Source organism: Cervus elaphus, chromosome 20 (assembly GCF_910594005.1).
Source record: "Cervus elaphus chromosome 20, mCerEla1.1, whole genome shotgun sequence".
In the NCBI taxonomy this organism is placed as follows: Eukaryota; Metazoa; Chordata; class Mammalia; order Artiodactyla; family Cervidae; genus Cervus; species Cervus elaphus.
Genome location: NC_057834.1, coordinates 23,887,914 through 23,950,081, shown reverse-complemented (window position 1 = coordinate 23,950,081; position 62,168 = coordinate 23,887,914). Strand labels below are relative to the sequence as shown.

Below are 62,168 nucleotides of genomic sequence, written 5' to 3'. Positions count from 1 at the left end.
TTCTGCTGTACAACACGATCAACTATCTGTGTACATACAGACCCTCCCTCCTGGGCTTCCCTCCCACCCCCCACCCCAATCCCACCCCTTTGGGTCATCACAGAGCACTGAGCTGAGCTCTCTGTGCGGTATGCAGCCTCGCAGTAGCTATCTGTTTTACACATGGTAGTGCTCACGTTATTGGTACTCTCCCAATTTATCCTCCTCTCCCCGTCCCGCCCTGTGTCCACATGTCCATTCTCTACATCTGTGACTCTATCCTGCCCTGCAGATAGCTTCATCTGTACCATTTTCCTAGATTCCATATATATGCCTTGATACACGTGTTTTTCTTTCAACTAAAAGATTGAAAATTTATTTAAGGTAAACTAGCAAATTACAAATGGTTTTAGTATTCATTTCTATTAAGTACGTGTTTTGGTCAGATGTCTTTGGTTTGTTATATTGTCTAACACTACAGTTTGAATGGACATTTACCTGAATAACTATACCGAAATTAATGCTAATAGGTGTGTAAAATGAGGAGAGAGGATGGACTATTTAACTGAGCTAGATGTGTAGAGGTATGCATGTTTTTAAGTATCGATTCCAAGAGATGAGTCATTTTGTTAGTGGACAGGTAGATGGGATAACCACACAGCCAGGGACTGTTCTTGACAGATATACCCAAACATCTGTGCCCCTTCCTAGTTCTGCTGAAGGGGCCCTTTAATACTTGAACCTGACTGTAAAAAACGTAGGTAGCCAATCATAGGTCTCAAAACTAGCAGAGGGGAGATATAAAGGGACTGAAACATAGGGTTTGTTATAGAAAGTCAAATAACTAGAATGTGAAGTAGATACTAAGGGGTGATGAAGACAGGCCTGTGGGTGTGTGAGGCAGACAGGGAGGCTGAATCCAGGTCATAAGAAAATTTAATGCCAAGTTAGGGGGAGTGTCCAGTTCATCTTTGTATCCCCAGCACCTAAAAGAGTGCCAGATGCACAACAGAAACTCACTGTATACTTGCTGAAGGAATGAAGAAGCTTTAGGGAACCTCCGTGGAGAAATTACACAAGATTTAAAAGCCACTTAGGATTATTTCAAACTTGGGAGAGGCAATTTGACAATATGCACCAAGACTCTTTTAAATACTCCTATCATTTAACCCAGTAATTCTATTTATGGGACTCTGTTTTAAAGTAATAATCCTAAATGAGGGAAAGCTTTATGCATAAAGTTTATTACAATATTGTTTTTAAAAGAAAAAATGGAAATAGTCTAACAACTGGGAAACAAGTTATTGTGTGCCTTTCTCCTGTAGGGTATTTAATATGCTGTCAATAAAATGACGATTATAAAGACGATGTGATTAAGAGGAAAACATATATATTATTATATTAAGTAAATATAACGAAAACCCTATCAAGACGCACAGTTGAAGATAGGGTATGATTATAAATTACGGGAAGGGTGAAAGAGTTTGTCTGGGGGTGGTAACATTTTTTTCTTTTATCCTTCTGTGTATTTTCCCTACTTGTCCTCATTATTTCATTCACTTATCAAATATTTATTGAGAGCCCACTATGTATCAGGTACTGCCCTAGGAATTAGGGGAAACAGCAGTGAATGAAACAGAAATCCTGTCCTCACGAACTTACAGGTCAGTTGGAGAAGGCAGAAAATCAACAAGACAATGAAATGAGTGGTCGGCAAAAAAATAAGGCAACGAAAGAGAATAAAATCAACATCATTTACTTTTAGACTTGGAGGGAGAAGATACTCATCCAGGTAAAAAGACCGAATTAGATATTTGAGCAGCCGTAAGAGCGAGAGGCCCAGGAGGCGCCAGCCCGGCAGGCGACGCTGCAGCCGGGCGGCGGCGGGACGGTTGAGCGCGAGGCAGGCGGGGCTTGTGACGCGAGGGGCGGGGGCTGGAGGCCGCGGAAACGCCGGGCTCGGCTCAGCCCTTTCTCTCCGGGCAGGCGCGCGGAGCTGAAAACCAAACACCGGTCTTCCGCGCTCCTGGGGGCGGGGCAGACGGGAGTAGACCGCGTCGCCGGAGCCGAAGCCTTCGTGGAGTTGTTTTTTCGGTTGCCGGTCGCTGTGGCCGAGACGTCTGAGGTCGGGCTGATACGTGGGGAGCAATGGCGACCTTTGTGAGCGAGCTGGAGGCGGCGAAGAAAAACTTGAGCGAGGCCCTGGGGGACAACGTGAAACAGTAAGAACTCCCCAGACGCAGCCTCCGCGTCTCTGCGCGGGCGCTCCCCCGGCCTCTGGCTGCCCGCCCACCGTGGAGTGAGTCCACGCGGCCGCTGGGCCTGTGCGCCTCTCGCGTCGTTGGCTGTGGGGCTGTGGGTTTTGCCGGCGGGGGCCGGCGGGCAGCCCCGACTCACCCGGCTGGATGGGCCGCCCTCCCCGGTTTGCTCGGGACCCGGGCGGGCGCCTTCCCCCGGGGCTCTGTCCTGGGTGGGGCGAGCTAGGCGTACTCCACGCCTTCACGCCCAAGGGCCTGTTGGGCGGGTGCGGCCAGGGCGCGGAGTGCGGGACGCGCGTGGCTGAGCAGCGGCCTACCCCGAGCCGGCTCGTCTCTAGGTGGCCCGCTCCCGGAGGGCTTCGTGGAAGCGGAGGCTTATTGAGCTCAGGTGTGGTGCAGGAACTGTGGGTAAGACATGGAAAGCAATTTCGGAAGGCAGACAGACCCTCCGGTGAAATAGTCACTGAACACTGCTGCAGTTATAGTGAAGATAGCAGTAGCGAACGTTCATTGAACACCTCTTAAGCGCTCTAGATGTCCTATCTCATCTAATCCTCGCAACAGAGATGTGAGGTAGGTACAGTTATCTCTCTTGTTTCATAGATGAGAGGACAGAGATCTTAACTCTTCAAAAGTCATGGCAGTATTGGGGCCCTCGTGTCTGATTTCTCGCTCTGAAACCTTACCGGGGGGTTGCAAAGGATCCCAGAAGCTCCCAGACAGACTTTCACCCAGGTTATAGCAGGGGATCGAGTACATAATCGGGTCAGAGTCGTCGAAATGGCTGAGTTTAAAATCAGTAACTCAGACAAAGCCAGAGACACAGAAGGAACCCTCCGAAGTACAAGGACAAATTTGGAAATTTTCAACACAGTTTGATTACATGTTTATTTTTCTAAAATATTAGAAGCAAATTTTAAGCGTTTAAGATTATAATGCCTGTGTTATTGCTGCTAGATGATTTTTGTAATATTCTATACGTTTTGCAGTACTCAGTAGACACTCGCTTTGAAATGTTTTTAAAGGTGCAAGGTGTTTGGGGGATACTTTCTTTTTCTCCACTCTCTCTCCTCATTTTTTTATTTTTTTATTATAACTGAATTGAAGTTACTTAACTTGGATGTCATACATGAGTTTTGGTTTTTCCTTCTTGTGAAATTTTGATGTGGCAGTCTACTTTGTGTCTTACCAAGATATACAGAATTCCCATGTAAGACTTCTTGGAACACCGATGGACTAAATGGAATAATTAAAAAGTAAGTAAGGTGAAAAGACAGCCCTCAGATTGGGAGAAAATAATAGCAAATGAAGAAACAGACAAAGGATTAATCTCAAAAATATACAAGCAACTCTTGAAGCTCAATTCCAGAAAAATAAATGACCCAATCAAAAAATGGGCCAGAGAACTAAACAGACATTTCTCCAAAGAAGACATACAGATGGCTAACAAACACATGAAAAGATGCTCAACATCACTCATTATTAGAGAAATGCAAATCAAAACCACAATGAGGTACCATTACACACCAGTCAGGATGGCTGCTATCCAAAAGTCTACAAGCAATAAATGCTGGAGAGGGTGTGGAGAAAAGGGAACCCTCTTACACTGTTGGTGGGAATGCAAACTAGTACAGCTGCTATGGAAAACAGTGTGGAGATTTCTTAAAAAACTGGAAATAGAACTGCCATATGACCCAGCAATCCCACTTCTGGGCATACACACTGAGGAAACCAGATCTGAAAGAGACACGTGCACCCCAATGTTCATCGCAGCACTGTTTATAATAGCCAGGACATGGAAGCAACCTAGATGCCCATCAGCAGATGAATGGATAAGGAAGCTGTGGTACATATACACCATGGAATATTACTCAGCCGTTAAAAAGAATTCATTTGAATCAGTCCTAATGAGATGGATGAAACTGGAGCCCCTTATACAGAGTGAAGTAAGCCAGAAAGATAAAGAACATTACAGCATACTAACACATATATATGGAATTTAGAAAGATGGTAACGATAACCCTATATGCAAAAAGGAAAAAGAGACACAGAAATACAGAACAGACTTTTGAACTCTGTGGGAGAATGTGAGGGTGGGATATTTCAAAAGAACAGCATGTATACTATCTATGGTGAAACAGGTCACCAGCCCAGGTGGGATGCATGAGACAAGTGCTCGGGCCTGGTGCACTGGGAAGACCCAGAGGAATCAGGTGGAGAGGGAGGTGGGAGGGGGGATCGGGATGGGGAATACGTGTAAATCTATGGCTGATTCATATCAATGTATGACCAAAAAAAAAAAAATAATAAATAAATAAAAAAACAAAAAAACAAAATATAATTTTTAAAGATTATTTTAGTATTAGGAACAGTAATAAATCAAACTAGACACACTGGAATTAAAATTTAATAATCTGTTATTTTGGGCATAATTATTTAATTTTTTATAAACATTAATTGACTCCCAAAGATAAAATATTTTTACCTGAAGTTATAGTTTAATATGCATGTTGACTTTCTCCTTCCTTGCTTACTTAATTAAAAATTCTTAATTATTTTAATGAGTAAAATTGACAGCCTTTACCATCATTAATTACTGTAGCTTATTTTTGTAATACTGACTGCTAAACTTTACACTTTTTAAGCACGATAGACTTGTCACTCTTATATTTATGATGCTTACAAATATTTGAAAGTGAATGTTTTCATGCTACAGTAAACTTGGCTTGTGTGTATAATTGACTGATTAGATGCAATGATGCCCTCTGTGATCCCCCCCTTCTCACACAGGTCACCAGAAATGTTGAAGTTAGTGCTTCCTATTTGGTCTTTAAAGGTCAATGCTGGCTATCAGATGTTTTGTCAAATACAGATGCCAAAGCTAAATTTGGTGCATCTGTAGCTGAATCTCCATTAAGAATGCGATCAAAATATACCTTTGTGCAAGGAAGAGTTAGTGGTATAGTGTTGTTCTCTATTAATGTTTTCCATTGTCTTTTTTTCCCTCTGCTCCTTAAAAAGTGCTTCTTGGTTGAGCAGTCTGTCCTACAATATTTTCTCACATATCCTGCTTGAGTAGTTTTTCTTGGTTTGTACAGCCTGACCATTTGAATGCGGTTCTTGTTCATGGATAAAATACGTCAGGTATGTAAGGACCTCATGCATGAGTTGTTTCCTAGTTGATGCTGTTGTCCTCATGTTCTTTATGCCATGCTGTCTGCGCTTGTCAGCTTCTGGAAAGACATGAGCTTTGCTAGCTTACTCACTTTGTATAGTACTCAGTAGAGTGTCGGGTTCAAATGAGTGCTTAGTTTTTGGGATGATTTAGCCATATGTTATTTAATTTTCCCCAGGTATCTGCAGTGCTTCCTAGTCTGATTCATTTATACTCATCACCCATTATCCTCACCTACATAGAGGCTGGCTTACTTTGTTTTTCTTATTTTTAAGGAAAACAATCAGTTGTCCATGGCTATACAACGAGTTAATACAGGGACCAGGATTGGGAAGTGAGTCTTCAACTTGATAGCCAGTGCTGGCTATTTGGGCTATAAAGTTTGGAAAGATAGATAGCATCAGGTTGGCAGAGTCTTGTCTTCACTTCAAGTATGAAGTATTTGAAGCTATCCTTTCTTGAAAATAGGAACACAGGGTTTTTAAACAATGAAGTTTTTCTCATGTTACTCTCCTCTTTTGTTGTATGGGATAGGAAAAGACTTTTGCTTTTCTGTGGTACTTTATTTCACTTTTAAATTGTTCTTGTCTTTAAAAAGGCAGGGGAATCATGTAAGTGTTTGCTATTGGGAAGGTATTATTGGTTAATGAATTTGACTCAGGTGAAATGTTGTGCCAGGTTCTAGAACTAAACTTGTTTTGCTGTTGAATGAAATGGGTCTTGGGAAACTTTAAGTCTCCATTAAAGTTACGCATTTTCCCCAGCGGGGTTGGGGTGGGGAGTACAGGAACTCAAACAATTACATATATATAGTTATCCAGACTTAAGCTGATCTGTGTATAGGACAGCAGGAGAAACTGCCATGGGTATAATGGCAGTGAGAGCATTAAACTGCCTTGTTTAGGACTCTATTTTGTTGTTAGAAACTCAAATGAGCATTACAAAGTAGCTAATCGTGAATTGAAAGTTACTGTAAAACATGTACTAAGTAATTAACTAGTCCTGCTTCATGAATGAGGAGTAGCTTGCTTAAGCATTAAAACAAGGGGTGTGGATGTGAAAAATCAAGTATTTTACTCCTATTTTTAATAATGTTGTTAAGGTATAAAAGATTGAATCCTTTTCTTCTACCAGTTAACTAGTAATTTTTATGATTAGTGGTTGTTTTTCACTTCTAAAAAACCACTAAGATTCTCTTATGCTTAGGTATTTTTCTTTGTAGCAAGTTATTTTAGAAGCCCGTTCAACCAGATGGAGTAAAATTTGAGTTCAGTTGAGGGAAAAGGTCACCCAGCGTCCGTATTAATGTACACTCCTCAATCTATAAAACACAACAAACTTTAAAATATAAAGCTTTCTCAAAATTGAGGTAAAATGACAGACAACTTTTCGTTAGTCTCAGGGGTACAATATTAATGATTCAGGATTTGTGTGTATATTTCAGTGTGGCACCACAAGAAGTCTAGTTCACGTCTCTCATCATACATAGTTAAAAAATTATTTTTCTCTTGTGATGAGAACTTTTAATACATTATTGACTGGGGGATTTTGTAGAAACTAACACCCATGACCATCAATTTGTTATGTAAGTGAATATTGAAACACTCTGGTCAATAATATTCAGGTTAACAAAAGACTTATTGATACGTCTTTGGGCAGTAAGTTGTTAAGATCTACTCTCAGCAGCTTTCAAATATGCAATATTTGACAACTTTAATAATATTTAAAATAATTTTAAGTGTATTTTTCTGGGGAGTAGGTCCTTTAGAAAGGAAAGGTATAGCTGTGGTTTTTAGCTGGCTGACTTATAGGTCAGACTCTGTGACTACCGCTCAGTCCCTTTTAGGGAGGACTTTCCTCTTCTGATGGTATTCTGACTCCTCCGTAGCTTAAACAACTGAGTTATTTTCTCACCATTCCAGAGTCTAGAAGTCTGACATCAGGGTGTGAGCAGGGTTGTTGTTTTCTGAGGCCTCTCCCATTGGCTGTTGCCTGCTGTCTCTTGTCTGTATCCTAATCCCTTCTTATAAGGATACCAGTCTCATTGGGTTAGGGCCTACCCTGATGCCTCCAGTTCAGTTCAGTGTCATGTCTGACTCTTTGTGACCCCATGGACTGCAGCACGCCAGGCTTCCCTGTCCCATCACCAACTCCCAGAGCTTACTCAAACTCATGTCCATTGAGTTGGTGATGCCATCCAACCATCTCATCCTCTGTCGTCCCCTTCTCCTCCTGCCTTCAATCTTTCCCAGCATCACAGTCTTTTCCAATAAGTCAGCTCTTTGCATCAGGTGGCTAAAGTATTGGAGTTTCAGCTTCAACATCAGTCCTTCCAGTGAATATTCAGGACTGATCTCCTTTAGGATAGACTGGTTGGATCTCCTTGCTGTCCAAGGGACTCTCAAGAGTATTCTTCAACACCACAGTTCAAAAGCATCAATTCTTCGGCACTCAGCTTTGTTTATAGTCCAACTCTCACATCCATACATGACCACTGGAAAAACCATGGCCTTGACTAGACGGAACTTTGTTGACAAAGTAATGTCTCTTCTTTTTAATATGCTGTCTAGGTTGGTCATAGCTTTTTTACCAAGGAGCAAGCGTCTTTTAATTTCATGGCTGCAGGCACTATTTGCAGTGATTTCGGAGCCCCCCAAAATAAAATCTGTCACTGTTTCCAATGTTTCCCTATCTGTTTGCCATGAATTGATGGGACTGGATGCCATGATCTTAGTTTTTTGAATGTTGAGCTTTAAGCCAAGTTTTTCAGTCTTCTCTTTCTCTTTCATCAAGAGGCTCTTTAGTTCTTCTTCACTTTCTGCCATAAGGGTGGTGTCATCTGCATATCTGAGGTTATTGATATTTCTCCTGGTAATTTTGATTCCAGCTTCTGCTTCATCCAGTCCAGCATTTCTCATGATATACTCTGCATATAAGTTAAATAAGCAGGTTACATAATTACCTCTTTGAAGGCCCTGTCGCGTTCTGTGGTACTAGGGGTTAGGGATTCAACATATGAATTTGGGGGGAAACACAACTCGGTCCATAACATTAAGGAATGCAAAATTTCCTTCTTTCCCTGGGAGTTGAGGGAGATAAGGTGAACTTGGGGAAGAAGCAAAACCTGAGGTTCTTAATATTGCTTCTGCCTCTGCAGATACTGGGCTAACTTAAAGTTGTGGTTCAAGCAGAAGATCAGCAAAGAAGAGTTTGACCTTGAAGCTCATAGACTTCTCACACAGGATAATGGTAAAATAATCTGGGGAGTTATTTTATGGTTCCGAAGTTTTCCCAGATCTGCAATAAATTAAGTTAAAATTTTTTTTTTGGTTTTAGTAGTATGTAAGGTCATTTAAATAATGTGGATATTTAAAAGTAAATGTAAAGAATGGCAGAGTAGGGGATATCCAAAGTCTTTAAAAACTAGACTAAAACAGTGGGTTCCTTATGTTGTAAATATTGTGTACTTGACTTGTGACAATCTTCCCTTTTTCAGTCCATTCTCACAACGATTTCCTCCTGGCTATTCTCACGCGTTGTCAGATTTTGGTGTCTACACCAGGTAAGGGAGTGGAAATAACCTCTAGGGATGTCAGTCAGCAAAGCCACAAACTCTGGGCTTATTACTAGGCTCTGGCTGCCTTTAACAGACGTGTTTGCAAATGAAATGTTCTTTGAACTGCTTAGAAGACACATTTTATTATAAAGTGCTGATTCTTTTATAGGACCTTTTTAAAGCAGGTAATTTCACTGTCCTTACATTGACTTTTGGGCTTTACTGGGTTTCAATTACTTAAGTAAACCAGAGGTGAGGAGGCGACTAGTTAGTCAGGAGGAAGAAGCTGAGGAGAGTGAAGAGAGGGCAATTTGGTGGTTAGAAGAGGTTTACCAGAGGATGGATTTACCAGAGGAGGATGAACCAGGCGGAGGAGAAACCACAGCATATGTTGAGAACTTGGATTTTCCTATTCTTAATTCAATGAGATGTTAGCACCTGTTAAGTGCTTCAGCCTGTGTTTGGCAAACTATCGTGGAGAACAAAGGTAGAGAATAGCAGCGAAGTAGGGAAGTGCATGGAAGCCAAGTCTGTCACTTCAACCTAAGAAAATGAGTATGACAGAATGATTTTTTGCCCCTAGTTTTTTGGAGGTTTAAGTGGTACAAGTCACCTCTTTCAATCTTATTTTAATCAGTTAGTCAAAACCAAATAAATACATTAGAAATTTGCCTCATGGTAAAGCTTATCCTGGGCCCTTGTATTTTCAGGTACTGTTGGTTTTTGTTGTTTCTTTTAAAGGGCCTGTGGTGATTCTAATGGTCATTTATTAAAAGCCCATGTTTGTCTAGGGAAAGTGGAGTCACTCGGTCGTGTCTGACCCCTTGTGACCCCCTGGACAGTAGTAGCCTACCGGGCTCCTCCGTCCATGGGATTTTCCAGGCAAGACTGCTAGAGTGGCTGCCATTTCCTTCTCCAGGGTTCCCCCCACCCGGGGATCGAACCCAGATCTCCTGCATTGCAGACAGGCGCTTTACCATCTGAGCCACCAGGGAAACGCCTTTTATCTAGAAATGGCTAGTATTTTGTATCATCTCCCTCTGCTAAGCTCTGTTGTAAGATCGAGAATTCAGATAAGATATCTTAAAGGCCTGTTCTTCACACTCAAGAGAAGTTACCGTTGGTGGGAAGAGTGGTAAAGAGTGTTTGTTTATGGAGATTGGTGTTAGAGCAGGGAGGCTGCTCTCCACCCCTCATCACACCCCTTGCTGCACATTCTACACTGTGTCTGATGTTTAATTTAAATAGAAGTGGACTTTTGCCTCTTAGATCATAAAGATAATCCACTCTATTGTTTAAAATTTAATTTGATCAGAAAAGCGAACATTTTGTGAGGACGGATCTTACTTTTTAGGTAGATATATTCTGAAGTGCCAGACACCCAAAAGATTCAGTGGGATGACTGGAATTAAAAACTTTGGTTGATAGAAGTTAGGAGACTTGGGTTCAAGTTTAAGTTTTGTCACTAGCTTATATTAGGTGATGTATTTAATTATTGAATGTTGTTAGCTTCCATGAGACAGTAATATCTACCCCACATGGATATAAAAAAAGCAGGTGAAAGAACATGTAAAATTTCTCTTAAAAATAAATGCCAATAAAATATGAAGTGATACTAGTATAGGTGGCTGATTTTAATTAAAGCCTTTGATACTCTTGAATGTTTGTTGTTGGTTGTTTAAAAATAAATGAAGATACATTGGAATTTAAGAGATTATTTCTCCATCAAACATCCAAAATATCTTTCCTTAAAACAAAATATTTGTTGGAGATGATTTCCACTAAAAGTATAATATAGAAGTATAATTTTTTTGTGTGTTAATAATTGTGGTCAAATTGCTTACTATTTCTCTAAGCCAGGCAGGAAAGATGGTTTTAATAATATTATTTGTTGACTACTAACAGCTGGGTCCTAGACACTTTATGTGCATTGTCTTTTTTCTTAAAAGTATTCTTTGAGATATTTTTTTCAAGTGTATGTGTAACTTTGGTTTTTTTGTTTGTTTAGCTTGGTCTTTCTTACCATGTTACAGGTTACTATCAAATGTCTGATAATTTGTATTTAAGAATGAAGCATAAAACTGCCTGGAGGTTGCCCTTTAGAGTGTCAGGAGGCCTGTCTAACAGCTGTTAGAGTGGGGCTGTGCTCGAGGGTGCCAGCACCCATACCAGCTACCTGAGTAAAGCCAGGACATCTTGTTTTATTTTGACTAGAGAAGGGTTCTCCATTCCCCTGTCCTTTCGCCTGTCACATGCACCTCACTACGCACGGGAGTGAGCGGGCGGGTCTGGCTGTGTGGACTCGGAAGGGCCTGCATTGATTTACTGCTGTGCTCCAGTTGTCTTGAAATTCTTAACTTTTGATCAGGGGACCCATCTTTTTTTGTGTTGTACTGAGCTCAGTCCTGGACGTGAGGGAAGACATTTGTATAGATGACTTTTCAATATAGATACTCCATTAATCTTGTTTTTAGCTGTACTGTCCCTCCTGCTTTCCACTGGACTCACCTACAAATTCAGATTCTTTATGGATGTCTACTAGTCCGGTTAACTGAGTTCCACCTATTTGCCAGGCTTGCCTAGCTTAGGTCATAGCTCCCATGTGTCCACTTTGTAAGTTGGCTCCTTTTTAGCCTATCCTTGGAATTTGGTGAGATCTCATCTTGGTCTGCCACTCATTTTCCTTTTAATCTCTGTTGTGGATGTGCCATTTACTTTTTTCTACTGTTGTTTTTAGTAGGATCTTGAAAGAGAGAGGAGACACATACATGTGCTTAGTTTGCTATCTTGAACTAGAAAATTCTGTCCTGCTTTTATAATATTACTGCTACTATTAAGCAGACAAGCACCCCATAGACAATTAAAAACGTGAGAAACAAATTTGTCTTCCTAAAAGAGCAATTTTGGTTACAACTAGAAAAAAAAAAGTGATTTGAGAGAATTTGAAGTCTTGTTTAGAGAAGCAGAAAGAGATCTGAATTTAAGCATTTATTGTTTATTTCCATCATTTGAGCATCTCATACTTCTTTAACCCAAAGTGAAAACAAACTTAACAGTTATCAGTTGTCATTCTTTTCTCTTATGATTGTTATTTTTCTGTCTCATAGAGGGTGCTGGATCTTTACCCTGGACAGGGGGTTCTGCAGCCAAACCTGGAAAACCAAAGGGAAAGAAAAAGCTTTCTTCTGTTCGTCAGAAATTTGATGTAGGTGGTTCTTCAGTAGATCTTGGTAATGACTGATTTAAGAACTGTTGTGATGGAACTGGCTTTAGTTTTTTAATGAATATTACAATTCTGGTAGGAAAGTTGAAAAAAGGTGAAGAGAAAAAGATGTTATTTGGGGAGGAAAAGATGTTATTGAATTTGAAATTGGGACTCAATCTTTGAAACCCTCTTTACCAAAGTGTCTGAATTTTTATACTTCTAGTTTGTTATTGCATAATTATTAATATGTTTTCATTAGTATATAATGATTTTTCAGTGATTCAAGAACTATGCCTGTGTTCTTTTCCCTCTAAAATATCTTTGGGAATGAATAATGTTACTCAGATTGAAGACTTCTGTTCCAAGGGTCCAGGAGGTCTAGAGGCCTCCAGCAGGATCTTGGTGATGCCCTGGTAAACCTTGAGCCTTCTGGGGATCCTCAGAGAAGTCTTGAAGGCATTGGACTATGAAATTTGTAAACATTTTAGAATAACTTGCTTTTTCAGGTTTATATCCAGGGAACAAAGTTTCCCAAAAGTATCCCTCTTATAGATTTGATTGGGTACTTTACTGATTAACATCAACAAGCATGTATTTACTTCTAATTTTTGCTCTATGTTTTATATCAATAATATTCGATCTGGAGGGCGTCAGCATCTCCAGAAAGGCGTACTTGCTTTAAAAAAGCATGTTTGATATAAAACAGTTTTATACTTGAAAAATGGAAAAGCAAGTTGCTTTTATAATACAGACTTCAAATAGGAGAAGCCATATTTCCTACAAAATCTAGTGAGCTGGACTTAAGCTAAAGCTACAGGGGCATATCTCCTACTGATGGTGGAGAATATAAACGTGCTATCAGTATCTCCCAGAGCAAGGCTGGGGTTATATAAGTGGAAAAGATTGGGAAAGGCTATTTTTTAAAAAACTAATGACTGTCTTAAAAAGATTCTGTGTTGAGAATTGTTAGTGGAATATAATGTAACTGAAGAGTTATACTACCTACATTATCTTGGAATATTTGTTATTAGATCTGTTACGTTGGTAACAGAAATTACCAATTTTCTGAAACATTCACTGTATCTTTCTGCTTTTAGAATCTGCTCACTTACAAGTGTACTTTAAATGTTTTGACTTGTTTGAAAGTAGTTTTATATCTTCTCTTTCTCCCCATTTGTTATTTTTAGCACAGAGCCATATATTCTGTGATTACTAAGGAATTAATTAAATAGAATAAACTACTATGCATACTACTACTATTTCCCTAAACTCATGTCTTCATTATTAATATGTAATGGTTGTGAATCTGTGATTGTTTGTGCATGAGTTACTTTTTTTTAAACTCTTGTGGTTTAGTTTTGATGGCATTAATTTGTAGGATCTCAGGTCCAATTCATTGGTTACTTTTGTTTGTGTCTTTATTACTTGTCATGTAATGAATAATTGTGAAAAGTTTTCTTACCTATAGCATAGATTCCAGCCTCAAAATCCCCTCTCAGGAGCCCAGCAGTTTGTGGCAAAGGATCCCCAGGATGACGATGACTTGAAACTTTGTTCCCACACAATGATGCTTCCTACTCGGGGTCAGCTTGAAGGGAGAATGATAGTGACTGCTTACGAACACGGGCTGGACAATGTCACCGAGGAGGCTGTCTCAGCTGTGGTCTACGCGGTGGAGGTTGGTTTGCTGGTGTCAAAAACACTCCTATAGATTGAATGTGCGGCTTGTGTGTGTTATTCAGAGTTAGTACTGCAAGAAAAGAACTAAAATGTAACTCTGATTTCAGAATTGCCTTGCTGAAATTGTTTCCTCTTGAGGGAAGAAACATCACAATCCAAACAGTTGCTTTCAGTTAACAGACTAAGCTTTTCAGAAACGTTACTGGTGGCATAACACTTTTGATGTTTAACTTGTCAACACTGGGAGAGTTTTTAAGCAAAAAATTGAGATTGAGAATCCTAAAGATTAAAATAACTTGATTTTGCTGTAGTACAGCATTTGAAGAGCATTACTAGGTGTGGTGTCTGAACCGTGGGATTCTGTCTCAGCACACTCTTCCGTTCATTAATTTTACTCATTCAGTTACTAGACAAAACTTCCACTGGGGTCTACACAGGTACTGACAGGTGACATTGGGTCTTTCCTTTTGATTCTCTGGGCCTCTCTTTCCTAGCCTGTACCTCAGATTATAATAGCTATCTCATGAAGTTTTAAGTTACAAAGGGTACCATGGTGTCCTGACATGAGATGGTCTTATTGGTATAGTTGGAATGCCGTGCCCCCGGCTCTGCTGTCAATAATGGTAGTCTGGGACTAGTCTCTTCTCACAGACAGTCTCTAACCGTCTCTTAGGCTTCACAAAGGTGAAGAGATGTTAAATACCTAATATCTATTTATTTCCTGTATATATCTGTCTTTTATGTGGCTTTTGAGAGAGCCAGGGTTCTATATATGCAAGGATTTTAGTAGATTGGGCACTATAACCAACATATTCCTGATCTTAAAACATTTTGTACCATTTTCAAACAAGCTTCAAGGTAGTTTGCTACTTTAAAAAATTACTTGTTTTTGTACTTATATTTAAAGCTATCTGAAAATCATTTTTGAGAGAGAGGAGCCAATTTAGAGGTACAAAGATTTTAATAAATTTCCGAAGAGCAAGCTCGTCTTAAGTAGAACTGGATAAAAACGTGCCTCTCCCTTCACTCCCTGCTAGACCCGCCCACTCTGGTGTGGCCTGTGGCTTTTTAGGGAGCATTCGTTTGGCTTCAGCACTTGCTTGCCTTTCTCACATCTCCATTCACTCAGTCCCAATAAACATTGTTTGGTCAATGGGAGTTTTATGGTTTGCTTTTAAGAGGAGTTCATGCTATTTTTCTTTTTTTTTTTTTCTTGTTTTTACAGAATCACCTTAAAGATATACTGACATCAGTTGTGTCAAGAAGGAAAGCTTACCGATTACGTGATGGTCATTTTAAATATGCCTTTGGTAGTAATGTGACTCCACAGCCATACCTGAAGAATAGTGTAGTAGCTTATAACAGCTTAATAGAAAGGTATATGAAGTTTCTTGTGATTTTTGCATCCATCCTTTCTAGTTGGTTACGCTGCTGCTGCTGCTAAGTCGTTTCAGTCGTGTCCGATTCTGTGCGACCCCATAGACGGCAGCCCACCAGGGTCTGCCATCCCTGGGATTCTCCAGGCAAGAACACTGGAGTGGGTTGCCATTTCCTCCTCCAATGCATGAAAGTGAAAAGTGAAAGTGAAGTCGCTCAGTCGTGTCCGACTCATGTGACCCCATGGACTGCAGCCCACCAGGCTCCCCCGTCCATGGGATTCTCCAGGCAAGAGGACTGGAGTGGGGTGCCATTGCCTTCTCTGCTGGTTACGCTACTCTTATGTAATAGACCACCGTTAAATAATTGGTTGTTGAGTTTCTGTGAGTCTAGGGTATGTCTGAGAGCACTAGTTTTATTTTCTCAAGTTGCTTCCTTGCATAACTGGTGAATTCTTTTGGTGCTCTATAGATCAGAAGTGAAGTTGTAGAGTTTGGCTGCGGCGTGTGGTTTAACGTGAGCCCCACTATCTCAGGGCGGTGCATCTTGAGGACTCCTGGGGCCGCACCTCCTGGTGGTGGGAGTGGGCCAGTGTCACTTGGAAATGTGGCCTGTGATTGTTAGGTCAAGGTTGGGCTTCTTGATGGTGGGAGGAGGTGTGGTGGGCGTTTCTCCAGGTCCTCATCTGGCGTTTGTTGCTGGAGCTCAAGATGGTGGCCTGGGCTGGGTGTCATCAGTTGCTCTTGGCATCCTCTTGTGCAGATCTGGTCTTTCAGCTCCGATCTCTGGAACCTCTCTGCACTCTACTGTGGGCTCCCAGGACCTCTATGCTGTCCTGAAACATCCCTCTGAGATGACCTGGATCACCTTCCCTTTGTTGTCTCTTTTCAGGGAGAAGAGAGGTAGAAAAAAGTGTGATTGGGAAGGCTGGCTGGAGTGGTGATGGGGAAGAAGTAGCTGGCAGGGAAGGCAGGTGGCGTGATCGTGGTGGGATGTGAGGCGGGACAGCGGGCAGGGAGCCGGGGCAGACGGTGCTGACGCCGCAGGGGGCCTGCACTGTGCTTGGTTCATGGCTCTGCAGACCTCGACTCAACTCACGAGGCTGTTTGAAGAGCAGCGGCTTAGACTGGGTTCACTGTTTCAGACGGCCAGAGGTGAAGGTTTATGTTCTCAGCCTCATTCACGTGTATCTGTTGTGGGTTATTTGTTCTCCTTTGCGAGTCATTCGTCTTGAGGGAGAAACAGCCCCTTGTGTTGGGTGAGTGCTGGAGCAGTGTCTGAGCCTGCCAGGCCTCCGGCCACCCTCTCTCCCTGCCAGCCTGTCCCTAAGGCTCCTGCTTCATTCTTGGCCACCTGTTCTCCATCAGGGCTGCCTTTGGCTGGCGCCGAAACCCACGCTCACAGCCCACTTGTGCTTTCCTCCGAGTTCCGTCCTCGCTGTTTGACCTGTGTGTCCTCCAGAGTGGCAGAGCTTATCTCCTACTGTATAATGATACGAAAATCATGCTTGTCTTCCCAGTCATATCTGGGTTCTATTTGGGGAACTTGGCAAAATTTGGATGCGTTTTCTCTACCCCCCTAGTTTGGCCTGTCGCTTCTTTTGTGCTTTATCTTCTTTCTTTGCTTGTTATTTTTTGATCCTGTTGTCTTAGTTTCCTCTCCAGGTCAGTCTGCAATTTCATTTTCCTTTAATTAGGGTCTATTATTTTCTTCTACCTAGAAGCCCCTTAAGGGCAGGAAACAATTTTGACTCTGTATCCTGACTTAACAAATATTTTGACACTTGTGGAGGGAGGGGGGTAAGTGCAGTTGCACTGCATTTTATTTGAAGCCCCAGAGATGGGCTGCCTTTAAAAATGAAAATTGTAGGTTATTCATGTATACACTGGCTGAAAAATAATTGGATTTCTGGTTCATTTTGAGATATATATTATAAGAAGTTTTCTAGCAGACCGTCCCTGTCCTGGTTGTTCAGTGGTTTCCCTCTTTCTCACTGGGACTGTTTCTGGCACATTTCGTTTCCAGCCCTCCAGCCTTCTCTGCTCCTTGTGCCGGTCAGAACCCAGCGTCCCACCCGCCCCCTGATGATGCTGAGCAGCAGGCGGCCCTCCTGCTGGCGTGTTCTGGGGACACACTGCCCGCGTCTCTGCCTCCAGTGAACATGTACGACCTTTTTGAAGCTTTGCAGGTAACTCTTGGCACCTTAAGGTTTATCTAGATTTATGGATAGATTCAAAGTTTCTTCAAGTCTACAAAGATAATATTCACTAGCTTTCCCATTTCTTGACTTGTTTTTCAGTTTTTATTGCTATTAAAGTTATTGTTTGTTATTAATACTAGCCTTATTTTCAAATCCTGCTCTCAGGAATCCTTCCTAACTTACCTCCCCCATTTCTCACCTTTCCGGTGAAAGGAGAAAAAAAAACTCCTTGTTCCCTTATTTCTCCTTCAGAGCCTTGTTATTTCCTTGTTTTTTTGTTATGTTTTGGGTTTTATTAAGTTAACAGGTTTGTGTCTTGTGTGTGTGTATTTTGTTGATATAAACCTTACTTTCATTTTCTGTGTACTGAAGTATAATTGGAGACATGCTGATGTTTTTATCCCAGGTACACAGGGAAGTCATTCCTACCCATACCGTATATGCTCTCAACATTGAAAGGATCATTATGAAACTCTGGCATCCAAATCACGAAGAGCTGCAGCAAGACAAAGTTCATCGCCAGCGCTTGGCAGCCAAGGAGGGGCTTTTGTTCTGCTGAATTAGGATTTGATGGTGTGGGACCCTCAGCAACCTCATTGATTATTGAATTGAATGTTTTGGGGATTCACATTTCAAGACTTAAGTGTATAGTGTACATATAATCTTTCCTATGGAAATGAGACAGTACATTTTGTGTTGCTACTGTGACGCCATTAATATAAATCTGATTTTGATAATGACCCATATCTCTCTTGTGTATGTGTGTGTGTTCCCAATTATGGGACTAGGCACTGAGAAAGTTCTGTGCCTGGAATAGCGATGTTTGGGCATCTGAGCCCTAGTATCCTATGGTCTTCATGTGAGGTAGGTGACATTCTAGAACAAAGAAGCTGTTATAACTTTGTCTCCACAATCAGGAGGATGTCTGTTTGTTCAGAGACATCATGTATTCTGTATCTGGCAAGTCTAAAATCTCTGCTTTTCTCCTGAAGAACTGTTTTTTCTTAAACTGCTTTAAACAAAGTGTTAAAAGTTGGTTATCTTTGTTAGTCATCAGTTTAGTATACTTTTTTTTTGTGACCAGTTTTAACAGATACAGTTGCCTATTACAATATCATAGAAAATAAGACTTAGAAATATTATGCTGTTCGATAAGATAAAGTCTCTTCTTTAAAAACCAAATGAGAATAATCTCTTAGGATGTAATTAACTTTATAAAAATATCTTCTCATAATTCCTTTCTTTTAGAGTTGTTAGGCCCAAAGACTTTGATTGGTAGGTTCATCTATTCCTATAGACGTCTTTAAGAAGTTCAGGTAAACATACTGGATTTATACTTGGTTAATTCTCCTGTTCTTGTGAAATATCCTTCCAAATGGCAGTGTTGCTAATAACCAAGTTTGTTTCTTAAAAGATATGTTGCTTTTTTTATTCAAGAGATGTTATAGGTAGATACACTAGAATATACAGATGGGTTTAAGTAGGTCTAAATAATATATGTGTAGATAAGTATGTGTGGTTCAATATCTGGATCTGTGCATTTGTTTTTGTATTTTAAATGCAACAAATAAATCTTTTGGGGGAAAACTTACATAACGAATACTGCCTTCAGAAATATGAAGAGCCTTGCTTTATGAGATCTTAGCAGAAACTTTTCAAAAGAATGTATCAGAAAGATAAAAAACAGGTTCCAATTAAGGTGTGTCATCGCTTCCTTTTGTGATACATAGATTAAGACAAAAAAATAAATAGCTTAGTTTCAGTTCTTGGCACAACTCTGAAAAGTCATTTAGAGTTTTGGATAACTCAAGAATTTTTAGGATTTCTAAGAACTTGAACTGATACCTAAGTGTGTATAGTGGATCCATACTATATCTTGAGCCTCAGTGCTAAGTGTGTATTACATTTCCTGTGCTCCATAGATGGAGAGACACCTAGACGTCTTGAACATGCCCTGCTGCTCATTACAAGGGCAGGTTCCCACTGAAATCCGTGTAGCAGTGGATCTCCAAAGAGAATTCCTCACTCCTCTATAGGACCTGGCCTAAATCCCTACTCACCATTCTAGTGGGACCAGAGGACACCAGAGGACTCCCAAGTTTTGGGCCTACACTCTTAAGGTCTGCTTTCCATGCCAGTTTTCCTCAAGTATCATTTTATACAGTGGAGAGATGAGGCTAGGGGCACGGCAGGCAGGTAGAGTCATTGATACTTAGGATTTTTCAAGATAGACTCTCTGATTCAAATATTTCAGTTCCACCAAACACTGCCTCCAGCTCTAGCTCCATTTTGGGATCCTGAATGCAGTGCATCTTTTATAATTAGGTTCTTAAGAAATCATGAGTGCTTATTGTCAGGCATCATTCAGAAAAATAACTGCCTCAGAGAGGAAAAAGGCAATTAGAAACCAGGTAATTTCAGGCTTAGAATAAAGCTTATTTTTCCTTTAGAGATTTAAGTAATTCTTTAAGCTATAGGTGTTATCATTGTTCAAAACCAGATTTGGTAAGGCCCGCCTCTCTACCAGGCACAGATGCCGGTTTAGCACACATTCTTACCACCTTCATCACCCATTCCTGGGATCAGTCAGGCACACAGTTCCTCTAGCCCTTCTCCCATTGCCTGAAGGGATTAGCATGTTGCTGATCAGATTTCATGAAGTGACTTCTAAGTGATTGCTCCCTTTCACCATGTAAAAATGCCTATGTTTCATCATGTCTTTGACTTAAACCAAAAATTCCTCCAGTTTGAATAATGGTTTGGGAGTCAGACTTAGATGCTATGGTCAACAGATTGGTTCAGCATTCAATATTCATGGCTTAAATTAGGAAAAATGCCTAGATTATTCTTGGAGTGTAGACTAATATTTAATCAAATCAACTGGCATGGTAGTTACTAAAAGCACAATATGAAAAGGCATATGGATTCATCATACTTTCATTTTAAAAAATATTTATCAAAACAGGACCAAGTTTTCTATTCATCAACCTGCTAGCATGTTTCCATTCTTTTAAATTTAATATCCCTTTATGGATTTCCTTCATTGATTGGTAACATACCATTCCTGAGAGTAGTCACCAGACATGACTGAGGGAAAAAGGTATTTTTGCTGGGGCCCTTTCCCCCACCTTTAAAAGCCAGTTGGAAACCACACATGTTTACCTTTAAAGACACCAACAGTAATTACATTGTCATCCCATGAACAGACTTTTTTATTCAAGGGTATAATATATTTCTCCACCAAACTGAGTGAGAATAAACTGTAAATGAGAGTTTGAAATGTGACTTTTTAAAATGCTAGCAGATAATAAAACACCAGAGTCTATTGTCTTTATTATCAAAGTTTATTGTTAGAGTCAGTTCCTATCTACTGGGGAGTACAACTATGTCTCAATATGTGCTATAGTAACTCTAGGGTAATAGCCATTCTGCAAAATAGTTGTACTGGGGCTCTGTTAGGCATAGATCATAAGTCAGTGGAAGAATGAGCCCAGAAAACCCTGACAGTAGAGCCATTACTCTAGGAAAAATTCCAGTGCTATGCAACCTGTAAGGCGTCATCTACCAGCTGACGATGAGGCTCAAGGAGGTGTTGGTGGGATGAAACAGGAGTTGAACCCATTTTCTACTTTTCTCTGCAAGACAACTATGGCTCCAATGCAGGAACCAAAAACCAGGTCTTACAAAATCCTTTAAGCTCCCAAAACAAGTAAAACAGGACATAAAGAGGAAAGGGCCAGGAACCAGGATAGTGGAGGATAAATTAAGTGGAATTGGAGGGAATGAAAACTTATGGAATGAAAAGTAGCTGGATTTAGATGCCATTTGAGATGATAAAGAATACAGTGCAGGTAAAAGCAAATGAGGAAACAATTCAAACTTTGAAAAGTATTCAGACACCAAAAGTTAAAGTTCCCCTCTTGGAGGAAAACTGGTTTTAAAAAATGAGGAAATTGGGTCACTAATAGGAATGAGTACCTGAGTAGAAATAGGTGTTTCAGGATGCCAAGAATATTATAATATATAAATGAGCTGGGTCTATAGGAAGGAAAAGTGGTTATGGTAGCCTGTTATCCAGATCTGACATTGGAATGATGTTTCTAGCAATGGCTTTGTCTATGAGGTTCTGGCATATTTTTTTTGTAGCATAGGTAGCTTTGATGGAATGTTTTCATAACACTCAATTTATGTGGGAATGCAAATTACTATAGTGTAAAATTTCAAAGATCTCCCACCTATTTCTGCGGGATAGAAGATTAGAAGTCCTGAAACAGCTGTGGCTAAAGGCCCAAGCCCTCTTACCACCCTTGTGATGAAAATATTAAAGGAATGAACCAAACAGTATCAGGTGAGTCAATGAGCATTGTACCATGTAGACAGCAGATAATTTATGGTGACTTCTGCAGGCAGCCTGAGAAACAGAAAAGCTTGTGTACTAAATGCTACCCTATCATTAAATATAATAATAACAAAAAACAGGGCCATTAAATGAGACCCTAGAAAAGTCTAGCTGCCAACCAGATTGGGAAGATAAATAGCATAGTTTATTTTAATCTGTGTCTTCCATACTAACCTAGTTTGTCTGTAGAAAAGCCATCTGCTGGCACTAGGCCAGTATGTCTGAATTTTGTCATTATTAGCATCTCATTTTTCCAAAAAAGGAAATGTGTAAGTAGCAGGTGTACATAAAGGACCATTTCTACAAAGCCTTCTCTGCAGTCTTGACCTGTGTAGGGACAGGTTCTACTGAGGAAGCATTTTTAGAGGCAGAAGGAAAAACATTAACTTGAGGTTTTCTCCAAAGAAAGAATACCAGTGGAGTTGGGCCCATATGATGAGTTTCTTGTTGGTGTTGAACAAAGGTCTCTTCTCTAGGAAATACGTTTGTTCACACCTATTTACAGGTTCTATAAATGTAATTTCTAAAACAAGAAGTAGAAGCAGTTTCTTTTCTAATCACGTCTCTGATGCAGTGAAGGGTCCTCCACTTTTCGGACTCCTCATGGTGTGGGATGGGGTTGGGCTCTATCCCAGGGCCGGATGCCCAGGCTGCTGTCCAGACCTGGGTTATTTCAAGCACCACGGCTTTTTCCTGCTTCTCCCTGTGCATTCAGGCTGCGAGGAATCTTCTTGAACATTTTCCTCCCCAACTGTTCCAAACACAGTTCTATTTGCTAGAAAACAGAACGTAAGTGTGAGTTAAACTTTGGATTTTAGACACCGTATAACTTCATGAACATAATTATTCCATTAGTCACATTTCCAAACAGATGAGAAAAGGCCATTTTATGCCTGTATGTCTCCTCTCAAATGTCTTGTTCACTGGTAATCCTGTCTACTTCTGTAATTTCCTCAGCTCAAACCCAGGGCAACTGTACAGAGAACTGTGGCTGTCAGGATGAGCCAGGACTCATGGTCCTGATGGGACGTAAATGCAGAGCCTGTGTCCACAGCTGTGCCCCGGCCTTGTTTTCTTCCTTTTGACAGGTTTTGATCCAGTCCTATGTGTAGCATATACCTTAGAAAATTAAAAATACACAAAAATGTCATCTGCTTAAAATCCTTCAAGCTAGGCTTCAGCAGTACGTGAACCAAGAACTTCCAGATTTACAAGCTGGGTTTCAAAGAGGCAGAGGAACCAGAGATCAAATTGCTAACATCTAATGGATCACGGAGAAAGCAAGGGAGTGCCAGAAAAACATCTACTTCTGCTCCATTGACTACGCTAAAGATTTTGACCGTGTAGATCACAACAAACTGGAGAATTCTTAAAGAGAGATGGGAATACCAGACTACCTTACCTGTCCACTGAGAAACCCGCATGCAAGGCAAGAAGCCACAGTTAGAACTGGTCATGCAATACCTGACTGGTTTCAAATTGGGAAAGGAGTACATCCAGGCTGTACATTTAACTTATATGCAGAGTGCATCATGTGAAATGCCAGGCTGGATGAATCACAAGTTGGAATCAAGATTGCCAGGAGAAATATCAACAATCTCATATATGCAGATAAAACCACTAATAGCAGAAAGTGAAGAGGGACTAAAGAGGCTCTTGATGAGAGTGAAAGAGGAGAGTGAAAAAGCTGGCTTGAAACTCAACATTAAAAAGAACTAGGATCATGGCATTTGGTCTCATCACTTCATGGCAGATAGAAAGGGAAAAAGTAGACACAGTGACCAGTTTTCATGGGCTCCAAAATCACTGCAGACAGTGACTGCAGCCATGAAATTAAAAGACTCTTGTTTCTTGGAAGGAAAGCTGTGGTAAACTTAGCATATCGAAAAGCAGAGACATCACTTTGCCGACAAAGGTCTGTATAGTCAAAACTATTATTTTTCCAGTAGTCATGTATGGATGTGAGATGATGATAATTGTGCTCAGTTGTGTCCTGACTTTTTGTGATCCCACCAGGCTCCTCTGTCCATGGAATTTTCCAGGCAAGAATACTGGAGTAGGTTGCCATTTTCCTCCCCCAGGGGATCTTCCTGACCAGGGATCGAATCTACATCTCTTGTGTCTCCTATTGGTAGGCAGATTCTTTACCACTGCACCACCCAGGAAGCTGCAGTCCAAGGGACTCTCAAAAGTCTTCTCCAGCACCACAATTCAAAGGTGGCTGAGCAGCGAAGAACTGATGCTTTTGAACTGTGGTGTTAGAGAAGACTCTTGAGAGTCACTTGGACTGCAAGGAGATCAAACCAGCCAATCCTAAAGGAAATCAACCCTGAATATTCATTGGAAGGACTGTTGCTGAAGCTGAAGCTCCAATACTTTGGCCACCTGATTGGTGAAGAACTGATTTGGCCACCACTTTGGCGAAGAACTGACTCATTGGAAAAGACTGATGCTGGGAAAGATTGAAAGCAAAAGGAGAAGAGGGCAGCAGAGGATGAGATGGTTGGGTAGCATTAGCGACTCAATGAACATGAATCAGAGCAAATTCTGGGAGAAAAGTGGAGGACAGGGGAACCTGGAGTGCTGCAGTCCATGGGGTCACGAAAAGTCAGACACAACTTAGCGACTGAACAACAACAATGGGGTGGGGGAGGAAGGTAAATGTAAAAATTCACTATAACTCAAAGTTTGATATTCAATGGATGCAGTATAATGGTTAACAGGCTGAATTCATAAAGGGAGGCTGAATTCATGGAGAGTAAGATTAGAGAACATGAGGGGGGAAAAGCAATTTTGGTGATTTTGACTGTAAGAACTTCTAATTGGCTCTGTAATTCTGGGGATCTCAGAATAACACTGGGGATTAATGTTAGGAGTACAATTTGATTTGAGCTTCCCTTGTGGCTCAGCTGGTAAAGAATCTGCCTGCAGTGCAGGAGACCTGGGTTCGATCCCTGGGTTGGAAAGATCCTCTGGAGAAGGGAAAGGCTATCCACTCCAGTATTCTGGCCTGGAGAATTCCATGGACTGTATAGTCCATGGGGTTGCTGCAAAGAGCTGGACACGAGTGACTTTCACTTGATTTGGGGGCAGGGAAGGAGATTTAAATCACTCTTCAACTTACGCAGCATGAATTGGGGGTGTCTGACAGGAGATTTCTCTTAGCATTTCATTTAGAGAAAGAAGCAAGTAGGATGGAAATACCTAATTATACCTTACAGGAAAGAAAAAATTATCAAGATACATTTAGGTCCTTTTTAAAAGGAGTGTTCTCTTCATATTAAACACTGTCTAGAGGAACAAATGAACAAATTAGGGAAATAAGAACAAGAAAGGAAAATGAAATATGTTTGTTCTCTGTACATTGCCCACTGTAGGTGGTCACTTTCCTCTCTCAGGGGTGTGGGGGAAGAATCACTCTACTTGTTGGGTATTCCTCCACTCCCAGCGTCCTATTAAAGCTGTGGCCCTTCTATATTAACTCTGAAAATTCCAGGCCTTATTGTCCTCAGACTTCACTTACTGGAGTCCTAGATAAGCATTCTGGTTTCTTTTTTGGAACAGAGTTTCAGTTTAAAAATATCACCCTTCAGGTGTCTGTGAAATTATCGTAATTGTTTATTCCATGTGAATGTAGTCATGAGAATAAGATGATGCTTTAAAACAGACTTTTGATGTCCCAGGGTAAAGCAAACATAAGCTATTTCTTTCATTGCCCATTGGGCTACTGCAGACTACCCCAGGACGGAAACTTGAGACCCAGGAGAGACAGTTCGAAGGTGCACACGTCCTTACATCCCAGCCCTACAGGCTAGCCAAGGTGAGCACAGTTGCTTCAAGTGAATCAGGTACACACGTTGGCTCTATATATTTAGCATGATTCATATGGGGAAGAAAAATTTTGGTTTTGCAGACAAAACTTTTTGTTAATGGAGTCATGTCAAACTATGCTCCTTCAGGATTAAATCATTTCAGCATTATGGCACTCAGATTAAATGTTCAGGCAGCTCACTCCTTGTTCACTTCATGCATGATACAAAATACCATGAGATAAGCCAGGCAACCAAAGTTTCATATGAAGGAGGAAATGCTGATGGCCTGCTACCTGCAGCATTGCACTGTGGGTTCCAACAGCTCTCAGAAACAAAGAATGGCAAGAGGAAAGGGTGTTCGCGAAACCCCACACGGCCCGCGGGAAGGCGCCCCGCGCCCCCTCCGGCTGCTTACCTCGCTTTCCCTCAGTGCCTCTCCGCCAGGCTCTCAGGGTCACACTCCTTGGGCGGGTCCCCTCCGCCCGGCAACTCACTCTCGATCTCCCACAGCACGTCATCCTCATCCTCTAGATTGCTGGAGATGTGGCACTTCTTGAACCCTTGGACGATGGACTCACTCGAGATGCTGTTCCACGCCACCATGACCCACTCCAGAAAAAGGCCCAGCGGCGGCTTCTTGGCGTTCCCGGTGGGGCTCAGCGCCAGGTTGCCCGCCAGGAGCCAGTTGGAATACTGGGCCCGGACACTGTCATTCAGCGGTTTGTAGACCACCACATCCAACACCTGCAGCTGCGAGGTCAAGCCTCCCGGGATGATGACCATGTCGGTGTTCATGCTCTCCATGGAGCTCTTCACCGAGTCGGTGGCGTGGCCCCGGAAGCCGTTCAGGATCAGCAGCCCTCGCTGCTTGGGCACCGCGCCCGTCCTCCGCCTCCACACCACCTCCAGCCAGTCCTGCATCAGGTCCTCCGTCATCCAGCCGTACCGGTGGCAGCGGATTTCCATGCCACTTGGGAACTTCCCGGGGGGGATGTACGTGCCCCTCAGAATGATGTATGGAGGTAACTTCCTCCCATCAGCCAAGACACCAAGCATGGCTGTGATTTTCAGTTTCTCCCTCCCTGGCGTCTTGACCAAGACAGGCTTTTCCCCCTGGTTGTCCACAGTCACCCTCGAGGGCACCTCTAAGCAAATGGGCGTCTCGTCTGCATTTCCCATCTGAGCCACCTGGTAGTCGTGTGCCCTGCGCAGAGCCAGGACGCTCCGCTGGTAGGTAACAAGCTTCTCGGTCAGGTCTTCGGGCAGCTGCTGGGGCACGGGCACCTTATGCCGCAGAGACAAGTCATACCTCCGCATCATTCTTCGACACCAACCCAAGCTAGCCTTGAACCCTTTCTCTGGAATGTTCATCTCCTGGGCGATCTCCAGAGCTTTCAGCTGCATGGCCTCCCTGGTGATGGGGTCCCCTTTGGCCTGCATGTATCGCACGTACTCGGCCACGCGCTGGTCCACCAGGGCGAAGCGCCCGTTCTTGGGGCCGCGGAAGGCACGCCGCATGGCGTGGGCGTTCTGCAGCTGCGGCTTCACTTTGCGCCAGTCGCGGACGTTTTTCTCCAGCACCCCAAACTGCTTGGCCGCTTGGCAGTTGTTGGTGCTCTCGGCGTACTCCACCACCATTAACTTGAAACCTGCGTCGTAACTGCGGCGCATGCCCCGGCTGAACTGGAACTTCCCGGCCAGGTCGTCGGCCGAGAGGTCGTACCCGGGGAAGCCCATGGCCATGTAGAAGGGGTACCCCTCGCCCCACTCGGGCAGCTCTGTGATGTCCCGAGGCAGACGGAGGCCAAAGCCATCCAGGTGCTGAGGCTGGGGAAACTGCGCGGCTGCGTTCATCGGGCCCGCCCAATCTGGAGGCTTCAGGTCGGATTCTTCCTTTTCTGGAAGACATACAGGGAGGGGTGAAGATAGTGCCCATGGGTACAACGATTTGGGGGTCATTCCTTGATTTGTTTTTGGTCAAAATACCGAGACTACCTCAATCTGAAGCTCACTAGACGCAGTCACTTTAATTACCGATACTTCCAAAGTCCTCACCCCTTTGCCAGTTCCCGTAGATTACCACATCTAATTCTCACAGTAACTGTTTCTTTACTCTGTCTTTGCAGATGAGTGTAGAAAAATTAGGTAACACGTCAAGGTGGCAAAGCCAGGAAGTGACAAGGGCTGGAAACAACACGGGCACCATGCTTGAGTAATGCGCTAACTGTGAGGGTCACGCTGGGTGGGAAGCCAAATACAACCCATTCTACACACAGTATTACAGAATTTGTATCATCATGAACCGAATCATATCCCTTAAACCAAGAAAATCTATAGCAATACCACACTTAGCAAAGTTAAGCTTAGAAGGCAGAAGTATGGTTTTTGCAAACCCATGTCAGAACTGGGTTTCACTGTATGTTTCTATTTAGAAAGTGGTCACAGAAATTGAGTATTACTCAGGGATATTACCATATCTCACCAAAACTAAGAACCCGTCGATTGCAAGATGCACCATTATATGCCATTAAGGGAAAAAAAAAAAAAGCCACTAGTGAAACTAACAGGCCATCAGTTTTAAGTGTTAGTCACTCAGTTGTGTCCAACTCTGCGATGCCATGGACTGCAGCCCAGGTTCCTCTGTCCACGGAATTCTCCAGGCAAGAATACTGGAGTGGGTTGCCATTCCCTTTTCCAGGGAATCTTCCCCATCCAGGGATTGAACCTGGGTCTTCGGTATTGCATGCAGATTCTTAACTGTCTGAGCCACCAGGGAAGACCCATCAGTTTTAAGAAGCATTCTCAATTGCAGAGATGTTAAAGTGATGAGGGAAATACATCTTTTAGAATCAATGAAATACGGCATTTTAAACTATTACTTATAGAGAGAAGGTAAATAAAATCGCTCTGGCTGTTGGGAAGCTGTATTTATCCAACTCCTGCTCTCCAGCTATGTTCCTCGGTACAACACTGTGTGCTTCTTTAGACGTATTTGCTCAAATGTGCACTATAGCTGCTATTGCTTTTTCTATCCAAGATGAAGCAGACAGGAAGTCAAGTAAATAACCCTGGATGCATGCTTTGTCACGCTGTTTTCTTTAGCTTTCAGAAGCGTGTGGTATGCTACCAAGGCACTCAAGATGTGCACTGGACCAATACAAACTTCAATTTCATTCACCTGCGTATGAGGTTGCATGTTGAGATTTATAACCTGCAGGTGACAGATGAAGAAATGGACAATCAGAGAGATGGATGAAGTTGCCTAAGGTCACACAGCATGGAAAACAAGGAGATTTTGAAACTCCAAAGCCCATAGTCTTTCTGCCTCAGAACCTTGCCTTACTCTTAAATACCCCACAGAATGTACCTTAATGTAAACTTAAAATCCATCTTCATAATTCTACCATTGGATGCCTTCTGCATTGGGTTAATCATAGTACCTGCAAAGGTTCCTCCTTGGAGCTGCCATTCGTCAGAATTCTGAGATTCCTCCTCCCTTTCCAACCGAGTGATCATGTCAGGCTTAGGGAATGGGAATTCTGTTTACAGGAAATAAAACAGGTTAACAGCTGTGTTACTGTCTTGGAGAATTGCCAAAATAAGTACTTTGTAATACTTAAGCAAACCTCCCCTCCACTCTCACCCCACTACAGTCTTCTCAGTATGGAGATTTATGAAAGGCAGTAGAGAAGGATTCAGGGATACTTAAAGAAAAAATATGATGGGAAATAGGTCTGTCCAAGGGAATTTATGGATCTCTGCTAATGAGGGCCCGTACCAGCAATGACAAAAAGGAACTGCATTTAGCAGGGAAGTGGGTGTATGCAGCCACTGATCTAATGAGCATTCCAGTACCTGCATGAGCCAAGTGGGAAAATCCCTCCAAATGGTTAGATTCTAATAATATCAGTGCTGGGAGGGAAGCAACAAGGATTCTTCGGGGATATGTCCCCAAGCTTCTGAGGCTGACAGGATAACAGCGAGGCCTGCCTTCTCTCCTAGGAATGTATAAAGTACAGGCCCAGATCCACGGTGACATTTCTTAGATTATGTCTTATTTTTTCTTTTTTTGATGAGTATGCCTGGGTTGAATGAGGATGGTTCTGAGAGCTGGCATGAGCTGCTGAGTAGGAGGACACAATATTTATATCCTGCCCAAGTCAAAAACAGGAAATTAAATGGGCACAGGCATTGAGGGGACAGAGCCCAGGTTCAGGAGAGAGGTATGTTGGATACACCTGAGAAGAGAGACATGGAAACAATTCTCTGGGCTCAGAGCTTCTAAGAGACAAAGGAAAACAAAGTTTTACCCAGAGACAGGACAGTTTCATAATTCATCCTCATGACCTCCCGGTAGAGAGCCTTTTGTTGCTCCGTCAAAACTTCCCACTCCTCATCGGAAAAATATATGGCCACCTCATCGAATAGGGCCGGCACCTGCAACAGTGAACAGGCTTTTCTCAATGACTAGTCAGCACATGCAGACACAGTTCACACACCATTATCTCACAAGGGCCGGCCTGGGCCCGGAGACACATCAGTGCTCACATGGCTCCAAGAAGCAAAATCTGGATGTCAACAAGGCCCTCTGTGCCCTGCTGAGTGCTTGCCACACTCTCATTCACAGATAAGGAGAGCAGAACCTTGAGATGAAAACTCCCCACCATGGATCACCAGGTCGAGAGACTGGATCCTCACACGAAGCAGGGAGAGCTGATCACAGCTCAGCCCCCACCCAGAGCCAGAGTCGACCACGTGAAGGAACACCCTGAGACAGTTCCCCTGCCAACACAGCCCTGCTGTCTCCCTCAGCCACAGAGCCTCAGACCATGTGGGTGCTGGGGGCTGCCTGGGCACTAGTCTCCATTTCCAGAGCACTTGCCCCAGTGTATGCCTCAGAACCCAAAGCCTCTCAGCAAGGAGCCCGTAAGAGAAGGGCCCTCATCAGGCTTTTTCCAATCCACAAGAGGATGAGGAGGAAGAGAGAAGGGCTAATCAGAGCTTCAATTTTTGTAATGAGATACTAGAGCAAACTGGTTTGCTTTGATGCCTAGACCCACAGCAGAAAGCCCTAAAGACACAGCTCCACTCCCCTCTCCCGTACCTCCCCGACACTACAGGCCAGTGGGAAGGGGTGCTCACGTGGCCGAATGCAGCCAAGCCACCCAGACCAACCTCCTCTTGTTCAGCTCTTTCCTTTCTTTTTACTATGTGTCATCTTTCAGTCATTAAAAATCCTATTCCAAAGCTCATCATAGTCAGTGGTAAGGCATCACTGGGCTGCTGCGTTCAGAGCTATTTCCCCTGGTGCAGTCTAGGGCCTGGGGGGATCATGATGATGTTTTGCATCAGCTTAGAAAAGTTCAGTGTCTGCACAGCCTGCAGCTTCTTCAGGTGTCTGGCCATCAGTCACTTAGACCGCCTGGCCTTTCTGCCTTATCCACAAAGCTCACCCCACCCCTCCACACCTCACAGCCCCTTCCACATAGGGAGAATTTCCTGAGAAAGGCCCTGTAACTGCTTCATTTATCCTCCCCCCCCCACCCCCGCAACCCCATTTAATCCAGGAGGAAACTGGCTCAGAGCAGCCTTGTTTCTGGTCTAAAATCACATAGCCAATAAACAGTAGGGTTGAGGCTGGGACCTGGGATGTCTGACTTCACGGCTCCGGCCCTTACACAGGGCAGAATGGCCTCCCTGGTGCCCAACTTGCATGGTCTCACTTCCACCCCCACACACTCAGTGGAACTTAGCTCCTGCAGTTCCTTGAACAAACCATTCCCCACCCCTCCAAAGACCAGGAGGTCTCCATACATGCTGCTTCAGAAGTCTTCCCCATTCTTGGCCTGGCTGACACCCACCCACCTTCCAAGATTCAGCCCAGATATCCTGTTCTCTGGGCAAGCTGGCCTCACCCTGGGCTGTGTCCCTTGTAAAGCCCTGGGCTCAAGGCTCTGGGGCACCTATCACACGGCAGGATCCTCTTGGTTTTCCTGTCTGACTCTTCCACTAGAGTGTCAGCTCACTGAGGGTAGAACATGGGCTTATTTTGTTTTCTTCCCCTAAGCCTAGGACACTTCCTGTAGAAAGTAATCCCTTGAAAGTGTGTTTTTGAGTCAAAGATTTAAGTATATACTCTCTGGACTTCGCTTCTCTTGTCCTACCTGGAATAGTTTCAAATAATCATTAAAATTTATCTGTCACAAAACTGAGCCTACTCTTTGGAGTAAGAATGGACAAAATGCCTAGAGTAAAATACCAGAAGGTATAACGGATTGGTCTCTGGGCTTTGCTCAGATTTCATCAATCTGGAAAGCCAGGCAGCTAGGAATTTTCCATCCCACCCCATCCCACTTCCCAGGCTTTTGAACAACTCTCCTTTGGCCTTTTCTCTCCCTAGGAAATTTCAGATCTAGGCTACACCTATTTATAGTCCCTTTCCCTCTGCTGATAAAACAGGACACAGGGCTGGCTGTGCCTGTCATTTCAGAAGGGCGATCCCTATCGACACTCACAGAAGGGAACACGTGCCCAGTCTGGTAAAATACAGCAGACCTGGAGTGGTGTGAAGGCACCCGGAGGCTGGGGCTGGATTCGTCTCCTCCCATTTCCGACTGAGCCGCAGAGGGTCCTCAGACGAGCCCCATGATGCGTCAGAGGTGCACATGTCGTGTGGCTTAGCCATTCTCCTCACAGCAACCTTCTGTGAGAACTGAGCCAGCCTTCAGCCAGGCCCTGCTATGCAGGCCTCCCCTCTCTCTACAGAGGCCTTTTATCTGGCCAAGCCCAGCAGAAGGTAAACAGGGCCAGCCCTGGGCCAAACTCAGAAGTCAGGCAGCCAGCATCCAACCCCTTGACACCCACCCTTGCTTGGCCTCACGGGTAGGGGCCCTCGATCCCTGCCCTCCTCCCTTCCCAGAAGGTCAAGGACTCATCAGATAGGTGTTCTTCCTTTAGCCTGTGTGCGCTGCCTCGCTCGGCCCCAAGAGCCGGCCTTCCAGCATTTATTGAACCATCCGAGAGTACTTACATGCTGCCCAGGCATGCTGACGATGCTGTGTGACCACTCAGCAGACAGTGGGGCTCCTGGGGCAGAGGCCTGGGACCAGTGCACTGATATAGCGCCTGCTGTATGCAGGCACTGTGTAGGGCACTCCTTCTTGTACTCCTATTGAATCCTTTAGATACACAAGGATACGGGGATCACTACCCCAGTTTTATGGGTGAGCAAACGGCTGATAAGTATCTCGCCCAAGGTCACAGAGTTAGCAAGTCTGACTCTCATGGCCACGCTTTCTCAGCAGGTCACTTAGGCCCCTGCCTCGTGGCAATAGCAAGCCCCAGGGTCCCTTAAGAAAGATGAACCAAGGACTTCTTCCTCAGAGCTACTTAGGAAAGAGCTCAGACTCCAGGGCACAGCATGTACCCCTGGGTGGCTGGCTTGAGCCTGGGCCTGCCCTGCTTCTCTCAACCGTCTCCTCCACTCCCTGACACACGCTGCAGGCTCCAGCGGCAAGAGCTGTCGCTAAACTTCTTCTCCAGTGCCTGTGCTCCTGGCTTCCTAGATAGCAAGATCTTCCCTTCCCTTGGCTGGTTCCACCTCTGCCTAAGACTTGGTTCACAGTACATCTTCCCTTTTCTTTACCTGAAATTGTACTTCTACTCCAATTCTCCCATGCAATATTACCTTTATAGCATGGTTCTTAAGATTGAAAGATTTTATTGATCACCCCAACACAACCTACAGCCAAAACACATATGTAAGAGACAGACTTGATTGTTTTCTTCTCCTAGTTTAATGCCCTGGTGCAGGATTTTTTTCACTCAGCACTGCTGACACTTCTGGCCAGATCATTCTCTGTTTCAGCGGCTGTCCTGGGCATCGCAGATGTACAGCAGCATCCTGGGCCTCTGCCCAGGAGATGCCAGTAGGCTCTCCCACTTCCCAAGTTCCACCACAAGTCATGATAACCAGAAATATCTTCACCTAGATGTACCTGGGAGGGGGCAAAACTACCTACTACTCAAGACCAGGTCCTTGCCTGCTTTCTCCAGGAGTTCTCCGGCCTGTAGAAGAGACTGTCCAGACCTGACATCCACCACAGAATTCCAAATACTGTGCAATTAATCAGATTTACTTTCCTGTCTTCCTCATAAAACAAGCATTAATAATTCCACGAGACTAAGGATCCTGTCTTAGTAACACCCAGCACTGTGCTGAGTAGCTGCAGACGGATGGCAGATTGCTTGGATGCCACACATGCCACTCCCCCTCCTCCAGCTCCACTGGTTGCTTCCTTTCCCAGCCAAGCATGGGCTTCACCTTGCTCCTCTCTGTGTTGTCCCAACAGGCTCTAATGTTTGCTTCTACTACACCTGTTTTGCATGCTTCTCCATTCTGTCGAAATGTTCTTGGCTGGCCAGTATAGCCTCAAAGCATTGAGTTCTTGCTCAGGGCTAGATGGGATGACTCCTGCGCTCTAAAATCTCCCCAGCTGCAGGGATTAGAACTGAGGAGGACAGCAGCATGGTCTGAAGAGACAGAAGCAGTCCAGCTTCAACAGCTAGACTGGTAAACCCACAGCCCGGAGTCGTATTGTTTTGTTTTTTTTTTTCAAATGGAGTATAACATACATACAACAAAATGCACTACTTTTAAGGTTCCAGCTCAAGAGGCATTTTTAAGAACAGCAGTCAGTATACATGTGTATCCCAGGGGTAAAGCAGATAACCCTGCAGCACTTTATGCAGTGGGAGGGGAGTAGGACGAGATAGTTTGCAAAGACCATGATTCTCTGAATACATATCTCTCATTGGAAAAAAGCATACTATGTATACTGAGGATGTTCATACACAGTGGAAAACTAAGCAGAGAAAAGGAATGTCATTTGGTGCTTATTTAAAATGTTTACCATGCATGCTGAGTTATCATGAAGTCCAGTAAGTACTGTAAGTAATGTACACAACTGTAACTATAAATCTCTGTTGCATTTATACTTTACATTTTAATTCTATCACACTACAATGTTTGGATATGCTCCCTGCTCACTGCTGCCTACTATCCCAATCCCTCCACCCAGGGCCAGCTGGAAATGGAGTTCTCTCCTGTGTCAACTACTGTAAGAGGTGTTCACACAGAACCAACTGGCCTCATCCCATAAAGCTCTCCTCACATCAGCTCAGTGCCCAAGACTTAAATGGTTTAAGTGGTCCCCTTCAATCAGCAGTAGGTGACAAAGACTTTGTCCTCACCCCAAACTTGGTCAGGCTCCTCTGAGCCCTCTTCTCCACTAGGCCTCTACCCGGGACACATACACACCTGCTATGGTCCACAGCCTGCACAGCCCAGTTTTAGCAAGAATTCCACTAAGGCAGTTTAGAAAGAATCCCCTACTGTTGATGACTCCTCTTAGTAATTTTCCATTCGCTGAGCCCTATGCCCTGTTCCCTGGCTGTAAATCCCCACTTGTCTTTACTGTTGAACTCTCTCCTGTTCTCTTCGCTCTCCTATTGTGACAGTCTTGAAGCCTATCTCAGCAGTTCTGAATATTAATATATTCCTTAGTATATTCCTTATTATCTAAACAAGTGCCAGAATCATTTTTCTTTTACACGTGGGTCAGCAGACATTTAGTTGATATCTACAAGGTGCCTGGCATTGAGCAGGATATAGGGAATCCATGGGTACAGGAGAGAGACATAGTCGTGGCCCTGTGGACTTCCAGTCCTGATGGTGATACGTTATGTGCCTAAAGAGACTGTTCCCATAACCAGCTTCTCCATCCTTCGCTGTGCCTTTTAAAGCCACAGAACTGTTTTCTCAGGAATGCAAAAACACCGGACTGGGCTAAGCTAGGCTATTTTTACTTCCTGTGGCTGCCTGAGGAAGAGACTTATTACAAACCTGGCTCCTAGGCCTGCCCCTCACAGCTGTGTGAGACCCCACACCTTCTTACTTACCCATCCACCCTCTGAGCAGATTCGGACTTTTTGCATATCTGTGGGACCATCCTCCAGTTCCCGGCTCTGAATCTCTTCTTCTTCTTCCTCTTCTTTCAGGGTCAAATTGAGAGGGCAGGCTGTGGATGCCATCTCTGCAAGCAAGATTCAGTTCAGAAAAATCAGGTGCTAGTGTGAACTCTTCAAAGCCTGTGAAGGGGGCAGCTCAGGTTACACAAACCTTTTTAGCTCCAGGACAGTTCAGGGGAACAAGAGCAAGGGAAGAGCCAGGTCTGGGGAGGAAGGGCTTCAAGGAAAGCACCAGGAAGCTGGAAGGTGACATTTAGCTCTGAAAAGAAGAGGGTTGCAGGCAGTCAGCATACCTGGCTGTCTTCAAATATTTAAAAAAACTGGAAGAGAGACCAGACTGGTTCTGTAGAGACTTAAGGGCATAACAGGTTGGTGGGTAAACATTCCAGGAAGTTTTAAGAATGCATCAAAAGGCAGAACTTTCTCACAGCCAGTGCCACCCAAACATGGAATCAGCAGCAGGTGTGTTGGCTTCCTGTCAATGAAGGCATTTGAACTCATAGTGCACTCGCTCAACTGGGTTGTTCCTACAGGGCCAGTTCAGTGTCAGGAGGTTGGTTGGTCCAGAAGACCTGGATTTTCCAGAGTCAAAGGTTTCGTCCATGAGCCAGGTCAGAAAATAGAGTCATTCTGCCTTAAGTGACTTTCCAAGCCCAGGACCCTTAGTGAAGAGTAATGCTTGGATACCCAAGAAGATGCAGAAATCACTAGGGTCTGGGGCCCACCCCACCGGTAAAACTCTTTGCCTCTGGACCGCAGATTCTCTCTTCTGCAAATTCTCTTTCGCCCAGCTCCTGGGCCAGTACAAAGGCTCCTGCCCTCTAGGGGCGCGGGCAATTCCTAGGTGTGGAGTGAGTGTGCATCTTGTGGGCCTCATCCTCCCAGGCTTCCAAAGAAAAGATCCTTCCGGAGTTCAAAGTCCGCTTCTTCGGTATTTTCAAAAAGGACGGGCAAACGCAGCAAGATACGTCTGGGGCGGGTGAAACAGGCTTCAGATCCCTGGAGCTGCGGCCAGAACTTGGCCAAGGCCTCCCCGGCCGGCTCCCGGGAGGTGGAGGCGCCGCCCCACCGCAAAGGTGCGGTTCAAGAGGTCCCCGCCGCCGCCGCCCACCCGCTCGGCGCCCCGCCCGCCGCCGCTGCCGCGCCCCCGGGGCGCGCTAGGGTTTCTCCAGCCATCTTGTCCCATTTCCCTTTCTCCGCGGCCCCGCGCCGGGAGCGCTCCGCCGCCTGCCTGCCCGCGCCCGGCCCGGCCCGCCTCCCCGCCTGGCCCGCTCCCGGCCCCAGCGCACCTGCCGAGCGGCCGGGGCCGGCGCCGCCTGCCTCCCCCGGCGGGCCCGCAACAAAGGCGGCGGCGGCGGTGGTAGCAGCTGCAGCGTCGGCGCCCCCGCCCCCGCCGCGGCCCAGCGGCCCGGGGCCCGAGGGAGGGGCCGCGCTGCCCCCGCCCCGCCCGCCCGTGCGCACTCACCGCCGGGCCGAGCGCCAGGGCGCGGGCCGGGGCCGCGGTGCAGACGCCGAGGGCTGCGTCCCGGCTGTCACAGCGCCATCCTTCCCGTCTCGCTGGCTTCCCGTGCGCGCGGCCCCTCGGGAGGGAGGGGAGAGGACACGTGGTGGGAGGAGGGAGGGTCCGGCCGGGAGCTGAGAGTGTTGGGAGGCGAGGGGAGGAGCGCGGCTGATGTCAGCGGGCCTCGGCGGCGCCGGGGGACGGCGTCCGCGCCAGCTCCCGACCCTCCTCCTGGCGTGGCTTCCGGCTGGTGAGCGCCCTGCGCTCCTCGAGGCTGAGCTCCTGACCCACTGGCAGGCTAGCCTCGCCTGCCTCAAGTCTTGCACTCTGCCCTCTCTACTCCCCTGGTGCAGTTACCAGTGCACCGTGTGTGACCTCGGCATTGAAGAGGCAGGAAGAGCCCGTATTTACATTTGAAGTGAATGTAGCCTGGGTGCACACGTTCGTGCGCTTATTTGCATGAACCACTGCTTTGCGCTTAGTTAAATGAGTACTTCGGGGACTCGGGGCGTGCTTCAAGGAATGTGTTATGAAGAATGACCAGCAAGGGCATGAAGGAGAGTGAGGGGGTGTTGAATTTTGGGGGAAGCCTGCATATGCACATTCTGGCAGGCATGTCAGAACTTTGTTGTTATGGTTTAGTCGCTGAGTAGTGACCTACTCTGTAGGACCCAATAGACTACAGCATGCCAGGCTTCCCTGTCCTTCACCATCTCCTAGAGTATGCTCAAACTCATGTCCATTGAATCGCTGGTGCTATCCGAGCATCTCATCCTCTGTCTTCCTCTTCTCCTGCCTTCAATCTTTCCCAGCATCAGGGTCCTTTCCACTGAGTGGTCTATTCTCATCAGGTGGCCAAAGCATTGGAGCTTCAGCATCAGTACTTCCAATTGATTATTCAGGGTTGATTTCCTTTAGGATTGTCTGGTTTGATCACCCTGCTGTCCAAGGGACCCTCAAGAGTTTTCTACACCACCACAGTTTGAAAGCATATATTCTTTGGTGCTCAGCCTTCTTTATGGTCCTACTCTCACATCCATACTTGACTATGGGATAAACCATAGCTTGGACTCTATGAATCTTTGTCAGCAAAGTGATGTCTCTGCTTTTCAATATGGTGTCTCGGTTGGTCAAAGCTTTTCTTCCAAGGAGCAAGTGTCTGAATTTCACGGCTGCAGCCACCGTCTGCAGCGATTTTGGAGCCCAAGAAATAAAATCTATGACTGTTTCCATTTTTACCCTGTCAATTTGCCCTGAAGTGATGGGACCGGATACCATGATCTTAGATTTTTGAATGTTGAGTTTTAAGCCAGACTTTTCACTCTCCTCTTTCATGTTAATCAAGAGGCTCTTTAGTTCTTTGCTTTCTGCCATTAGAGTGTTGTCATCTGCATATCCAAGGTTATTGATATTTCTCCCAGCAGTCTTGATTCCAGCTTGAGCATCATCCAGCCCAGCATTTCTCATGATGTACTCTGCATGTAAGTTAAATAAGCAGGGTGACAGTATACAGGCTTGATGTACTCCTTTCCCAATTTGGAACCAGTCTGTTGTTTCATGTCCAGTTCTGTTACTTCTTGACCTGCATACAGATTTCTCAGGAGGCAGGTCAGGTGGTCTGGTATTCCCATCTCTTTAAGAATTTTCCACAGATTGTTGTGATCCACATAGTCAAAGGCTTTAGCATAGTCAACGAAGAATAAATAGATGTTTTTCTGGAATTACCTTGTTTTTTCTATGATCCAACACATATTGGCAATTTGCTCTCTGGTTCCCTTGCCTTTTCTAAATCCAGCTTGTACATCTGTAAGTTCTCAGTTCATGTACTGTTGAAGCCTAGCTTGAAGGATTTTCAGCATTACCTTGAGAGCATGTGAAACAGATGTAATTGTGTGGTAGTTTAAGCATTCTTTAACATTGCCCTTCTTTGGGATTGGACTGAAAACTGACCTTTTCCAGTCCTGTGGACACTGCTGAGTTTTCCAAATTTGCTGGCATATTGAGTGCAGTACTTTCACAGAATCATCTTTTAGGATTTGAAATGGCTCAGTTGGAGTTCCACCACCTCCACTAGCTTTGGTCATAGTAATGCTTCCCAAGGCCCACTTGACTTCACACTCCAGGATACCTGGCTTTAGGTGAGTGATCACACCATTGTGGTTATCTGAGTCATTAAGACCTTTTCTGTACAATTCTTCTGTGTATTCTTGCCACCTATTCTTAATCTCTTTTGCTTCTGTTAGGTTCATACTCTTTCTGTCCTTTATTGTACCCATATTTGCATGAAATGTTCCCTTGATATCTCTAATTTTCTTGGCGATATCTCTAGTCTTTCCCATTCTATTGTTCCCCCCCCCCCCCCTTTTTTTTTTGTATTGATCACTGAGGAAGGCTTTCTTATCTCTCCTTGCTATTCTTTGGGACTCTGCATTCAGATGGGTATGTCTTTCCCTTTCTCCTTTGCCTTTTGCATCTCTTCTTTTCTCAGCTGTTTGTAAGGCCTCCTCAGACAACCATTTTGCCTTTTGCATTTCTTTTCTTGGGGCATGTTTTTGGTCACCACTTCTTGTACAATGTTACTAACCTTCCTCCATAGTTCTTCAGGCACTCTGTCTATCAGATCTAATCCCTTGAATCTATGTGTCACTTCTACTGTATAATCATAAGGGATTTGATTTAAGTCATACATGAATGGCCTTAAAAGCCTTCTGCCCCTATCTAGTCAGCTGTGTGCTGGAACCAAAGACAGCTGTTCCACACCCAGGGGCTTATTCTGAGCCCTTGATGGGACCACTGTGACCCACAAGATGGCAGAGTAGAAGGACATGCACTCATCTTTTCCTGTGAGAACTTCAAAATTATAACTCACTGCTGAACAACCATCCACAGCAGAATGTTGGGTCCCACCAAAAAAAGATACCCCACGTCCAAGAGCAAAGAAGAAGCCCCAGCAAGATGGTAGGAGGGGTGTAATTGCGTTTAGAATCAAATCCCATACTCGCCAGAGACGCTTGGAGGGCTCAAACAGAATCTTGTGTGCCCAGGACCCAGAGACCCCACAGAGACTGAGCCAGACCTGCCTTTGAGTGTTTGAGTATCTCTTGCAGAGGTATGGGTCAGCAGTGGCTGGCCACAGGGGCAGGGGCTCTGGGTGCAGCAGACCTGGGTCACACGGCATGTGGCATAAGCCCTCTTGGAGGAGGTTGCAAGTAACCCCACCATAGAGTTGCTGAGCGGATGACCCATATAGTGCAGAACAGTTATACAGAATAAATTCTCACACTGTTAAGAAAGTTCTAGGACCCACAACAGATTTCCCAACCTGGGGATCTGGCAAAGGGGCTGAGAACCCCCAAGCAATTTGACTTTGGAGGCCAGTGGGTTTTGATTACAGAACTTACATAGGACTGGGGAAACAGACTCTTGGAGGGGACAAACCAAACCTTGTGTGCACCAGGACCCAGGAGAAAGGAGCACTGACCCCACAAGAGACTGACCTAGACTTGCCCGTGAGTGTCCAGGAGTCTCTGGTGGAGGTGTGGGTAGACACTGGCCTGCTGCAGGGTCAGAGGCACTGAATACAACAGTTCATGCGCAAGACCTTTTGAAGGAGGTCACCATGATTTTGCCTCCACCATAGTTTGGTCTCAGGTCAAACAACAGAGAAGAAACACAGCCCAGTCCATCAACAGAAAATTGGATTAAGGATTTACTGAGCATGGCCCCGCCCATCAGAACAAGACCCAGATTTCCCCACAGTCAGTCTCTCCCATCAGAAAGCTTCCATAAGCCTCTTATCTGTATCCCTCAGAGGACAGACAGAATGAAAATGAGTCACAGAAAACAAATCAAACTGATCACATGGACCACAGTTTAGTCTAACTCAATAAAACTATGAGTCATGCTGTGTAGGGCTACCCAAGACAGATGGGTCATGGTGGAGAGTTCTGGCAAAATGTGGTCCACTGGAGAAGGGAATGGCAAACCACTTCAGTATTCTTGACTTGAGAATCCCATGAACAGTATGAAAAAGCAAAAAGATAGGACACTGAAAGATGAACTCCCCAGGTCGGTAGGTGCCCCATATGGTACTGGAGTAGAGTAGAAAAGTAACTCCAGAAAGAATGAAGAGACAGAGCCAAATTGAAAACAGTGCAGAGTTGTGGATGTGATGGGTGATGAAAATAGTCTGATGCTATAAAGAACCTGGAATGTTAGGTCTATGAACCAAGGTAAATTGGAAGTGGTCAAACAGGAGATGGCAAGAGTGAACATCGACATTTTAGGAATCAGTGAACTCAAATGGAGGGAATAAGCAAATTTAATTCAGATGGCCATTATATCTACTACTGTGGGCAAGAATCCCTTAGGAGAAATAGAGAAGCCTTCATAGTCAAAAAAAGAGTCTGAAATGCAGTATCTGGATGCAGTTTCAAAAATGACAGAATGATCTCTGTTCATTTCCAAGGCAAACCATTCAATATCACAGTAATCCAAGTCCATGCCCCAACCACTAACACTGAAGAAGCTGAAGCTAAATGGTTCTATGAAGACCTATAAGACCTCCAAGGACTAACATGCCAAAAAGATGTCCTTTTCATCATAGGGGACTGGAATGCAAAAGTAGGAAGTCAAGAGACACCTGGAGTAACAGGCAAATTTGGCCTTGGGGTACAGAATGAAGCAGGGAAAAGACCAAGAGAACGCACTGGTCATAGCAAACACCCTCTTCCAACATCACAAGAGAAGACTCTACACATGCACATCACCAGATGGTCAACACCAAAATCAGATTGATTATATTCTTTGCAGTGAAAGATGGAGAAGCTCTATACAATCAGCAAAAACAAGACTGGGAACTGACTGTGGCTCAGATCATGAACTCCTTATTGCCAAATTCAGATTTAAATTGAAGAAAGTAGGGAAAACTACTAGACCATTCGGGTATGACCTAAATCAAATCCCTTACAATTATAGAGTGGAAGTGAGAAATAGATTCAAGAAATTAGATCTGATAGACAGAGTTCCAGAAGAACTATGAACAGAGGTTTGTGACATTGTAGAGGAGGCAGTAATCAAGACCATCCCCAAGAAAAAGAAATGCAAAAAGACAAAATGGTTGTATGAGGAGGCCCTACAAATACCTGAGAAAAGGAGAGAAGCTAAAGGCAAAGGAGAAGAGGAAAGATGTTCCCATTTGAATGCAGAATTCCAAAGAATAGCAAGGAGAGATAAGGAAGCCTTCCTCAGTGATCAATGCAAAGAAATAGAGAAAAACAATAGAATGGGAAAGACTAGAGATTGCCTCAAAAAAATTAGAGATACCAAGGGAATATTTCATGCAAAGATGGGCACAATAAAGGACAGAAATGGTATGGACCTAACAGAAGCAGAAGATTCTAAGAAGTGGCAAGAATACACAGAAGAACTATACCAAAAAAGATCTTCATGACCCAGATAACCATGATGATGTGATCACTCACCTAGAGCCAGACATCCTGGAATGCAAAGTCAAGTGGGCCATAGAAAGCATCACTACAAACAAAGCTAGTGGAGGTGATGACATTCCAGTTGAGCCATTTCATATCTTAAAAGATGATGCTGTGAAAGTACTGCAGTCAATATGCCAGCAAATTTGGAAAACTCAGCAGTGGCCACAGGACTGCAAAAGGTCAATTTTCATTCCAATCCCAAAGAAAGGCAATGCCAAAGAATGCTCAAACTACTGCACAATTGCATTTATCTCACATGCTAGTAAAGCAATGCTCAAAATTCTACAAGCCAGGCTTCAAGAGTACATGAACCATGAGCTCCCAGATGTTCAAGCTGGATTTAGAAAAGGCAGAGGAACCAGAGAGCAAATGGCCAACATCCCTTGGATCACTGAAAAAGCAAGAGAGTTCCAGAAAAACGTCTACTTCTGCTTTATTGAGTATGCCAAAGCCTTGGCTGTGTGGATCACCACAAATTGTGGGAAATTGTTAAAGAGATGGGAATACCAGACCACCTGGCCTTCCTCTTGAGAAACATGTATACAGGTCAAGAAGCAGCAGTTAGAACCAGACATGGAACAATGGACTGGTTCCAAATTTGGGAAGGAGTACATCAAAGCTGTGTATTGTCATCCTGCTTATTTAACTTTAATATGCAGTTTTATTTAACTTTAATATTTAACTTATTTAATTTAATATGCAGAGTACATCATGCAAAATGCTGGGCTGGGTGAAACACAAGCTGGAATCAGGATTGCTGGGAGAAATATCAATAACCTCGGATATGCAGATGACACCACTCTAATGGCAGAAAGCAAAGAACTAAAGAGCCTCTTGATTAACATGAAAGAGGAGAGTGAAAAGTCTGGCTTAAAACTCAGCATTCAAAAAACTAAGATCATGGCATCTGGTCCCATCACTTCATGGCAAATAGATGGGGAAACAATGGTAACAGTGTCAGACTTTATATTCTTGGGCTCCAAAATCAGTGCAGATGGTGACTGTAGCCATGAAATTAAAAGATGCTTCCTCCTTGGAAGAAATGCTATGACCAACCTAGACAGTATATTAAAAAGCAGAGACATTACTTTGCCAGCAAAGGTCTGTCTAGTCAAAGCTATGGTTTTTCCAGTAGTCATGTATGGATGTGAGAGTTGGCCTATAAAGAAATTTGAGTGTGGAAGAATTGATGTTTTTGAACTGTGGTGTTAGAGGAGACTCTTGAGAGCCCCTTGGACTGCAAGGAGATCAAACCAGTCAATCCTAAAGGAAATCAGTCCTAAGTAAGGACTGATACTGAAGCTGAAACTCCAATACTTTGGCCATGTGATGCAAAGAACTGACTCATAGGAAAAGACTCTTATGCTGAAAAAGATTGAAGGTAGGAGGAGAAGGGGATGACAGAGGATGACATGGTTAGATGGTATCACCGACTCGATGGACATGAGTTTGAACAAGCTCCGGGAGTTGCTGATTGACAGGGAGGCCTGGCGTTCTGCAGTCCATGGGGTTGCAAACTATCGGACATGACTGAGCAACAAATTGAACTGACTGAATGGCCTAGTGGTTTTTAGAGCTTAGTATGTAATATATTAATACATGTTGAAAGATCTTCCTGATTTTTATAGTTGTTGCTGGTTAAATCCCAAATATGTAATGCCACCGAGGAAGTAACGTTTTATAAGAATCTTCTCCAAAGAATTTGCATATCGATAGTCAAAGAATTTGCATATCGCTCTGTGGATGATACAACAAAAGTGGGCAGTGAAGCCCTGAAGGCCATTCCATTCCAGAAAAAAGATCTCAGGTTTGAGTTTTTGTTGGTATCTCAAAGAAGAAATTATTCTGACACTGTTTAAAGTGAAATAGTAGGATTTTATTTGGGATTACTGACATAGTTGGCAATACTATTGCAATTGAGATGAGTTTTCTGGCTCAATACAGCAAAAACAAGTTGGGGGATCATCACTTACACTGAGTGAGGGGGTCAGTGGCTGGAATACTAAGAGGAGACATGAAAGGTAGAAGGATTCTTGCTGATGGCAATCAATGGGTTGATTGATATATAAGATAGGGGATTCTCTCTAACCTGACTTAGCAGAATTCTTGCTACAACAGGGCTTGGCGGTCTTGGGACCAGAGTAACTATGTGTATGTGTCCAAGGTAGAGAGAGAAGAGGGTTCAAAGGGCTTGACTCAAATTTGGTGAAGGAGATGGTTTTGTCACTTTTCAGACTGTCCTTTAGACATGAGTTGCCGGCAGGGAAAGATTCCTCCAAGTTTTTGTCACCATTCCTGTATTTACGTGTGACTTTGACTTCTGTCTGCCATGGAGAGGCTACAGTGAAACTGTGTATCAGTTAATATATGAAATATAGTATGACAGTTGTGTCTTTGAAGAGTAATTGTGGCAGACAACCCAAGACCAGAGAAGTCTAGTCAAAGGAGAACATTTGATTCACATATTGGAAGAAATATTAGGATCTTTTGTTTTTACAAAATATTCTTCTTGTATATAAATTTAACATATTTTAGGGTAAGAGTGACATTTTAGCTCACACTGACTGATATTCTGCTCTTAAGTTTTCTGAGAAAATGGCTGGTTCAAATGAAATGGTGAAGAGGGTATCAGGAAGGAGAAGAATACTAGGGACACTGTTGGTAACTCGCCTTCTTACAAGAAAAGTATTAAGACACAGTATGAGATAACCAAAGAGGAATATTATGCTAGGAGTTGAGTCTCTATGAGCCCACTGTTCTTGTGCAGTTTTGACTAGGTTTTTCCTGGGAAAATGCCAACCAACAGTGACCCACCTGAATTCTTGACTTTGAACTCTCAGCCCCATGATCTCAATTACTGTCGTGGAGCCTACCTTTGTAGAAGTCCACAATTGCTAACATGACTTAGTCCAGTTCAGTTCAGTCACTCAGCCGTGTCCAACTCTTTGTGACCCCATGGACTGCAGCACGCCAGGCCTCCCTGTCCAACACCAACTCCCGGAGCTTCTTCAAACTCATGTCCATTGAGTTGGTGATGCCATCCTCTGTTGTCCCCATCTCTTCTTGCTTTCAATCTTTCCCAGCGTTAGGGTCTTTTCAGATGAGTCAGTTCTTCCCGTCTGGTAGCCAAAGTACTGGAGTTTCAGCTTCAACATCAGTCCTTTCGATGAATATTCAGGACTGATCTCCTTTAGGATGGACTGGTTTGATCTCCTTGCAGTCCAAGGGACTCTCAAGAGTCTTCTCCAACACGATATTTCAAAAGCATCAATTCTTCTGTGCTCAGCTTTCTTTATAGTTCAACTCTCACATCCATACATGACTACTGGAAAAATCAGCTTTGAACAGATGGACCTTTGTTAGCAGAGTAATGTCTCTGCTTTTTAATATGCTGTCTAGGTTGGTCATAACTTTTCTTCCAAGGAGCAAGCATCTTTTAATTTCATGGCTTCAGTCACCATCTGCAGTGATTTTGGAGCCCCCCAAAATAAAGTCTGTCACTGTTTCCACTCTTTCCCCATCTATTTGCCATGAAGTGATGGGACCGGATGCCATGATCTTAGTATTTTGAATGTTGAGCTTTAAGCCAACTTTTTCACTCTCCTCTTTCACTTTCATCAAGAGACTCTTTAGTTCTTCTTTACTTTCTGCCATAAGGGTGGTGTCACCTGCATATCTGAGGTCATTGATATTTCTCCCAGTAATCATGATTCCAGCTTTTGCTTATCCAGTCCAGCATTTTGCATGATGTACTCTGCATATAAGTTAAATAGGCAGGGTGACAATATACAGCCTTGACGTACTTCTTTCTCGATTTGGAACCAATCTGTTGTTCCATGTCTGGTTCTAACTGTTGCTTCCTGACCTGCATACCGATTTCTCAAGAGGCAGGTCAGGTGGTCTGGTATTCCCATCTCTTTAACAATTTTCCACAGTTTGTGGTGATCCACACAGTAAGAGACTTTGGCATAGTCAATAAAGCAGAAATAGATGTTTTTCTGGAACTCTCTTGCTTTTTCAATCATCCAGGGGGTGTTGGCCATTTTATCTCTCGTTCCTCTGCCTTTTCTAAATCCAGCTTGAACATCTGGAAATTCATGGTTCATGTACTCTTGAAGCCTGGCTTGTAGAATTTTGAACATTACTTTGCTAGCATGTGAGATGAGTACAATTGTGCAGTAGTTTGAGCATTCTTTGGCATTGCCTTTCTTTGGGATTGGAATGAAAATTGACCTTTTGCAGTCCTGTGGCCACTGCTGAGTTTTCCAAATTTGCTGGCATATTGAGTGCAACACTTTCACAGCATCATCTCTCAGGATTTGAAATAGCTCAACTGGAATTCCATCACCTCCACTAGCTTTGTTCATAATGATGCTTCCTAAGGCCCAGTTGACTTTACATTCCAGGTTGTAGGGCTCTAGGTGAGCGATCATCTGGGTCATGAAGATCTTTTTTGTACAGTTCTTCTGTGTATTCTTGCCACCTCTTCTTAATATCTTCTGCTTTTGTTAGGTCTGTACAATTTCTGTCCTTTATTGAGCCCATTTTGCATGAAATGTTCCCTTGGGATCTCTAATTTTCTTGAAGAGATCTCTAGTCTTTCCCATTCTATTGTTTTCCTCTATTTCTTTGCACTGATCACTGAGGAAGATTTTCTTATCTGTCCTTGCTATTCTTTGGAACTCTGCATTCAAATGGGTATATCTTTCCTTTTCTCCTTTACTTTTCACTTCTCTTCTTTTCATAGCTATTTGTAAGGCCTCCTCAGACAGCTGTTTTGCTTTTTTGCATTTCTTTTTCTTGGGGATGGTCTTGATCCCTGTCTCCTGTACAATGTCAGGAACCTCTGTCCATAGTTCATCAGGCATCCTTTCTATCAGATCTAATCCCTTGAATCTATTTCTCACTTCCACTCTATAATTGTAAGGGATTTGATTTAGGTCATACCTGAATAGTCTAGTGGTTTTCCCTACTTTCTTCAATTTAAATCTGAATTTGGCAGTAAGGAGTTCATGATCTGAGCCACAGTCAGCTCCTGGTCTTGTTTTTGCTGACTGTATAGAGCTTCTCCATCTTTGGACGCTAAGAATATAATCAATCTGATTTTGGTATTGACCATCTGGTGATGTCCACATGTAAAGTCTTCTTTTGCATTGTTGGAAGAACGTGTTTGCTATGACCATTGTGTTTTCTTGGCAAAACTCTATTAGCCTTTGCCCTCCTTCATTCTGTACTCCAAGACAAAATTTTCTTGCTACTCCAGGTGTTTCTTGACTTCCTACTTTTGCACTCTAGTCCCCTATAGTGAAAAGGACATCTTTTTTGGGTGTTAATTCTAGAAGGTCTTGTAGTTCTTCACAGAACCGTTAAACTTCAGCTTCTTCAGCATTACTGGTCGGGGCATAGACTTGTATTACTGTGATATTCAGTGGTTCCTTTGGAAATGAATAGAGATCATTCTGTCATTTTTGAGATTGTACCCAAGTACTGCATTTCAGACTCTTTTGTTGACCCTGATGGCTACTCCATTTCTTCGATGGGATTCTTGCCCACAGTGGTAGATATAATGGTCATCTGAGTTAAATTCATCCATTCCAGTCCATTTTAGTTCGCTGATTCCTAAAATGTCAATCACTCCTGTTTGAGAACTTCCAATTTGCCTTGATTCATGGACCTAACGTTCCAGGTTCCTATGCAATATTGCTCTTTACATCATCAACTTTTATTTCTAAGACCAGTCAAATCCACAACTGGGTTTTGTTTTTGCTTTGACTTATCATAGGAACAAAATGCGGGGGTTACACAATATACTGTAGACATTCATGTTAAAGTGGCTAAGTCACATCACTTATCTGCCTGGTTTCTTTATCTTCACAAACAGGAGGTTAAGCTGGTTATTGTCCAAGTTTCCCCTTAACTCTATCATTCAGTGGTTCCATTTTCCATGAGACTTTGCATTAGTCTGAATGGGGAGTGACTGAAGCTAGTCTTTGAGATGCTACATGACTTTGGTACTTTGGTAGGACGTATTTCTGTTAGTGGGTAATTAATACATATTCACAGAACACCTATGGAATCAACATGACAGTTCTTTAACAATGTGATTGGTTTGACTTCATCCTTCCTTTTGTTGAATTTTTTCAGTACACAAACCATAGTGATTCCAAAGAGTCCAAGTTTCACAAAATACTTGTTGAATTGTAGTGTCTCCTAGTGAATACGCATTTCTGACCCCAGCACAGGCTCCATGGCCCTCAGACAGAATAGCTACTGGCCCCTATTGTGCCAGCCACAGGAGCTTGTGGTAGATTGAATCAAGAGTCGATTGTTTGTGTCCCTGTGGTAGTACACCCTGCTCTTATGTAGTACACCCAGCCAGATCTCAGTTGTGCAGAATGTACTTCAGTACCCCTTCACTTGGCATGGCCATGTGACATGCTTTGATCAATTGAATGTGGATGGAAGTGACTACATGTGCGTCCCAAACATGGGTCATGAAAAGTCTCACATATTGTCACTTACACCTTTGGTAGCTGTTGTCCTCTGCCACGTCAAAATATGCCTCGTCAGTCACTGCTACTCCAGCCTCGGTTCCAGAATGAGACCTGTGCTCACAGCCATCCTGTGAACATGAGAAGACATCACTGTTTTGTTTTAAAGTGTTTAGTCCTTGGGTGGCTGCTTAAGTAGCATTTTTTGTAGTGATAGCTAATTGAGACAGTGACAACAGGCAATCTTGGACTTAGCACTCCCATCATTGGCGCTCATGGGGATGCTCAAAAGTAGAGGAAATGAGAATTACCATCACATGGTAGAAATCTTCAGTTGTGTGGACAAGGGAATCCAAGATTGGAAGCAGAGGATGAGAGAACCAAATGAGGGGAGGAGTGTCACTGCTGGCTGTATCTTTTGCTTCCCTGGGATTCTGGCACTTTAGAGGAAGATCAAGATAGGTCCTCTACATTCATAGTCCCAGTAAAGCCTCAAACTGTTCCTGGGAGATCTTGATAAAGTGGTAAGGGAAAACCTTCTTTGGACAGTTCTTAGAAGGTTTAGGTTCCTGGAGAGGCAGTTTGTTGTTAGAGCAACTCGGAGGGTGAAGGAACAGATAAAGGATTTTCTAGAGAAAAAGGAAAGAGAATTGTAATATTGACTGTAGTGGAGTAGTCTCCCCTTGTTAGCAGGGGACACTTAGTGGATGCTTGAAGCCACAGATAGTACTGTACCATTTTCTCTTCATGTCTTCTACTCACCAATTTAATACCTTTTCCATCTTAACTAAATACTATCATACACCGTGACTGTGATTTTTATAGTTTGAGGTGCAACAGCAAAACTAGCATGAGTTTATTTTCTCTTTTTCCCCATTTCATGGATAGAAGATTTGTTCTTACCACACGTTAGCAACCTCAGCATATGACTTTTTTTACTTACTGAGTTGAAAACTTTCATCTTTTCACTTAAAGGAAGCACTTTATGGTTTTTCTTTGGCATAACCAAATTGCCAGCATCACTACTCTTGTAGTTTGGAGCTGTTATCAAGTAAAGTAAGTATCACTTGAACCCAAGCACTGACATACTGATACAGTCAATTTATAATAAAAATGGCTGCTAAGTGAGTAACAGAAAGCATATGCTGAACAAAGGGATGATTCATGTCCCAGGAAAGATGGCAGGGGAGGTGCGAGACTTCATCATGCAACTCAGAAAGATGCACAGTTTAACATTCATGAGTCGTTTATTTCTGGAATTTTCCATTTAATATTTTCAGACTATGGTAGACTATGGGTAACTAAAGCTATGGAAAGTGGAACTGTGGATAAGGGGAGAATACTGTACAGACCACAAACAGGCTATCAAGTATACAAAGGCTCAAACGATAGAAATTTATCTTTCATTTATGTAACAGTCCTTTGTGGGTGCTCCTGGCCCACAGGTGACTCTCCTCCATGTTGCCATTTATGGAGCCAGGCTCCTTTCATCCTGCAGCTCTGCCACACCTGGGTTTTCTTCATCCACCTGAGTGAGGAGAAAAGGGAAAATGGAGAATGTACTCCCTGTTTTTTTAAGTCCTAAAGTGACACACATCTTGTTTGCTTACATTCTATTAGTTATGATTAATTACAGATATTTGAGGAGGGGCTGGGAAGTGTAGAATGTATCTAGGCAGTCACTTTCCAATGACAGTTCCACACATTGTTAAGGGGAACCTGGATTTTTGTCTCTGCCACGGGGATGCTTTTTCTTTCAACACTTGAATTATTTCACTCCACTCTCTTCTTGCTTTTAAGATTTTCTTTTGTTTTTCTGTAGTTTGAATAGGATATTTTTAGGTGTAGCTTTTTGATATTTTCCTGCTTGGTATTCTCTGAGTTTCCTGGATCTATGGTTTGCTGTGAGTCACTGATTTAGGGAAATTCATTATTATTACTTAAAATATTTCTTTCATTCCTTTCTCTATTCTCCTCCTGGCATTTTTGTTATGTGTATGCTATACCTGTTGTAATCTTTTATAGTTATTTTTCTCCTGTTTTTTCTTTTGCTTTTCAGTTTGGGAAATTTCTACTGACATATCTTCATGTTCACTTATTCTTTCCTTGACTGTGCACAAACTACTGATGAACCTGCCAAAAGCATTCTTGACTTATATTGCACTGTTTTTTAATTTTAGAATTTCCTTTTGATACTTTCTCAGAGTTTCCATCTCTCTGCTGACATCATCTGTCTTTTCTTACATGTAGTATACTTTTCCCATTAAATCCCTTAGCATATTACTCATAGCTATTTTAAATTCCCAATTTGGTAATTCTAAAATCTCTGGCATATCTGAGTCTAGTTCTGATATTTATTCTGTCTCTTCAAGCTGTGTTTTTTTGCTTTTTATCATACCTTGGCATTTTTGTTAAAACCCAGACATGAATCATTGGGTAAAAGAACTGAGGTAAATGGACCTTTACTTTGAGGTTTAATATTTACTGGGCTGGGATTAGGCTATACTTGCAGTTTGCTATAGCTGAGATGTTAGACCCTAAAATTTCCTGAGTGTCTTTGTTTTTGTCTCCTTTGCTGTCTTTGGATTTCCCTAGCGACTCTTTCTTTAGGATCTGAGCCTTGAAGTTCTTTTAGCTGTAAATCTATGTTATTGTACCATACAGGAGCCTCCTTGATATGGTGAAAACTATTGGGGGAGGATAAGCATTTCATAATCTATAATCATGTCTTCTTTGTTCCTGAGCTATGACCTTCACAAGTACTTCTCAGTTTTCTTCTCCTTCCTCCTTAACTGAGATAGGAAGAGGAGTTGGACTTGGGTTTTTCCCTTCTCCCAGTTCAGTTAGGCTCTGGTAAAACAGAGTTGGTTAAGCTCGGGTAAAATAGCTTGCCTTAAAAGCAGGCTTTTGTTAAAGAGAACAAAGCACTCTTTTTAAATGGTTAATTTCCCCCTTCTCCTTCTGGATGTATGAAGCGATTTTTCTTCCATATTCACCCTGAGAACCTGGTGAGGCTTCTGGACATAAAACTCAAAAATGTGGGGGCCCCCCAGGCACATTTATCTCCTAAACTAACCCAAGCCCAGTCTCCAGTGATTAGTCAGCTGCCCTTTCTACAAGGCTCCAGCTGCAGCTTCTGCTCGTAGTAAACTACAATTCTCTGTATTTTCCTGTGAACTCAGTTCCCTGATGTATCTAACACTTGTTTATTTTCAGTTTGTTCAACTTATTTTCTTTCTGTAAGAATAGGAGTGATGACTTCCAAGCTCTTCACATGTCAGACTGGCCAGGGGTTCTTTAAATAGGGAAGCTACTTATCTTTAAGTTGGAGATAAGGCTATGGCAAGAGTCTGCTACTTTACTTTATCCTCAGAGATGACACAGTGTAAGAGCTAACTTTCTTTACATCATCAGAGTTGAGCTCAGTACAGCTCATTCATGCTTCTTCTTCTTTTTTGACTGCCCTGTACAGCATGTGGGACCTTAGTTCCCAACCAGGGGTTGAACCCGTGCCCCCTGCTTTGGGGGTGTGGAGTCTTAACCACTGTTCTTCTTAACTCTCAGTTTATATGTTATGTCTACAACCTTCTCCCATTCTCTTCTGTAATATTTATTTATTGCTCTTAGTCTTAGTCTCTGAAGTGGCTCAAGCCAAATCTAAGATTTAAAAACTTCTGTTCCTTCAAAAATCTCCTAAAAGTTCCTTTTTTCTTCAATAGTCCTTCATAGGGCATGGTTTCAAGTTTTTGTCCTTGGTTATTATTTATGATTTATTGTAGTTCAGGATTTTCCTGAGACTACAGGTCTTAGTAGTACATGATCCTCATAGTAATTTTCCCACATATATTTCTATGTGCACTTATTTTTTCTTCTTTCTACAGACAGAAAAAGCTTTGTACTGGAAATGAAAAAGCAAACTAGTCCTTCAGCAGGAAACAGAGTCTTCCCTAGCAGTGAATGCCGGCCTAGTGTCTCGTGTGTCTTGTGTGAGGGATACTGAACGATACAATACCATCCTCAACAACATCGTTTGAGAAAATGTAGTCTCAAAATTCAAGTAATGTAATTGCCAGCTTTTGCTGCACAATGGGATGTTAGTGGATGTATGTGAGCAGAGAATTGACCTGTGCTGGCACAGTGGGGTTTGCCTCTGATGCACCAGAGTTCCTATGGAGAGTTTCCTCTGGGTGGCTGCTCCTCGAGCTTGGCCTCTGGACCTTACATGTGGAGCTGACCTTAACGCACAGCCTGGAACCAAGCCCAACCAATTCATTGCCTGAAGCAGACAAAGCTGCCATGGAAGCCCAGCCCAGCTCATCTGATACATAGTTGACTTAAAGATCAGTAAACATGAAAATACTTTTTATGTAAATCACAGTTTTAGGAGATGGGACCAGGCTGGTCAGTTGAGCATAAGAAACAAGCCTGCCTGTACAAGCACATGTCAATCGTCTGTGCATATTTTAACCACTAACATACTGTTGGTCAAAGCAAGTCTCATGGCCAGGCCTGAAATCAAGGGCTAGAGAAATACTCTGTCCATCATGAGGCCATGGTAAGAGTGTTGTCTTATCTGCTCAGAGTGCCTTAACAAAGTGCTTAAACCACAGACATTTATTTCTCACAGTTCTGGAATTTGGGAAGTCTGAGGTCAAAGTGCTGGTAAGGTTTCATTCTGGGGCTTCTTCTCCTACTAGTAGGTGATCACCGTCTCACTGTGTGTTCCCATGAATTTTCTTCAGCGCTGCATGTAGAAAGAGAGAGTGAGAATTCTTTCTCTCTTCCTTTTCCTATAAGGCCACCAGTCCTATTGAATTAGGGACCTAATCCTACAACCTTAATTACCTCCCAAAGACCCCATGTCCAAATACAGACATGTATTTGGCAAAGCTTCAAATATGAATTTTTAGGAGGCAAATCAGTCCATAGTAGGTGTCACCATATAATATTACCACAAGGGATAAATAATTGGAACTTTTAATTCAATCTGCAAAATTACTAATGATCTTTCCTTTTGCAAACTATATTCACACCCGTTCCAAGATTCTTTCCCACCCAAGTCTCATCTAATCACAACATCAGCTCAAAGTCCAGATTTTCATGACTTTTCATCATGTCTGCTTAATCAGGACCTCTATGAACTAAGAAGGCAAGTTATCCTCCTCCCCAGCCCTTCACACCCCGTGTAGAACGAGAGCCCAGGGACAGGAAAACCACAATAAACACTTTGATTTGAAAGGAAGAGGAGTGAGAGGTTGAGCAGCCATAACCATAACAACTCTGGAAGCCCACTACGTAAATGTTGTCCCTTGGCTAGGCCCTGGATCTGCTCCTGGCAGTGACTCCAAAGTTTATGTTCTTCACCATTACGGCTCCAACACTCTAGGAGGTCCTTCACTTTCCATCATTCTCCTTAGCCTCTTCCAAGGCCAGAGGGGAACATGCCCATCTTGGTGGCAGAGTAAACTTCTCAACCTGCTTCCTGCCTTTAAACTACAAAAGACTTTATCTTTATAGATGCTTATATAGATCCTTATATTGTTATTGTTCAGCTGCCCAGCTGTGTCTGACTCTTTGAGACCCCATGGAGTGTGGAACGCGAGGCCTCTCTGTCCCCCACCATCAACCAAGTTTGCCCAAGTTCATGTCCACTGCATTGGTGATGTCATCCAGCCATTTCATCCTCTGCCACCCTCTTCTCCTCTGCCACCATCTCCTTTCCCAGCATCAGGGACTTTTCCAATGAGTCAGTTGTTCACGTTAGATGACCAAAGTACTGCAGTTTCAATTTCAGCATCAGTCCTTCCAATGAGTATTCACGGTTGATTTCCCTTATGATTGACTGGTTTGATCTGCTTGCTGTCCAAGGGACACTCAGGAGTCTTCTCTAGAGCCATAATTCAAAGTTATCAATTCGTCGGTGCTCTACCTTCTTTATGGTCCAGCTCTCACAACCATACATGACCACTGGAAAGACCATAGTCTTGGCTACAGGGACCTTTGTTGGCAGAGTAATGTTTCTGCTTTTCAACACATTCTCTAGGTTTGTTACAGCTTTCCTGCCAAGAAGCAAACATCTTCTGATTTCATGGCTTGCAGTCACCATCTTCAGTGATCTTTCAGTCCAAGAAGAGGAAATCTGTCACTACTTGTACATTTTCCCCCTCTATTTGCCACAAAGCAATGGGGCCAGATGCCATAATCTTAGTTTTTTTCAATATTTAGTTTTAAGCCAGCTCTTTCACTCTCCTCCTTCACCCTCATCAAGAAGCTCTTTAGTTCCTCTTCACTTTCTTCCATTAGAGTAGTATCATCCACATATCTGAGGTTGTTGATGTTTCTCCCACCTATCTTGATTCCAGCTTGTAACTCATCCAGCCTGGCATTTCTCACGAGTGCTCAGCATAATGGTTAAATAGGCAGGGTGAGAGCAGACAGCCCTGTTGTACTCCTTTCTTAACCTTGAACCAATGGGATTTTCCATACAGGATTCTAACTGTTGCTTCTTATATAGTAATCATTATTTATAGATCCTTATACACTGCGAACACCCTCAAGGTTTTCTTTTTTTTTTTTACAGTCTGGGTTTGTGAGGAAACTTTTGCCAATACAGCTCTCCTAAAAACTTTGTGAGTTTTCTAAGTATTTGATTACTATCTGCATTATGTGTCCAAAGACACCTCTTCCATTCTTTGGGGGGAGATGGCTTTCTCTCTCTAGACACAGATGAGGAAATTAAGGAAATTTAGGGCACTTCCAGCTTCTGGGCCAAGTTTTTTAATATTTCAAGTGGTCCTCTTGTGCAGCTGGGAAGATCTGCTCTATGATATTTTTGTCCTTTCCAAGGTCTTAAAAAGAGCCGTACTTTTGATTTGGATTTTTTTTCTTGAGGTTCTATTTGAATATCCACTCCTGTGATTTGATGAGAAATAGTTTCTTTTCCCTACTCTGCAATTTCTGTGACCTCTATATTCCTTCTAATCTCTGTTCAAAATCTGACCTGTTTCTTTCTCAGCTCATTTCAGAGCTGTCTTTGCTTTAGGGCTTTAAAATGTAGCTAGTAGCAGCTAGTTCACAGCCAAACAGTCCACCTTAAAACTTTGTCCTCCTTTCATTAGTTACATTATCCGCTTTTCAAGTAGATAGTTTTATCAAATATTGAAAGTTTTATCAAGTATGTTACCACTACACATGTCATCATCTTCCAGCTTATAACAGTTTCTGGGCCACTTGCTTCCCAGTCCCAAACGTTTTTACATTTCTCTTGTAGCAGTAACCCACCTCTAGCTACAAGCTTCTTTATTAGTCAGCTTTTGCTGTATTATATATACTCCAAAACTCAGTGTCTTAGAAAAACAAGTATTTATTGAAACTTCCCTGGTTGTTCAGTGGTTAAAATTCCTCACGTCCACTTCAGGGGGTGCAGGTTACATCCCTGGCAGGGGAGCTAAGATCCCACATGTAGTATAACCAAAAAAACAAAGCAAAACACAAAAAAGCTCAGGCATTTATTTTCATGCTCATGGGCCTGCCTGCCAACTGTTGTTTAGATGATCTTAGCTGGGCTGTGGGTGTGCTAAAGGTTGGCTGCATGTGTTTCCAGCTTGTTGGCTAGGCTCAGGTGTGCTCACATGGGTTTGCTTTGGGTTCCAGATTGAAGGGGCTTCCCTGGTGGCTCAGTTTAAAGAATTCACTTACCATTGCAGGAGATATGGGCTTGATCCCAGGGTTGGAAAGATCCCCTGCAGAAGGAAATGGCAACCCACTTCAGTATTCTTGCCTGGGAAATCCTATGGCCAGAGGAGCCTGGCGGGCTACAATCCATGGGGTCACCAAGAGTCAAACACAAGTTAGCAACTAAGCAACAAGAAACAGATTGAAGGAGCAGCAGCTATTAGAAGGAAACTCTTCCCGTGGGGGATCACAGAAACTCAGGAGGGCAAGACCCACTGTAGGAAAGCACTTTTCAAGTCTTCACTTCTTTACTAATATCCTGTTGGCCAAAGCAAGTCACGTGGCCAAGCCCAGCGTCACGGGGCAGAGAAACATACACCCTGCTGACCTCGAGGCCATAGCAAGGGTGTGGGCATAAAACACCACAGAAGTATAAGCAATTGGGACTGATAACATAATAATTTAGCACAATTAGTCTTCCCTAGTGGCTCAGACGGTAAAGAGTCAGCCTGCAATGTAGGAGACCCAGTTTGATCCCTGGGTCGGGAAGATACCCTGGAGAAGGGAATGGCAACTCACTCCAGTATTCTTGCTGGAAAATTCCCATGAACAGGAGGAGCCTGGTCAGCCCCAATCCATGGGGTCACAAAGAGTCGGACACGAGTGAGCAGCTAACACACACACTCAGCTACCTTCCATTTGCTTTTCTGCTGACTCCCTGTTATTAGGAACCTGGATGATATGGTGTAAAGATATAGAGGTGAGAAGAAGCATCCTCTAATTCTCTGCTTAGGTCTCAGTCATTAATGAGCCCGTATTCTTGGGCTCTGACCTTCTCAGATGTTTCTCCGCTTCCTACACCTACACCCTTATGGGAGACAATAAGAGGGGCCTGGAGCTGAGTATTGCCCTTCCCTTATGTCAGTTGGGCTCTGGTAGTTTCTCAAGGGAAACGATTTTCCTTGAGAGCAGGATTTTGTTTAAAAACAAAACCAGAATGCTCTGGGCTTCTTTTCAAAAGCCTCTTTGTCCTCTCCCCTTGTCAGAAACATAAGGGAAATTTTCTCTAATCTAGTCTTTACTCTGAGGACCTGATGGGGGTTCTGAAGGTAAAGCTTATGAAAGTTAGGGTTCCACTAAGACTGGGCCCCTGGAGTTTCTAACTTACGGCTGGTGCACACATAGCCTCTAGCAAAGGTTCGTACCTACACCGGCTCGAGCATGGGCTCCTGCTCCCAGGAAACCTTCCTTGGGTTCACCCACCTCTTTGATTTTCAGTGTGGCTACTTGCCTTGTGACTTCAGCTTTCTCACAGGTCTAAGAAGCATTGTTGATTTTCAATTTGTTCAGCTTCTTTTCTTAGGAGGACAGTAATGACCACTTCCAAGCCCATTATATGTCAGAGAGAAACTGATTCTCTGATCAGGGAAAAAGAAGACTTTTACTCACAGGAAAGAATAAAAATCACTTGAAACTCTCATGACACGCATGTAACTGCTAAATATGGTTGTTTCTTAGGAGAAGACGAGAGATTAACTTAGACATGTAACTCAGTAAAAGGAGTCAGGAACATCATAAATGGATGACATTTACTATTTCTCTCTTAGGTATCCAATCTGATGTAAAGAGTGAATTTAGAGATTTTGGAGGAGTTGTTGTTATTGTTAAGTCATTCAGTCGTGTTCGACTCTTTGAGACTCCATGGATTGTAGCACGCCAGGCTTCCCTGTCCTTCACTATCTCCCAGAGTTTGCTCAAACCCATGTCCATTGAGTAGGTGATGCCATCCAAACATCTCATCCTTGGTCACCCCTTCTTGCTTGCCCTCAATCTTTCCCAGCATCAGGGTCTTTTCCAATGAGTCGGCTCTTTGCTTGAGGTCGCCAAGATATTGGACTTTCAGCTTCAGCAACAGTCCTTCCAATGAATATTCAGGGTAAATTTCCTTTAGGATTGACTGGTTTGATCTCCTTGCTGTCCAAGGGACTCTCAAGAGCTTTCTTCAACACCACAGTTTGAAAGCATCAATTCTTCAGCGTTCAGCCTTCTTTATGGTTCAACTCTCATGTCTGTACAAGACTACTGGAAAAACCATAGTTTTGACTAGATGGACCTTTGTTGGCCAAGTGATATCTCTGCTTTTTAATGTGCTCTCTAGGTTGGTCATAGCTTTTTTCCCAAGGAACAAGGGTCTTTTAATTTTGTGGCTGCAGTCACCAATTGCAGCAATTTTGGAGCCCAAGAAAATAAAGTCTGTCACTCTTTCCACTTTTTCCCCATCTATTTGCCATGAAGTGATGGGACCAGATGCCTTGATCTTAGTGTTTTGAATGTTGAGTTTTAAGCCAACTTTGTCACTCTCCTCTTTCACCTTCATCAAGAGGTTCTTCATTTTCTGCCATTAGAGTGGTGTCACCAGCATATCTGAGGTTGTTGATATTTCACCCAGCAATCTTGATTCCAGCTTGTAAGTCTTCCAGTGTGGCATTTTCCATGATGTACTCTACATATAAGATAAATAAGCAGGGTGACAATATACAGCCTTGATGTACTCCTTTCCCAATTTTGAACCAGTCCATTGTTCCATGTCTGGTTCTAACTGTTGCTTCCTGACCTGCATACAAATTTCTCAGGAGGCAGGTCAGGTGGTCTGGTATTCCCATCTCTTTCAGAATTTTCCACAGATTGTTGTGATCCACACAGTCAAAGGCTTTAGCATAGTCAATGAAGAATAAATAGATGCTTTTCTGGAATTCCCTTGCTTTTTCATTGCCAGTGGATGTTGGCAATTTGATCTCTGGTACCTTGGCCAGAGGTACTTCTGGTACCTGGTACCTCTGGTGCCTTTTCTAAGTCCAGCTTGTACATCTGGAAGTTCTCGGTTCATGTACTATTGAAGCCTAGCTTGAAGGATTTTGAACATTACCTTGCTAGTATGTGAAATGAGTGCAATTATGTGGTAGTTTGAACATTCTTTGTCATTGCCTTCCTTTGGTATTGGAATGAATACTGACCTTTTCCAATCCTGTGCCCACTGCTGAGTTTTCCAAATTTGCTGGCATATGGAGTACAGCACTTGAACAGCATCATCTTTTAGGATTTGAAATAGCTCAACTGGAATTCCATCACCTCCACTAGCTTTGTTTGCAGTAATGCTTCCTAAGGCCCACCTGACTTTACACTTCAGGATGTCTGGCTCTAGTTTGGTGACCACACCATCATGGTTATCTGGGTCATTAAGACCTTTTCTGTACAATTCTTCTGGGTATTCTTGCCACCTCTTCTGCTTCTATTAGGTCCTTGACATCTTTGACCTTTATTGTGCTCATCTTTGCATAAAGTATTCCCTTGGTGTCTCCAATTGTCTTGAAGAGATCACTTGTCTTTCCCATTCTATTTTTTCCCTCTATTTCTTTGCCTTGTTTGCTTAAGAATGCTTCTTATCTCTCCTTGCTCTTCTCTGGAACTCTGCATTCAGTTGGGTGTAGCTTTCCTTCCTCCTTTGCCTTTCGTGTCTCTTCTTTCCTCGGCTATCTGTAAGACCTTCTCAGAGAACCAGTTTGCCTTCTTGCATTTCTTTTTCTTGGGAGTGTTTTTGGTCACCACTTCTTGTACAGTGTTACAAACCTCCATATTTCTTCAGGCACTGTGTCTCAGATCTAATCCCTTAAATCTATTTGTCACCTCCAGTACATAATCATAAGGGATTTTATTTAGGTTGGATCAAATGGATGACTTAGTGGTTTTCCCTCCTTCCTTCAATTTAAGCCTGAATTTTGCAGTAAGGAGCTGATCTGAGCCAGAGTCAGCTCCAGGTTTTATTTTTGCTGACTGGAGGAGTAGATGAAAACTAATTTGTTAATCGGTTTTCTCTGAATATCATTGCTACTGGCCTAGCTTTTTCTAGGAGCTTGAAGGGAGATAATTTGCAAATAAGAGACAGAATTGCTGGTGTTTTATATCACCCACAGGAAAAATCCATGTGCTTTGGGATCCACATCAGCAGTGTGGGAAGGGTGAGGATGGGGGTTAGGAATTGACATTCAATGGCAATATTATAAAAATTAAGTGACCTGTACAGAAGGACACCTATGGGCAAAAAAGGCCAGACTTTTATTTTTAAATGAAAGGATTTTTCGATCTGCCTCAGCACGTGCTTGGTGGTATCCTTAAAGTGCTTGACCTCAAGGATGATAAAGTAATTTTGGCTTTGAATATCCTTAAAGCAGGTGTTAACAATTGTCCTACAGAGAATACAGAGAAACAGTAGTCCCATGAATTATCTATTGGTCTTTTCTATCAGCATAAAAGCATGTTACAGTATTTCTCAATAAAAGAAACAAACAAACCACTCTTTACCTCATATCTCCCTCCATACACCTTTTTTTTAACTCTTTTACTACAAATCCCTTTGAGTTGTCTGTTCTCACTGTCTCCTTTGTCTCCACTTCCCTCTTAAACACCCTTCAACATTGTTTTCTCTCCTTCCCCAACATCCTTCTACTGAGGAACTTGTCAAGGTGATCAGTAAAGTCCACACTGCTGTGATTAAGTCTCAGTCTTCTAATGAGCCTGTGTTCCTGGACTCTGATCTTCACAAGTGCTTTTCAGCTTCTCCCTCCTTCCCCCTTGTTGACATAAATTATTCATAACCTTATTGAGAGTTGTGTTTTATTCGGAGGGAATTTTCAGGACTTCAGTCCCAGGAGGCGGCATCTCAAGTAACCCTGAGAGAACTGCTCTGAGGAGGTGAGTGGGGAACCAGGTTATACAGAAGCTCTGCAACAAAGCATAGGTAGTCTGAATGTCAAAAGATCATTGTTAATTAAAGAAACCAGATATCCCAAGTTCAGGAGTTTAGCGCTTTCCTATATATGGGAAGATGCAAGAATCTAGGCTCACTGAAATCATTCCTTCAATATGCATCTCAGCTATCTGGGGCTCATATCCTATATTTTCACATCCTGAGTTTCCTCAGGGCTCACTAGCTCATGTTAGAGGGCTGCAATCACTGATGAATAATATGGCAGAAAACATCCTATTTCTCATCCTTAAGTGAGTCAGGAAGACAGGGCTGGAGTTGGTTATTTCCCTCTCCAATTCTCCATATGCATCTTATTGAATTATGAGGCATTGTTATATTACTATCCCCAAAGAGTTGTGTGTCTCAGGATCACCCCCATGTGGTATTCTTCCACATAAACGCTGGACTGGCCATGGGCTTGTGTTGACCGATGAGACATCAACAAGTCTGAAGCAAGCATACATTTGATAAGCGTTTGTGCTTCGATACTGTCATTCTTGGAGCCCAGTTGCCAAGGAAACAAATCTGTGCTATCC

General features: G+C 43.3%; 2 protein-coding genes across 8 annotated transcripts; one reads left to right on the top strand and one right to left on the bottom strand.

Annotated features, from left to right (window-relative positions):
• The first annotated feature begins 2,066 nt into the window (after positions 1-2,066).
• Positions 2,067-19,128, top strand: TADA1 (transcriptional adaptor 1). The gene is made up of 8 exons (XM_043876299.1): positions 2,067-2,201; positions 8,570-8,661; positions 8,909-8,974; positions 12,076-12,173; positions 13,642-13,851; positions 15,079-15,230; positions 17,256-17,418; positions 17,837-19,128. The coding sequence occupies exons 1-8, from the start codon at positions 2,128-2,130 to the stop codon at positions 17,987-17,989; spliced, it is 1,008 nt and encodes a 335-aa protein (XP_043732234.1). The 5' UTR covers positions 2,067-2,127; the 3' UTR covers positions 17,990-19,128.
• Positions 19,129-20,758: 1,630 nt separating this feature from the next.
• On the bottom strand, positions 20,759-37,292 carry POGK (pogo transposable element derived with KRAB domain). Of its 7 annotated transcripts, none has more exons than XM_043876295.1 (7): positions 37,136-37,292; positions 35,822-36,640; positions 35,602-35,735; positions 29,952-30,078; positions 29,082-29,180; positions 26,057-27,539; positions 20,759-22,604 (listed from the first exon to the last, which is right to left on the bottom strand). In XM_043876295.1, the coding sequence occupies exons 3-6, from the start codon at positions 35,731-35,733 to the stop codon at positions 26,068-26,070; spliced, it is 1,830 nt and encodes a 609-aa protein (XP_043732230.1). In that variant the 5' UTR covers positions 35,734-35,735; positions 35,822-36,640; positions 37,136-37,292; the 3' UTR covers positions 20,759-22,604; positions 26,057-26,067. The 7 variants fall into 7 exon arrangements, with proteins under 7 accessions (XP_043732230.1, XP_043732232.1, XP_043732227.1 ...); XM_043876297.1 differs by having other exon boundaries at positions 35,822-35,929; XM_043876292.1 differs by lacking the exon at positions 35,822-36,640 and having other exon boundaries at positions 36,960-37,292.
• Positions 37,293-62,168: the final 24,876 nt, after the last annotated feature.

What these genes read in the sequence shown, in the direction of transcription:
- POGK (XM_043876292.1), bottom strand. Translation starts at nt 35,733, where the DNA reads ATGGCATCCACAGCCTGCCCTCTCAATTTGACCCTGAAAGAAGAGGAA. An exon ending in TGAAACTGTCCTGTCTCTGG is followed by an intron (nt 29,181 to 29,951) that starts GTAAAACTTTGT and finishes TCCTGTAAACAG; the next exon opens with AATTCCCATTCCCTAAGCCT. An exon ending in CCAAGGAGGAACCTTTGCAG is followed by an intron (nt 27,540 to 29,081) that starts GTACTATGATTA and finishes TATGTCTTCCAG; the next exon opens with AAAAGGAAGAATCCGACCTG.
- TADA1 (XM_043876299.1), top strand. Translation starts at nt 2,128, where the DNA reads ATGGCGACCTTTGTGAGCGAGCTGGAGGCGGCGAAGAAAAACTTGAGC. An exon ending in GATTTTGGTGTCTACACCAG is followed by an intron (nt 8,975 to 12,075) that starts GTAAGGGAGTGG and finishes TCTGTCTCATAG; the next exon opens with AGGGTGCTGGATCTTTACCC. An exon ending in ACCTTTTTGAAGCTTTGCAG is followed by an intron (nt 17,419 to 17,836) that starts GTAACTCTTGGC and finishes TTTTTATCCCAG; the next exon opens with GTACACAGGGAAGTCATTCC.